General features: G+C 34.4%; 2 protein-coding genes across 2 annotated transcripts; one reads left to right on the top strand and one right to left on the bottom strand.

Moving 5' to 3' along the window:
• Positions 1–28,922: 28,922 nt before the first annotated feature.
• Positions 28,923–29,543, bottom strand: LOC138913749 (circumsporozoite protein-like). The gene is made up of 2 exons (XM_070218113.1): positions 29,431–29,543; positions 28,923–29,364 (listed from the first exon to the last, which is right to left on the bottom strand). Exons 1-2 carry the CDS (start codon positions 29,458–29,460, stop codon positions 29,008–29,010), a joined length of 387 nt encoding a protein of 128 aa, XP_070074214.1. The 5' UTR covers positions 29,461–29,543; the 3' UTR covers positions 28,923–29,007.
• A 6,749-nt stretch (positions 29,544–36,292) lies between these two features.
• Positions 36,293–47,758, top strand: myo (growth/differentiation factor myoglianin). The gene is made up of 4 exons (XM_017147914.3): positions 36,293–36,642; positions 42,474–43,560; positions 46,375–46,793; positions 46,873–47,758. Exons 2-4 carry the CDS (start codon positions 42,501–42,503, stop codon positions 47,239–47,241), a joined length of 1,848 nt encoding a protein of 615 aa, XP_017003403.1. The 5' UTR covers positions 36,293–36,642; positions 42,474–42,500; the 3' UTR covers positions 47,242–47,758.
• The last annotated feature ends 9,455 nt before the right edge of the window (positions 47,759–57,213 follow it).

Here is a 57,213-nt window from a genome sequence, read left to right as displayed (position 1 = left end):
AGAAAAGGAGTCCGTTCTTACCAGCGAGTAGGAGAGTATTTTATCGTAACCCTGGATGGTTCCAGTGGATTGAGTAATTAGATATAGTGGTCAATACCTCTAGTATTGTACTTTTAACTTTTTTTATTTTCACAGCTATTATTTCTGCTTTTCTTACATTTTTCGCATTGTAGCGTAAGGTGACGAACGTTTAATTATACCCGTTACGAGAAGGAAGCGTTTCCGACCCCATAAAGTATATGTATTCTTGATCAGGGTAACTAGCCGAGTCGATCTAGCCAATGCTATAAGTCAAATAATTGTTTGCATTTTGCAAACAAATTACACAGGCCGACAAAATGTGACATGGGTCGGTGTCCAGGCCTGCCACCATTTTATTTCGATAAATGAGGCTTTTCTAAGCATAAGTTGCCACTACGCCTATAGTCCATCAGCTCTGGTATTTGCGGTATCTTTAATTTAAGAAAATCACAAATTTTCTTCGTCTTTTGGGATATATCTTCAAGAGTGGTCAACCAATTTTGGTAATCTTTTCGGAATTAAATAGTTGCATGTCTCTTTTATACGGTCGTTTTGGAAAATTCAATCTAACTGAACCACAAGAGAAGGTGGGCGCATTTAAAATTTTAAAGTCACAGCAAAGTTTAAAAATCTTCATTTGTGAACAGCGTTTAAAAATTAAATAAAAATATTTTCTTCTACAATGCATTTTTGATCCAAAGACACCTTATGTCCCTAATTTTTAGGACACTCATCAGGTTTTTGTGTATTGTTTTGGAATTTTTAAAATTGTTTTTCTTACTTCCTTCACAGTGACGATTCACAAACAGTGCCCAAAACTGTCACTATTTTACGTAACTCATAACTATTTTTGAGCACAAGTGACCCTTGCTTTAAAAATATTGTTACATGGGCGTAAGCTAAAAGCTGGAGGGGGATTACACTTCAAGCATTTCAGCCCCCAAAGATTAGTAGGCTACGCTCATGTGCTTATACTCAAAGCAAAACTACTTAGATCGTTTAGAATTATGATATTTAAAATTGTGACAGGTTTGGGCACTGTTTGTGAATTGTCACTGTGAAGGAGGTAAGAAAAACAATTTTAAAAATTCCAAAACAATACACAAAAGCCTGATGAGTGTCCTAAAAATTAGGGACATAAGGTGTCTTTGGATCAAAAATGCATTGTAGAAGAAAATATTTTTATTTAATTTTTAAACGCTGTTCACAAATGAAGATTTTTAAACTTTGCTGTGACTTTAAAATTTTAAATGCGCCCACCTTCTCTTGTGGTTCAGTTAGATTGAATTTTCCAAAACGACCGTATAAAAGAGACATGCAACTATTTAATTCCGAAAAGATTACCAAAATTGGTTGACCACTCTTGAAGATATATCCCAAAAGACGAAGAAAATTTGTGATTTTCTTAAATTAAAGATACCGCAAATACCAGAGCTGATGGACTATAGGCGTAGTGGCAACTTATGCTTAGAAAAGCCTCATTTATCGAAATAAAATGGTGGCAGGCCTGGACACCGACCCATGTCACATTTTGTCGGCCTGTGTTATTGACAGTCGAATATTGGCAATTTTTTAGTTTTTCTTGTTTTTTAGGGTGTTTTAAGGGGAAAAATGAAAATGTTTTGATACAATCGGAAAGATAATAGTTTAATAAACAACGTTCCAAAAGAAATAAATTAAAAAATATAGTATTTGATTGTACATTTCCCATCTAAAAACGAATTTTTATGCCATTTTCCCTTTTGCAAACAATTACTTGACAAACTGTACCTTGTCGACACGATAAGAGGAGACGACTACATTTATTTGGAGTTTTTGTCGTGACGTCATATGTGAGATTCCACGAAATAAACAAATTTGATTGGTAAAATTGACCTACGTAACTATAAAAAGTAGTTACGTGTATTTTGTTTTTGCTTTGGGTGTGTGTATCGTAGAGTAAAAGGGTATATTGTATTAGTGCAAAAATATGTAGCAGGGAGAAGGAAGCGTTTCCGACCCTATGAAGTATATATATCCTTGATCAGGGTCACTAGCCGAGTCGATTTAGCCATGTCCGTCTGTCTGTCTGCCCGTCCGGATGATCGCTGAGATCTCGGAAACTACAAAAGCTAGAAAGTTGGGATTACCCCTTTAAGGCAGCTCAAGTTTATTTTAGCCATGCGCCACGTCCCCTCTAACGCCCAAAAACTATTTTAGAATGTGTCTGGAGCCCAAACCTTTAAAGATTTCAGAGAAGTATAAATGCAATTTTATTGTGTATATTTATACCTATCGAAATTTTATAAGAAAAATTTCAAGTCGGACCATTTATTAAAAAGTTATTCCCAATCAAAGTTTTATATCTTTATAATTGTCAAACAGTCCCCAACCACAAAAATTGTCAATTCAACCAATCAATAATTACTTTTACAACAACAAATACACAACGTTAGCAAAGAGACACACGCCTATTTAAAATTGATTTTTTACTTTCAAATAGTGCCACAACCAGTTTTTGAGATATTCTATGTTATATAGGCTCAAACAGTTTCTACATTATTTCCTAACAAAATAAACTTTGTTTCATTAAAATCGGATCTACACAGCGACCTGTGGACGATCCGCAGCTGACCTACTTTTTTTAAATAGCGTGACAAAAAAATTACCACGGCCGCCATTTTAAAAGTTAAAAAAATTAAAAATGGCTAAAATTATATAATAACAATAACAATATTGTAGAACATTAAAGTCCTATATAGCCACATAATTCAAAACCAAATACATTTTTGGTTGGGTACCTGAGTAATTTTGAATATTTGTGGCTGCATGTAATAGCCATCTGGAATTGGGAGTTCTTTCTTCATCTTAGATCTAAATAGGTGGTGGGAGCGGTGGCAAGTCGTTTATTTGGTGAGTGGCAGGCTATCAGCCTTCTTGCACCGTAATTGTTTAAGCTTAAAGACCAAAGCTTTTCAGATGCACAGCGAAAGCATTCAAACAAAGGAGGAACCACAAAATAATTATTTAAAATCAAGGAAAAAAAAAATCGATATTTTTTAAATTTTCTTTCTTGTTGATTAACATTTTAAGATTATACAAAAAAAGTTTAAAGTCAATCGGACAAAAACTTTAGAAGTTATGCTAAATCTAGTACCCTAACCACTAAGACTTTAGGTACGTAAGTGCATCTTTAAGTGCGTTTTTCTCGAAACCACGTTTTAAAAGTCTGTGTTCATCGGCATTTCTAAACGGCTCAACCGATCGTTTTCAAATTTGTCGCATATTTTTCTGCATAAAAAAAACCCGCCCCCTGGGAAGTGTTTTTTTTTTTATTTTTTAACTTTAAATATTTTATATTTAAGCCGAAAGTAAAATTTTTTAGGTGAAAAACTCATTTTTGACTTTTGACTTTAAAGAAAATTGTTAAAAATAAAAAATTAAAAAAAGTGGCTTCCCAGGGGGCGGGTTTTTTTAATTTCTTAAGCAAAATGTAAGGTACAGTGAACACCGCAAAACGCCTTTTTTTAATAGTGTTCCAGCAATCGCTTTGCCGCCGAAATATTAGCCGATAGTATCGGCTATAAAAATTAGTGGATGTTACTTAAATGACACTGAATAATATACAAAAGGTTTGAATTAAATCCATCCAACCAGTTTTTATAGAAAAAATCGCAAATTTAGGCGATTTTTTGGTGCCAAAGACCCTACCCCCTTAGCCCTTGTTTTTAGAACAGACGAACTGTCATTGGCATGCTTCTTGTATCCGGGTAGTAATCTTTGCAGATTTTTTATCGTTTAGTTTTGGTTTTTAAATGTCTCTTTTAATTATATAATAACTGAAACAAAAGTTTCTTCAGTTGGCTGGTAGCCGCCACCACAAGCCTTTCCATTCCCTTAACTTGTTCAAAAATTACCACAATATCTTAAATGCTCTTCATTTCTAAAATGTAATATTCAACCAAGGTAGTGTGTCCGTCTCAACAGCAACAACATCTATAACGAGACATTGTTCCTGTGATATAATTTACAGAAAATTTGCTTAATCCGTAATAAAACGCTACAATTATCGCACTTGAAAATGCCAGTTAGCACAGACGCACCATGAGTCCCCCACTGGGAATTCAAGTAACGAGCCATTAAACAATTAAAGCAGCGCCAGACTCAACTCACCAAAAACCAATGCCGAGCACCGTACCCGGACCAGCGATGACCAGCCAAGCATTTGGCCAGCCAACCAAATATAAACAAGGAAAAGCCTTTTGGAAAGGGCTAAAGGGGAATCCCTAGGAAGCCAGCTATGGGTGTGGGTGCTGTATACCCACGGGGGTTCACATACGCCCTTTCTGGAAGAGGCAACCACTGTGAATATGCTTCAATTATTATGAGCATACCGTGGCCGCGCCTCCCACACCCGACCACCGACCACCTACCTCGCATTCCCATTGCCCTATGTTTGACGACTATCACTTAACAGGAGACCAAAGCACTTCGTGCGACAACACCCTACTGGTCGCAAAATGTGCAGAGCTCGTACGTAATTAAAGGAAACCATGCTGGGCTTAAAGGATTGGAGCCGTGCTTTTTATTTTCCTTCGACAAAATGCTAAAATGTGTCAATGAAGTAATTAATATCTACACCCAAAAAAAAATTCGAAAGTTTACAGTTAATGAGCGTTGTATTAAAAGTATACTACAGCTAGTGTTAAACTGTCAGTATTAATTCAAAACTAAATAATGTAGGGAGCAGACTTAATAGGGTTAAGTTAAAACTAAATAGTGTTAAGTTTATGCCCTGAGTTTAATTTCTATACCGAAGTTTTCGGTTTTCGTTCCTGGTGTGAAGCCAGGATGCTCTGGTTTGGAACCTGGACATTTCGAACAGAAAAAGTGTTACCGCTTTTTAATCTTATTCGACGCGTTAGTATTTTAATGGTTTGACATTAGTGTATTTTGTAAACGACGCTGCGGTCTGTTTAAGGTTTGTTTGTGAAAATTACTTGTGAAAATTTTAATATTTGCTTATTTTGGGCTTATTTGAAATGTAAGTACATTTAAATTGTGTCTTAGTGCATAACTAATGAGTAAATTCTTTTCTTTTTACTGACACCACCTTGAAGTGCACTCCAGATGCCGGGAAACTAAGGATCTTGCAATTGGCTTGCATTTTTTCTGACCGCGGCCAGCGTAATGTTAACTTCAATATCAGCGTCCTCGACCAAGCTTCGGTAAAGTAATTTATAAAAATGTAAAAAATATTTTTAATAATATATGAAAAGTACAAAACAACATTTTTTTGAATTTTGTCTCTTTTATACGGGGTATAATATTTATACTGGCATTATACTAAATAGTATACAAAATAAACTAGCAGCCTAAATTTCAGTACACTGAGTGAGTATAAACTGTATACTCGTTAGTTTAAACTTGACAACTTCGAAAGTTTCATTTTTATACTTTCGAAGTCCATTAGCTTAATACTCAGAGTATCGAGAAATTTTTGACACTCAATAGTTTACTTTTAATGTAGAAATAGTTTAGTTTCTATGATCATTTTTTTTTTGGGTGTAGAAAGGATCAAAAAAATAATGCCAAAATAATACGAAAGCAGCTAAAATTTCGATTATTTTAACATATAAGCAAGTAAATATAAATTTAATGTTTTTGTAAGTTAATAGGAATGATCTGCAAGGGTATATAAGCTTCGGCTGGCCGAAGCTAGCTTCCTCTCTTGTACTGGTTGCAATAAGCAATTAATCAATTGCTTTTTACCTTTGGAGGTTTGGTTTTGAATAACTAATTTCAAAGTTGTTAAGCGAGGTATAATTCACAAATAGTAACCACACTGACTGAATTTTGCAATTTGTGGGCGTTAGAGTGGAAGTGAAAAACTTTGTTTGGTAATAGTGAAAAAAAGCTAACATTTAAGGACACGTGACCCAAAAACCGAGCCACGGTCATGCATTACCTAATATTTAGGCCACGTATAACCGGATATACTTCATATTTGACCTAAAAATGAGATTCAAAGAACAATACTAGTTTTTACACATGATAGTAATATTATATTTGTTCTTCTATTAGCTTATAAAGTAGGAAAATAGTACACATATTGTTAGTTTTAGGAAAATCCTTGACCAAACCTTTAATTTTAGTCTACTCAAAATGATTAGGTGACATGTTACCAAAAAAATAGTCTTTCATTTTACTGTACTGTAATTTAATTTTAAAAGCAATTCATCGTATATAAAATCGTGACAGAATGTAATATTATACATACTCCAAAATAATTCAAAAGTATTCAAAATAATAAATAAACGTGTCCTGTAGAATTTTCCTCTACTTCTATGAATCGGTCTATTAATCTAAGTTATTTCTATATCTTTTTCTCTCATCACTTTCTTTCCAGCACCCAAGTTTACATACACCCTTTGTATATGGCATGATTAAATCGCATTAAACTCAACCGAGCGAAAGAGAAAGTCTTAAAATATTATCAGCGGATTAAAATCAAATTTAACAAAATAAAAGTGGTGGCAAGTGATTGCTAGTGCCCAGTGCCCTTACTCAGGCATGCCAAGTGCTTTTCATTCTTAAGGGGGTTTAAAATGAATACACTTTAAAAATGTTTGCGTATCAAGTACGAAGAAGTTGTTACCCAGAGCGCTTTTCTTTTATTCATTTTCATTATTTCATTATTTTCTAATTCATTATTCATTATTTTTTAATATAATTTCGTCCTCGACTGCCTTAATTTTAACTCTTGTTTTGTAAACTAGTAAAAAGTCGGCTGAAGCTTTAACCAGATTCTAATATAAAAAAACATATTAAAAACCGCATTTTTTTTAGTACTTGCTAATTGTAAAAAAAAAAGTTATTTATATTTTTGTTTTTGTTTTCATTCGTTATTCTTAAATATTAAGCAAAGGTTATACCCCTGAGAAGAAAAAATATATTTAAAAAAAAAAGAGAGAACGCTATAGTCGTGTGCTCCGGCTATCAGATACCCGTTACTCAGCTAAAGGGAGTGCGAGGGAGATGGAGATATAAAACTTTGATCGGGCATAACTTTTTAACTTTTTCGATAGATATAAATAAACACAAAACAAGAAGAAAGGCTATAGTCGGGTTGGTGTCCCGACTATCTAATTCCCGTCACTCAAGTAAAGGGAGATGGATATATAACATTTTTTTGATTGCGCATAATTTTTTAATGAATGGTCCGATTTGAAAAATGTCTTCTACATTTCGATAGGTATAAATATACGCAAAAAAAAATTGCATTTATACTTCTCGGAAATCTTTAAAGGTGTGGGCGCCAGACACATTTTAAAATCGTGAGTGGGCGATTGTGGGCGTTTTACTCTACGAGTAACGGGTATAAAAATTGCATTTATACTTCTCCGAAATCTTAAAAAAAAAGGGGGGGGGGGGCGCAAGACACATTTTAAAATCGTTTGTGGGCGATTGTGGGCGTCAAAGGGGGCGTAGCTTTTGTAGTTTCCTAGACAGACAGACGGACATACAACTTACATACAATATCGACTCGGCAATTGACCCTGATCAAGAATATATACACTTTATAAAATCGGAAACGCTTTCTTCTCCATGTTACATACTTTATCAGGATCACTAGCCGAGTTGATCTAGCGAATGATCTCAGAAGGAGCTAGAGAATTTGACAGGCAGGATTTGACAGGCAGATGTTAAATGTGTCAAACCCAATCGCTTTTAAATGTCTTATAAAACTTTTTTTTATCAACTCCATGCGCGGATCACTAGGGGATATGGAGGATAAATCCCCCACACGAGTAAAAAATTAAAGGAAACTTGATATTCAACCCAATCCTGGATCCGCCACTAATCTATACCCATCTAAATGTCACCATTTTCCAATTGCTATTGTAACTTAATTGTACCGACTTTTTCACTACCGGACTTGGAATGAAAACAATTCTTTGGAGTTTTAACTTCCAATTGTTCACAAACTTACCAATACATGTCTAACATTTTATGTACACTATTAACAACCTTCGCGCCGTTGGGCACTTACAACCAGTAGTTTCACATGATCTTAGAACTCCAGGACCCAATATTTCGAAAACAAAACAATAAACTTGTAAATGCAATCTCAGAATAATACAAATAAAACCATAATTGCATGTTTTCACACGAGAATCGATAGCAGACCGGCTAACCCTCTTCCCTTCTTGGCTCCTAAGGGTTGCGCTGCTAAGATCGTGATCGAACAGTTTTAACGTTTCCCTAAGACTCTGTACGCCGACTTTCTTACCCGCTGTGAGGAACAACTAGAGAGATCAAAGTGTTCGATCTGCCCAAACAGAAAACAACAAAGAACAGAAGTTGCAGGGCTTTTAAGGTCCGGGATATAGTACCGTGCTCTTGAATTTCGCTAGAATAAGATCCTGTATTATTATGGGTCTGCACACAGGGGTTTTTTTTACCATTATTTACATACAAAGGATGAAGTTAGTCCCAAGCCCTGAACTTCTTAATCATTATTGGCCAAACAGTGGTACTTTTTTACTGAGGCCCTTTTCACCTTGCCTACCAAAATAAGCCAATCTGTGGTAAGGGGCTGTCCATATATCACGTGATCACATTTTCGCCGATTTTTTGACAACAGGTATTAATAAACACTAAAGAATCGAAAGGTATTGCTATTCTCTTTAATTTTTTACTACACCCAAAAAAAAAACCTGGGTGTCAATTTAATTTTAGGATCACATTTTTGGAGTCAATTTGCCCCCAAATGAATGTCAAAAGTATACCGCATTTTTAGAAAATGCCAATAATTATAATTTTTGATTTTCAAAGTTCGAACTGAGCTTATCGTGACGGCGATAGGACGATGTTTTACTCGAGTATCGATTTCGTTTTATAATTGTCAAGAGCACAGGCGCGTAATATGGTGCGATGGCCCAGTTGGTAAGGCATCTGCCCCTGATGCGAGAGGACCCCTGTTCGAAAACCGGATAAGTCAGAGTTAGTAAAAGTTTTTAAAATGCATTTTTAACATTTCCCTAATAATCACTATGGACGGCAGTCCATGCAGTAACGAAGCGCACCAGGAGAGTGTGCGAAGGCGACTACTATATATACACGAAGAAATGAAAATCTGCTGTGATAGTCAGATCGTAATGAGTAATACACCAATCGAAAGGTATTGCAAAAACTTAAAGGATTGCATACCAAGATTTAAAGAAAACCAATTGGATTGGGAGAGAGAGCGGTGAAAGTGTAAAAGTGCAAATTTCGAAATTTGGAGCTGTTGGGGCCGGTGGGGATAAATGCCCCCTCGCAATGTTTTAGTTGTGTTCCTATTGAAAATACCCGTCGAATGAGGGGTCATATGATAAACTCCGTTCAAAAGTTATAGCCAAAATAAGATTTTCTTCTTCTTCCCAAAATGAAAATTTAATTCTGTTTGTCAGTTTGTCCGCTTGTCAGTTTGTCCAAAATATGTTTTTTAAGTTCTGAAAATTTGATATGACGTTTATCACATCGATATAAAAAACTTTTGTTCTACCACTTTTGGAAAAACCCGCTAGTTTAGCGGGAAAACAGCTATAAATAGCTAAAATTCGGAAAGCCGTAACTTCTATATTGTGCTGCATCTCGTTTGAAAGGTATTTTTAAATGCTATAAACGCCTTCTATATGCAATTTGTGTAAATGTAATAGTTAAAAAGATATGAACAAAAGAAAATTTGTTTAAACTTTTTTTTAGCTTTTTTTTTTAATTTTCTTAAAAACGGCTTTAACGATTTTCCTTACAACTTTAAACTGTATAGCCCTTGAGATTCCTTAAATTTTTGTATATATCATGTTTATGTAAAAAATCGCGTTTAAAAGTTATGCAGAAACGAAAATAGCCACTTTTGCCAGGTCAAAACAACTTACGCAGCCAAAGCATTGAATTTAGTATGTGCGTATCCAAACTGTATTTAAGGGTCATGGAATCATTTCAATTGTTTTAAGGAGTTCCAAATAGGAAACTTTTGTTTTACGACTTTTGGAAAACCCCGCTGCTTTAGCGGTAAAAAAGCTAAAAAAGCTAAATTTTGTTAGTTCGTAAGTTGTACACTACTGAAGCTACAGACATGTGCTATAACCAGTGTTGGGAAAGGTACTGTGTTTTTTTACCTAGGCAAGGTAAAAGGTATTGGGCAAAAATAAATACCTAGGTAAGGTAAAGGTACTTCAATATCCCAGTACCTAGGTAAAGGTAAAAGGTAAATATATTGTTTTTTTTATTTTTTATAAAAGCTGAACTCAAGGAACCGAAAAACGATTTTTAATTTTTCTTACAAAGTTTCATATTTGTCTTAGCTTTCTTAGCGTTCATGGCCTCGTAGTCCGTGTAACTGCTTGGATGAACCCTCTAAAGTTGTTGAAATTAAATATATAAATAAATATAAGCTTAAATAATTTTGTGTATATATTTTTAAAACACGCGGCATGAATAATTGTATGCACGTATCACTTCATTAATATATTTATGAAACCCTCATGTACATATTTGGCGCGCAAAAATTCCGTATGTAGAAACATTGACTATATGTATATTGTGCATATGTATATGCCGTTTGCCGTTTGGTTTCATAAATAAATTGATGTAGTGATGGGAACACACATTCGTGCACAAAATTATATAAAACAAGAGAGAACGCTATAGTCGAGTGCCTCGACTATTAGATACCCGTTACTCAGATAAACAACTTAATAGAAATATGCCTTCATATATGTTTTTCGCCGCTCGATTTTCACCCAGTGATCTCTTTCTAGAAGAGGCTTTCTAGAACCTTCAATTCTGCCTAGCACATCTTCCATCTCTCACTTGTGAAAAACGTATACGAGCAAAAAGAGACAAAATGCGCGCCCCATTTCAAATAATTTAAAATTTGCATTAACATAATGTGAATTAGAGTGACCACAGAAAAAAAGGCAGATTTTTTCCAATGCCATTTCCTAGATGGCGCTAGTGTATATTGTATTGCGCCATCTACCGCCAGATATTGTTACTACTGGTCATGAAAGGCGGAAATGTAGACGCTGGCCAGGTTTAAGCGTTTATTGAGTTTGTGGGCGTTAGAGTGGGCGTGGCAATTTTTTACTTGGCCAATCGATTGGTACTGACGAAGCGAATACATATCTTAAAGGGGGCTTGTGGGCGTTAGAGGGGGCGTGGCACCTTTTTGAAACAAACTTGCGTTGCGTAGGAGCTCCTAGAATATTCATGCAAAATGCCAATCTTCTAGCTTTTATAGTTTCCGAGATCTCAGCGTTCATACGGACAGACAGACAGACAGACAGACAGACGGACATGGCCAGATCGACTCGGCTAGTGATCCTGATCAAGAATATATATACTTTATGGGGTCGGAAACGCTTCCTTCTAGCTGTTACATACTTTTGCACGAATACAATATACCTTTTACTCTACGAGTAACGGGTATAATAAAACCGCGATTAGTTTTCATTCTAAAATATGTACATATGTAAGTAATGTGTATATGTACATATCTCCAAAGTTCTGATATCAACATTTGTGACGAAAAATTATTACACCCGTCATTAAATAGACTTTCTAATATTTTCTCATTCGGCACGCTGCAATAGAAAATGCCTGTGAAGGGAAAAAGGCTGGAATAAACAAAAATATTTAAAACATTTATTACTATGCGCCATATACGATTTCACTATTTTCATGTTAGGATATATTTCACTGGGAAAAATAATTGAAACAATGGTAAAATAGTGACATTTACCATTTTTTTTTTAACAGTGTAGCTTCTTTGGTTTTTATTGTGTTCTCTTCTACTCTAGGATATGACTCTTTTTAAATATTTCCGAATTTCAATTTTAATTTGATCAAAGTCGGACGACTATATCATATAGCTGACATGGGAACGATTGAAAAACAAGAAAGGAAGCTAGCTTCGGCCAGCCGAAGCTTTTATACCCTTGCAGATCATTCCTATTAATTAACAAATCGCAAAAATGTTCAATTTTCTATTATATCTCATTAATTTTTCGATCGCTCCTATGGCAGCTATATAATATAGTAGTTCAATTTTGATAAAATTAAAACCGAAATTCGGAAATATTTAAAAGAGTTATGTCCCAGAGTAGAAGAGAATACAATAAAAATCAACGAAGCAATAATTTTTATACCCGTTACTCGTAGAGTAGAAGGGTATATTGTATTCGTGCAAAAGTATGTAACAGGGAGAAGGAAGCGTTTCCCACCCTATAAAGTATATATATTCTTGATCAGGGTCACTAGCCATGGCTATATCGACCATGTCCGTCTGTCCGTCCGTATGAACGCTGAGATCTCGGAAACTACAAAAGCTAGAAGGTTGAGATTTTCCACACATATTCTTGGGCTTCCTACGCAGCGCAAGTTTATTTTAGCCGAGCGCCACGCCCCCTCTAACGCCCACAATCGCCCACTAACAATTTTTAAATGTGCCTGGCGCCGACACCTTTAAAGATTTCCAAGAAGTATAAATGCAATTTTGTTGTGTATATGTATACCTATCAAAATGTAAAAGACATTTTTCAAATCGGACCATATATGCTATATGCTATATGCTATATCATAAGTGTCCCGATTTTTCCTAAATTTTTTTCGAAATTAAAAAATATTTAAAAATTAACATTCCCAAGAGTAGAAGCTAATATTTCAAAAAACACCAAAGCTAGAATTTTTTAGAAATTTGTTTGCGATCTTTCCGATGGGAGGAAAACACCTCTTAAGGCTTAGTACTCAACCCAACAAAAAGTCGTCCAAAACAAAAACTTCATATGAAACAAAATTTTTTGACGTTGTTTTTTCATATGAAGTTTTTTGTTTTGGATGACTTTTTGTTGGGTTGAGTACTAAGCCTTAAGAGGTGTTTTTATTTGATTTTAAGAACACCAAAAAAGGAAGTTATATACCCTGGCAGGTATGCCTAATTAAATGTTGTTTTTACAATGTCAACAAGAAAGGAGGCTAGCTTCGGCCAACCGAAGCTTATATACCCTTGCAGATCATTCCTATTAAGTTATTACAGTGATGTACGAAATCGAAATTATTTCGTACACGTCAGAAATAAAGTACACGACTTAATGTACATTTAAATAGGATACTTCACATTTTATTTCACACATGTATAATACACAAGGAATAGTATACTGTGCGTATCAATCATTTTCAAGTATTATACATTTGTATAGTACTTTGTGTCAGGGAACGAAAATAACTGTTATTGTAAATTTTTCATACAAAAAAATCACGCACTTAGAAGGGTCCTAAAAATGTTTTAAATACACCACAATTTTTATTAGACATTTTAGTTTACAAATCCGTAATGATTTTTATTTTTTGATTTTTATAATAAAACTCAAAAAATAACTTATTTTTTGATTTTTATGAATAACAGTTATTCCCTTGACATTTTTGAAAAAATGAAATAATTAAAAAAAAACATGATACCCGTGCTTTTTATAACTTACTAAAAATTTGTTAAAAAAGGCAACCGCGCATATTTTATACCTATATTTTTTTAAAATTTTGTTTACCCACAAAATCGCCATAAATCAAGTTTGAGTTTTATTTTTGATCACGACGAATAACTGTTATTTGTCAACTTTTATTATAAAACTCAAAAAATAACAGTTATTCTTTGAGTTTTACTTTACAAATCAGAAAATAACTGTTAAAGTGTGATTTTTAAAATAAAACTTATAACAGTTACGTTCCCTGCTTTGTGTGTTATTTTCCGAACCCTGCTATTAACTTACAAATCGCAAAAATTTTAAATTTCGTATTGTTTTGACATTAGTTTTTCTATCCTTCCCTATGGCAGCTATAATATAGTCATCCGATTTTTGTTAAATTCCAAAATTCGAAATTCCGAAATATTAAAAAAAATCATATCCTAGAGTAGAAGAGAATACAATAAAAATCAACGGAGCTATAATTTGTTTCCAATTAATTTCCCATTTATTATACCCTTGCAAAGGGTATTATGATTTCAGTTAAAAGTTTGCAACGCAGTGAAGGAGACGTTTTCGAACCCATAAAGTAATTCTAATTTCGAAAAAAATTTGGGAAAAATCGGGACACTTATGATATATATAGCATATAGCATATTGCATATATGGTCCGATTTGAAAATTGTCTTCTACATTTTGATAGGTATACATATACACAACAAAATTGCATTTATACTTCTTGGAAATCTTTAAAGGTGTCGGCGATAGGCACATTTAAAAATTGTTAGTGGGCGATTGTGGGCGTTAGAGGGGGCGTGGCGCTCGGCTGAAATAAACTTGCGCTGCGTAGGAAGCCCAAGAATATGTGTGGAAAATCTCAACCTTCTAGCTTTTGTAGTTTCCGAGATCTCAGCGTTCATACGGACGGACAGACGGACATGGTCGATATAGCCATGGCTAGTGACCCTGATCAAGAATATATATACTTTATAGGGTGGGAAACGCTTCCTTCTCCCTGTTACATACTTTTGCACGAATACAATATACCCTTCTACTCTACGAGTAACGGGTATAAAAATTATTGCTTTGTTGATTTTTATTGTATTCTCTTCTACTCTGGGACATGACTCTTTTTAAATATTTCCGAATTTCGGTTTTAATTTTATCAAAATTGAACTACTATATCATATAGCTGCCATAGGAGCGATCGAAAAATTAATGAGATATAATAGAAAATTGAACATTTTTGCGATTTGTTAATTAATAGGAATGATCTGCAAGGGTATAAAAGCTTCGGCTGGCCGAAGCTAGCTTCCTTTCTTGTTTTTCAATCGTTCCCATGTCAGCTATATGATATAGTCGTCCGACTTTGATCAAATTTAAAATTGAAATTCGGAAATATTTAAAAAGAGTCATATCCTAGAGTAGAAGAGAACACAATAAAAACCAAAGAAGCTACACTGTTAAAAAAAAATGGTAAATGTCACTATTTTACCATTGTTTAAATTATTTTTCCCAGCGAAATATATCCTAACAAGAAAATAGTGAAATCGTATATGGCGCATAGTAATTAATGTTTTAAATATTTTTATAGTAGATTCAAAGATTTTTGTATTTGATTTGACTCCCTTTTCACCCAGAATCTTGTAATTATATTTTACAAATTTGTTTTTTTTTTCGAGTGAGCGCCTAAAATATTTACTTAAATTTTGAGAATGGAGTTATTTATTGTCATTAAAATTAAAAATATTATTAAAAGAGCATTCTGCCTCGATGGCTCAGGGGTCAAGGGCTAGGCTCTGATACTATTTTGTGCTCGGGGGTACCAGGTTCAAGTCCCGCTGACACCACAACTTATTTTTATACCCGTTACTCGTAGAGTAAAAGGGTATACTAGATTCGTGCAAAAGTATGTAACAGCTAGAAGGAAGCGTTTCCGACCCCATAAAGTATATATATTCTTGATCAGGGTCACTAGCCGAGTCGATCTAGCCATGTCCGTCTGTCCGTCTGTCCGTCTGTATGAACGCTGAGATCTCAGAAACTACAAAAGCTAGAAGGTTGAGATTTCCCACACAAATTCTTTGGCTTCCTACGCAGCGCAAGTTTATTTTAGCCGAGCGCCACGCCCCCTCTAACGCCCACAATCGCCCACTAACGATTTTAAAATGGGTCCTGCGCCCACATCTTTAAGGATTTCCGAGAAGTATAAATGCAATTTTGTTGTGTATATTTATACCTATCGAAATGTAGAAGACATTTTTCAAATCGGACCATTCATTAAAAAGTTATACGCTTTATAAATTGTCAACATATATCTATCTCCCTCGCACTCCCTTTAGCTGAGTTACGATTATTAGTCGGGACACCAACCCGACACAGCGTTCGCACTCCCTTTAGCTGAGTGACGGGTTTTAGATAGTCGGGACACCAACCCGACTATAGCGTTCTCTCTTGTTTTTTTTAGTAATTAGTAAATCTTACAACTTTTTTAATACAATATTATTCTTAGAAATGTTAAGTAAGTGTTAAATACACTTCTTAAAAACTTTTTACTTACTCTGCCTCAGACGGGTTTCGAACCGGGGTCCTCTCGCATCAGAGGTGGATGCCTTACGCATTGATCCATCGCACCATGTTAAAATAATTGTGTCAAATAAACTTTTTATTAAAAATAAATGGTTTATATTCCGAATAAATTACGAAAGTACTTAATCGGATCAAAAACAACATTGACTATACTATGTATATAATTTACTATTTTTAATAATAAAAACTACTATTGCGACTTTGGGTTTCAACATCAGTATTATCGTTTTAAATATGATTCCCTTCGATTTAATTATTTTTATATTTGAACGAAGGTTTAAATATGCTTTTTATTAAAATCAATGATTTATTTATTTGATTTAACTATAAAAAGTAGTAAATGAAATCAAATAAAAAAATATTTGATTTCACGCATAGTGAAATAGTTTTTTTACCAGTGTATATTGTATTCATGCAAAGTATGTAACAGCTAAAAGGAAGCGTTTCCGACCCCATAAAGTATATATATTCTTGATCAGGATCACCAGCCGAGTTGATATAGCCATGTCCGTCTGTCTGTCTGTCTGTCTGGATGAACGCTGAGATCTCGGAAACTACAAAAGCTAGAAGGTTGGGATTTCCAACACATATTCTTGGGCTTCCTACGCAGTGCAAGTTTATTTTATCATGGTGCCACGCCCCCTCTAACGCCCACAAACCGCAAAAAGCCGTGGCGCCCACAGTTTTATGTACAAACAGTACCAATTCCGTGCCATAGATGGCGCCGTCGCCGCGTGCTCAACACTCCTGCTGGTTCTGGAAAAAAGCTGGTCACTCTAATTTGGAAAATATGAATGCAAAATGTAAATTATTTGAAATGGGGCGCGCGAAAAACATACAAGAAGGCATATTTATATTATAGTTGTTAAGCTGAGTAACAGACGGACAGACAGACGGACAGACAGACGGACAGACGGACATGGCTAGATCGACTCGGCTAGTGATCCAGATCAAGAATATATATACTTAATGGGGTCGGAAACGCCTCCTTCTAGCTGTTACATACTTTTGCACGAATACAATATACCCTTTTACTCTACGAGTAACGGGTATAAATATAAAAACTTACTATTTTGAGAAAAACATCTTTGATCGGTGCACACTGGGCCAGCCGATCAGATTTTTGGCCAAAAATACGTTTTTCTTTTTTAAGAAAATGACCAAATTGAGTTTGGGATCCTTTTTATAATACATTAAACTAATTTATGCCAAAGTTTCAAAGAATTCGGGCAAGTAGTTTTCTTTTACCATATTTTCAAAGTGAAAAATTCATAAAATATTGATGGAAATGAAAAAAAGTTTAGAAGTCAAAGATGCTGATGTTGCTGTTCGACTTCTTTCCGAAACTTGCAGAAGGGATTATTTTCAACAAGTAAAAAATATAATATAGCTAGTATGTCTTACTTGTTTGCTAAAATAAATGTAATTGTTAATTTTTACGCTTTTTTTCAGCAAATGAGTACTTTGCTTTTCGAGTGCCTTCGAGTGCCATCCCCAAATTAGTTCATTCCTTCAAAAAAAAAATCGTTGATCAATTTACTAAAAGCGTAGCCCACCGACTCGATGCGGTTTTGCCTTAGTTTTCGGTAATTTAAGTTTTAATTGAAGGCTTAACTCGAAGTCGAGCTATTTTGAAGAGCTTAGCTAAGAGAGCCCAAGAGTATGCCATACTTTATTTCTTCAGGTTTTGGTGAACATTTTGCGCTCAAAAATTTTATTTTAGTGTGACTAACATCTAAAATCTACTTTTTACGTACACTAATCGATTATTTTATTTTGCAAACCTATATCTATCTATTTAATCAGGACTATGCAAATAAAAATGTAGCATACTTTTGTGATGACTTCAGAATATGTCAAATTAACATTAAACAAATCAAAAAACAATATTTTTAAACAATTTTTTTTACATAATTTGATTATATACGGTAACAAAGAACAAAAAAAAGTAACAAGAACAAAAAAATAGAAATTTTTTTTAAATCGATTGTTTGATAAACGTTGATGTGGGAGCTTTCGAAAGTTGCACTTTTTAACGGTTCATAAATCTTAAATGACATAATATTTTTTAGTGATGTTAATTTTTTTTAGTTTGTTTTATCTCATACTTTATTGTTTTCGAAAATGGAATGTTAAATAATATTCGAGGCGGTTTAATTGTTTATAAACTTTTCTTTTATTTCTTAATTTTCTGCGACCGGCTTGGCTTCGCTTTTTTCTTCGAGTGACCAACTTCTTTTTTGGATCAAATACATTTTACTGAAATCTGGTATTCTTTTGTTAGAGGTATTCATACAAATAAAATAAAGAAGGAATAAAAAACTTAAATGGAAATTATAAAATTTAGCAATGACATGGAAGAAGTGCGTCTTCTAGTTATTTTTTTAAAAATAAAAAACCGAAAAGTACGTAAAATTTTCCGACTTTGGTCTGGATTATCTATATCAAATAAAATTCCAAGAAATTTTACTTTTAGTTCGTTGGAAAGTTCAATCTTTTAAGAAAAAAAAGCAAAAAACTGCATCCTTCTAACTGTCCTAGGAAAGAAATTACAGATTTTTGGCCAAAAAATTAACTTTCTGGCCCAGTGTGCTATGGAAAGAGCACTTCAATTCCGTTTAAATGACAAAAAAATGTTCTTAACCCATTAAGCACCCTTTGAAAAGTGAGCAAATTAAACAATTTCTTTTGAAAATAAAATTTTCAACTTTTTCCCTGGGGCTTAAAACAAAAATGTTTTGATGCAAAGTTGTTCCCCAATCAAAATTAATAATAACTGAAAAAAAAAAAAATTTCAAAATAATTTTCCTTGTATTTTTTATGATTTTTTGAAAATAGCTATTTTTGCCGCTTTTTCTTCCTTTTCATACAAAATTTTACTGAGAGGTCTCCATTCAAAAAATCATAAAAAATACAAGGAAAAATATTTTTAAATTTTTTTTGATTGGAGAACAACTTTGCATCAAAACATTTTTGTTTTAAGCCCCAGGAAAAAAGTTGAAAATTTGACTTTCGCAAAATTCGCTCACTTTTCAAAGCGGTCTTAATGGGTTAAGAACATTTTTGTGTCATTTAAACGGAATTGAAGTGCTCTTTCTATAGGTGCCAAAAGTTTATATTATTAGTTCAAAATATAGGTACAGTTAACATTTACATTTGTGAAAATACTTTTGACCACCCCTGTAGCTGCCATAGGAACGGTCGAAAAAATAAATGGAAATTAATGGGAAAAAATTATATCTTTGTTGGTTTTCATTACATTCCCTGCTACTCTGGGATATGACTATTTTGAAATATTTCCGAATTTCGATTTTAATTTTTAAAAGATTGAACTACTATATCATATAGCTATGATAGAAACGATCGAAAAATTAATGTGAAATAATAAGAAATTTAACATTTTTGCGATTTGTAAATTAATAGAATGATCTGCAAGGGTATATAAGCTTCGGCTTGCCGAAGCTAGCTTCCTTTCTTGTTTTTATTTATAGTATATTTATGTAGTTACTATTGCTGCTATATAGTAATATTTTCGAACCCTGCATACCTGCAAGGGTATATAAACTTCGGCTGGCCGAAGTTAACTTCCTTTCTTGTTTCTTATGCATACATGCACGCCTTAAATAAAGGAAATTTTCTTCGCCTAAGGGCGGTATTTTCTTTGTTGTTAGAAAATGTGGATAAACTTCCGTTTAGCTCCTACCCCCAATTTTTTTCAAACTTTCCATATTGACGTGTTTTTGGGTCCTGATTACGGGAAAAATAGCCAAAGTTGGCGCAAATAACGGGATCTTGAAAAATAACGGTAAAAATCGTAAAATTTTCGATTTTTTGCAGTTTTTTCGGAAAATAAAAGAAACATCAAAAAATGTTTTAGACAAAAACAGAAGATATTTATAAAACGGATCTTTTGTGTATTAATCATTTTCTTCGTAAACATAAAGGTTTTCGAGGAAAAACTAAAAGAAGTATTTTAAATTGGGTGTGAACATTTTAAAATACTGCAATATCCCGCCATAAAATGGCGACAGATAGTTTTCGATTAGTCGATAACAGCATTTTACCTTCTACTCTAGTGATGGACCTTTTTTTTCCTTTTTATACGATGTATCGTGTTCATGCTCCTCGAAAAAAGGCTTTTTGATTAGGTTATTATATTCGAAGATATTTAAGAAAAACAGTTTTTACCAGGGACCGTAATCATTATAAGTTAAATAATAAAAATTACTTTGTAATGATTAAAATTCAATTTTTATATTTTACTTAGAGCATAATAATTATTTTTGATCAAAAAAAATAGGACTCAAAAATAATTTTTATTGATGATTTTTATTTTTTTTGCTCAAAATAAAACTCAAAACAGCCTCGCGGGCCTCCTGTAAGACTTTTCTCCAATCTGATTTCACAGCCGTTTAAGAGGCTATTAAAACTACCTCCACGATTTTTTGCAAATTTTTTTAACCACTTTTAAAAAAATGGCTTATCCCATGATTTGTATTTTATTCCAATCAAAATAAAACTCATAACAGCCTCGCGGTCCTTCTGTAAGACTTTTCTCCAATCTGATTTCACAGCCGTTCAAATAGTTATTAAAACTACCCCCACGATTTTTTGCAAATTTTTTTAACCACTTTTAAAAAAATGGCTTTTATTTTGATTTAAATAAAAATCACTTTATCATTGAAAGTAGGTAAGTCATAATAATTAATATTTCCAAACGGTTATTAAGCAAATATTCGAACGATATGGGTCGCAAGCGTGATGTTGTTATGCGTAATTTCTTTACGTTCAAGAGTGAAAAAAATATATCGGAGTGTAAAATTTGCAAGTTGGCTTTTAGTGGAAATTACGTGTGCAATCTTAAGCGGCACTTGGAAACAAGACACATTCTTGAATATACTGAAGTCGGCGAAACAACGGAAAATCATGTAATTGAGAAGAAAAGAAAGTTTTCGGTGCTGATGGGGGAAGATGAGGTGAAGGATGCATGTGTTGACCTTGTGACAGCAGCCAAAGTACCTTTTTCTGTACTGGATTCCAAAGGTTTTAAGATATTAACAGCGCAAATATTCACCGGTTTGGAAATGCAACCAGTTACTTCAAGAAATGTTATGAAATTAGTCGAAGAAAAGTATATACAAATTAAAAGGGAAATTGTCGACTGTTTAAAAAACAAAATCATCTCCTTGAAAATGGACACTGCTACCAGATGCAATCGTGGAATTCTTGGCATTAATGTCCAATTCATAGCAGATGGAAGAATATCCATTAAAACTTTAGGCCTGATAGAGTTAAAAAAGTCGCACACATCCCAAAATTTGTGCACACAAATTAAGTCCATCCTGCGTGATTTTGGAATATCAAAAGATCAAATTTACACCATCACGACGGACAACGGTCGTAACATGATCAAGGCAGTGGATCTCCTAAATATTGCCGAGGATGAGGATGATGACGACGAGGAAGATGTTGCTGACGATTTTGAAGATGAAGGGCTGTTAATGAATATTAATATTCATGCCATTCAGTCGATAAAATGTGCAGCGCACACACTTCAACTCGCCGTAAAGGACTTTTTTCAACGCCTCGAATCGCATGAGTTTATTGACAAAGCGCGAAAAATAGTCAAACTTTTGAGAACGCCGGCATATAGGTAATTTGGTATCAAATTGGCATACAGAAAAATCCACAATTTTTTAAATTGTCTCTTTTTTTTTAGGTACCTTATAACGGAGGAATTATTACCTCAACCGGTACTGGATGTTGCGACGCGTTGGAATTCAACGTACTCCATGCTAAGCAACCTGCAACTCTTTAAAGACTTTTGCGAGAGGCGCCATAAAAGCTCTTTAAAACTATCGGCAACAGTGTGGGGCAGCATCAATAGGCTTGTGGATACTCTAAAGCCGGCGTTTCTTGCAACGGAAAAACTTCAGAGCACCCAGTTGTTCATGGGTGACTTTTATAAGCTATGGCTGGAGCTCAAACTTACAGTGGCAGCATCAAGGTCAACTGAAAGCCAACTTTTGAGCCAGTGCATTGTTGAACGAGAAAAGAGTATTTTGGAGTGCGATGCAATCGTGTGCAGTATTTTCTTAGACCCTCGCATAAGACGTGTATTGCTGCCAAATCCAACAAGCCTCTTGCTTGCCAAAGCTAAGCTAAAGCAGCTGTTTTTGCAGCTATTTCGCTTAAAAGAACCCGTTAGTACTTACGTCCTTTATATAAAAAAAGATATTTTGAATCTAATATTAATTTAATTTGTAGGCTAGTCCAATATCGCAGACTTCTTCATCATCAGCATCGCTTCAAGCTGCGAAAGCATTGCCTTCGCCAAACTCGAGCTCAGGGTCTTTGCTGGATGATTACTTGCAAGCAATTGAGGTAGCTTCGGATGAAGAGACTGAAGACGCAGAGCCAACGGACCAAATAAGGAAGGCATATGCCGAAATTGAGAACTATTGTCCAAAACCCATTAGCCTGACCTGCGACATAATGGAATATTGGGAGGAGAAACGCTTTGTATTCCCCTTTTTGTATCAACTGGCCAAGGTCGTACATTCAGTTCCCGCTACGCAAGTGAGCGTGGAAAGATCTTTTTCGGCCCTCAAAATGGTACTGACCGATCAAAGGTGTAACCTTGCTAATGAGGCTTTATCAAAATTATTATTCGTAAAATTAAATAATAAATAAATATGTTTGTAAAAAAATAGTGGAGGAGGTCCGCGAGGCTGTTATGAGTTTTATTTTGATTGGAATAAAATACAAATCATGGGATAAGCCATTTTTTTAAAAGTGGTTAAAAAAATTTGCAAAAAATCGTGGGGGTAGTTTTAATACCCTTTTGAACGGCTGTGAAATCAGATCGGCGAAAAGTCTTACAGGAGGACCGCGAGGCTGTTATGAGTTTTATTTTGATTGGAATAAAATAAAACTCATAGGATAAGTTATTTTTACAAAGTGGTTAAAAAAATTTGCAAAAAATCGTGGAGGTTGCTTTGATAAGCCTTTAGACGGCTGTGAAATCAGATTGGCGAAAAGTCTTACAGGAAGCACGCGAGGCTGTTTTGAGTTTTATTTTGAGCAAAAAAAATAAAAATCATCAATAAAAATTATTTTTGAGTCCTATTTTTTTTGATCAAAAATAAAGATTACCATTGAACAAAAAGATAAAAATCAAAAATTTAAAAATCATGGCGGGAATGCATAGATTGGACAAAGATAATTATTTGGGTGAAAATCATTTTTTTTAGGCCTATTATAAGTGGCCGATTTTTTTGTTTGAAAAAATAAAAATAATAATTATTTTCGGTCCCTGGTTTTTACCGTTATTTTCCATGATCCCGTTATTTGCGCCAACTTTGACTATTTTTCCAATAATCAGGACCCCAAATAACGTGGACTTTGAAAGTTTGAACGAAATCGGGGGTTGGAGCTAAACGGAAGTTCACCCGAAAATGTTATAAAAAGAACATTGATCCATTGAGCTTACATTTTTTATTTTTAGGAAAAATATTTCATAAAAATAGACATTTATTTCTGAATGTTAAAAAAATCTTCAAAAAAAAATGATCTGTTTTTTAGAAAAACAATATTTTTCCACTTATTGGAGAGTGAAGAGAGAGATGTTCAGAAGCAAGATATATTAAAATATGTACGGGGTCTGCAAGTATTAAAAAAGAATTGAAAAATCTGCTCCTCACACTTTAGGGTTTATCTCCACTCGCAGACCATGTGGCGAAATGCATGATAATCCAGCTTATAGCCCGTTCACACAGAAACTGTTTGCGCCTAATAGCCTCTGCACACTGGCACTTACAATCGCTGTTGCAATTTTAAGCATTTTTACGTAGAGAAACCGCTAAATCATGTAAAAATGCGTTTGTTTTGTAGCAAACTTGGCTAGCTTTCGCCAAGAAGGATATACGCTGGAGTTTGTCATCTTATCACAATGAAAAACCACAAATACAAAAAAATACCTCATCGTGTAAAAAAAAATCCTAAAATACTGCATACTTTCGTCTGCAGCGAGTTGTATCGACAATTCCCGTCTCTTTGTCGCACTTTAATTTCTTATGAACAAAAAGGCGCTGAATCGGAAAATGGCAGATTAAGCGAAATGCCCCTCTGAGTAAACTCACTATCACATTTGAAACCACACATAATTTAACATAGCCAAAAATAAATGAGCTTAAATGTTTTTTAATATTTACGTTCTCGTAGTCCATGTTCCAATTTTCACAGTCAAGAGGAAGAATTCATCGAAAATCCATCGAAAAAACATCGCCTAGCTTTCCGCATAAAAGAGCCCGTCAAATTTTGGTCAATCCGTTCAACGGAGTGGTGGGGCAATTTAGTTTATGATATTTAGTTTTTTGAAAAAATATCATTAATGATATAAAAGGTTTTAAAAAAAAAGCTTGGCCTAAGTCATCAAGCCGTTAAAAACCATTTGAAAACATTTGTGCTCAAATTAAAATTGCATTGATAACATTATAACTGATAGAAGGTATAAAAATGCACTAATTTTACATTCATTTATTATAAAGCTCTGTTTTGATCTTGAAAGATCTTCCACAAAGGTTGTTTACACAAATGTTTTCAAAAAACACGCAAATAAAAAATAAGAAAGTCCTGACAACCTAATTTCCTAACTCCAACCTAATTTTAAGCGAACTAAGTCGCTCCGGGTATAGCTAGTAATATAATAAAAATACCGCAGGACTTTTTTGACAACCTAATATGAAAATACCAATTAAAATATCGATGATATTTTTTCAAAATATTAAAATTTTAATGGGAGAGGACATCACAGGCTGCTCATTTAAAATTCACAGATATGGCAGCTATATAATATAGTCGTCCGATTTTTGTTAAATTCCGAAATATTAAAAAAATCATATTCTAGAGTAGAAGAGAATACATAAAAAACCAACGGAGCTATAATTTGTTTCCAATTAATTTCGCATTAACTTTTCGATCGTTCCTATGGCAGCTATATGATATAGTCGTCCGATTTTTTAAATATTTAATTCAAAATTCTGATATATATTAAAAAAAAAAAAGAAAGAAAGCTACCTTCGGCCAGCCGAAGCTTATATACCCTTGCAGATAAAAAATTGCTCACTGGGTGCAGTTCCAGGGATTCCAGATTCAGCGTTTCAGTTTATTTTTATTTTGTTTTTAAGTAGTCAAGAATTAAAACGCCTACTTCCTACAAAGTTACAATTAATTTTTTTATATTTGTTTGAATATTCCTACACAGAAAAAAAAATTGGTAAAATCAATTGTAATAATTGTCAAACAGGCCCCAACCATCAAAATTGTCAATTCTACTAAGTAAATAGTCATTTCACAACAACAAAATACACACAATTAGCAAAGACACAAACCCAAAGCAAAAACAAAATACATTTAACTATTTTTCTATTTTTCCTTTCCGTTGGCCTGACAAAGAGTAGGTTCCATTTGATATTAGTTATAAAACGCTTTCAAAATCTATTACTTGTTGTCCTTTTGTGCAAATATAAAAATATGTTGTGCAAAATATAAAGCAACTAGCAGGGTCTGTAGCCCGCAGCTTCGCCTGCGGAAATTAAAATTGAAAATTAAGCATGGCTTTATCTTTGGTACTTATTTTAAAAATTCCTAATTTTTATTCTATAAACCGAGAAAAGATTTTATCAGAACTTTTCCCATGATATCCGTAAAAACAAAAATATTTTGTCCTTTGAAAACTACTTAAAAAAACATGTGTCTTTTTTAAATCTTTTTAAAATTATTATGGATGGTTTGCATAAGTTAACAGATGGACAAAACAGAAACAAACAGATTCCTTTTTCGACACAAATCCTTACACTAATTTCATTCAAAACATTAGTATTTTGTCCAAAACATATTATTTAAATATAGAATGTCATACTGCGTTAAGCATGTAATTAAATTCCCAATCCATTGCCATGAAAGCCTAGGAACATTATTTGAAAAAAAATTTCTTTAAGAAAAAAATAGATAGGATACGAATTTGATTAAATTTACATGTTAAAAATATTAAACTCTTTTGCAATTTCTGAGAGTTTTGACTATTGCTGTCCCGCTCTTACCCAGATAAATTGATGCATTTTTTTGTATGAATTAAGAGTGCAAAAATATGAATTTCAAAGCAGTACTTTATCGAAAACAAAGCCAAAAACTGCCAAAATATGGATTATCACGCCGCGTTAAGTATGTAATTCAATTCCAAATCGATTAGCGTTTAACTCTGGAAAAAAACTTGTATTCTTAAAAAAAATTGCTAAAAGTTTTACATAGCTCTCCAACAACCAATATAATAATTTTGATTAAGATTTAAAAAATTTGAGGGAATATTTTTAATTTAAGTTCGCCTTGAAATGTCACAACCGCTTCAAAATGTGATGGGATGTTTATCCTTCGACAGTTAAAAAAAAATTAATGTCTCCAATTCTTATTTTAAAAAAATGAATGCCAGAGATAGGATAATTTTAGGCTTATTTTTATTTCATCGGTCCCTTAAAACAAATCCTGTTGATATTGGCCTTGCTACCTCGTTCTACATTTTCTATTTCTATTTTTTGTTTTTTAAAGGTGCAATTTTTAAACTATTTATTTAAACTATTACAAACCAAATACTCTTGGCGAATTTGCTACCGGGGGGTTTTTGAAAGGTATCCACAGTAGACAACTATTATAAAGGAAACAAATATGCGGAGCAATGTTTCGCTTTATGTATTTGACTAATTTATGAAAAGACATCAAGAAAGGCAATTCCAAATTACTGCATTTTATCATTGATATTTTGTTTCAGTATTTTTGTTTTCACATTAATTTTTCACCTTGATTAGAATTATATTAATAATAGGGAAGGCCGGTGGGCGGGGAAGCCGTGAATCAAATTGTTTAAACATTTGAATTTGTTTAAACAATATGAGCACGTGTAATAAAGAGAGAGAGAATCAATTGGTTTGAATATTTAATGTTCTTTTAATATTATCAATGCGATTTGAATTTTAGTTCACAAAAATCGGTTACAAAATGTCTTATGTAAGTATGTTGTGGAAATGTAAATGAACTATTCTTTAAGCAAAAGGATATCAGTATTGTCTTGAATTTGAATTTGATCGAATTTCAATTCCTTAGTCAGCTGCAATGCACACACACAAACGTACACACGCATATACATATGTATCTAATGGCTGTGTGTGTAAAATGCGCATTTTTTGAATATATTTATTTTGTGCGTGTGTGTGTACATAGCAGAGCAAATCATTGTTTGTTTTTGTTTTTTACAAATCCAAAGTTTGTCGATAACTCAACATTTGAAAACTAATAAATAGTTTGCTTATCGGGCTTTTGCATTTAAAAAAACAGAAGCAATTTTAAGGAAAATTTCGACTGTAAAATTCAGCTTAATAGGATTTCTGTAAGGTCTACCAATATTTTAAAATTTAACGTTTACTTAAGATTTGCGATATAATCGATTTCTTTTGGCTGTGGTATTTTCATTTTCCCCTTGCGCGGTCACACTTAAATTGCGACAGCAGGACATACATATGCACATGTGCGTCAAGTTAGCATCGGTGACTTTAGCGGCGATAGCGGAACGGCGGAATCTGGAACACGGGGCCAATTTTTAATTTTTTATTTTTTCGGCTTCTGGGGGCCAAATTGAACAATATTTAATGCAAATTTGTTAAGAATGAAAATATCTATCGATCTAGATAGGTTGCAAGCCTATCCGACTTCTAGAAGTATATTAAAAATCTATTCTAAAAATCGTGTCCCCACAATTTTTTTTATTGCTCCCCTCACAGAGGTTGTACCAATATGCACGGTAAACATGATTATTCGGCGTTAGGTCAAGCTTCTTGTCAGAAAGTATCATTAAGCTAAAGCCGTCAGTTTTTGAGAAAATCGCCTAACAGTGAATGCACCTCGGATTTTCCCCATACAAAAAAGGGGGGCAACTGTTAAATTGCACAGGGCTCCACTCTCAGACGTTGTACCAACATGCACGGTATATTGGCAGATTGGGGATCGCCTAAAGCAAGTTCAGTGAAACAATCATAAAGATAAAGCCGTCAGTTTTTGAGAAAATCGCTTTACAGTGGGGGGAGATCAATAGTTAAAAGAAGTGCCGCCAAATTCAAATTTGAACCAGTAAGTTCCAAGACATGAACCACTATGTAAAAAATGTATTCATGACACTAACCATATGGGAAAATATTTATGTTTCGACGCTAACTCTATTTTCAATTAATTAGACTTTCACAGACGTTGTACCAACATGCACGGTACATCATTGGAAAGGAAAATTATTTTACTAATTAACTATTCTGGTTCGGTTAACGAAAAGCCGTCAGTTTTTGAGAAAAACGCATAGCGCGTTGTCCCCATCTCCTTTGTTCCGAAATTGGAACCAGAACGACCCTGTTCTACGCTCCCAATAGGAACCAGAACGACCCTGTTCTACGCTCCCAATAGGAACCAGAACGACCCTGTTCTACGCTCCCAAGACTCTTACCACATGGGAAAATATTTATGTTTCGACGCTAACTCTATTTTCAATTAATTAGACTTTCACAGACGTTGTACCAACATGCACGGTACATCATTGGAAAGGAAAATTATTTTACTAGTTAACTATTGTGGTTCGGTTAACGAAAAGCCGTCAGTTTTTGAGAAAAACGCAAAGCGCGTTGTCGCCATCTCATTTGTTCCAAATTTGTAACTAAGAACACAATATATCGATATTTTATATCGATACTCTTAAAATCGGAAACCAATTTGAATAAATAATATATCAAATTTAAACATAGAAATTGCTCGATTTTATTCAACGTTTATTAAATTTGTAATTTGTATGTGAACATACATATGTCTTTTTTAATTATTAAGCCTCGTTGGCTACCGCCTCCTGGCCAGCATTTCCGATCGCGGCCGCCTCCTGGCCAGCATTTCCGATCGCGGCCGCCTCCTGGCCAGCATTTCCGACCGCGGCCGCCTCCTGACCAGCATTTCCGACCGCAGCCGCCTCCTGACCAGCATTTCCGACCGCAACCGCCTCCTGGCCAGCATTTCCGACCGCGGCCTGATTGGCGGCAGCCTCCTGTCGACGGCGATTTCGGCGGCGCCGGCGGCGCTCGCGCACCTGGTCTCGGTTTGACGGTTCGTTTGGTTCTTCTTCGCGTTGGCGTTGTTTTGGGGGGAGAGCCCCCTCGTCATCACCTACGACGAAGTTGACAATGTTCTGAAAGTAAAATAAGTATGTTATTAAACTATAATTAATAGGGATTAATAGGTTTTTAATACTTACGCATTTAATTAAGGCCACACGCGATTTCATGCTTAAGTTTGGTGCTTGGTTCCGTTGAATGAAAGTTTAAGTAAAGTTCCCGCGAATCGGGAGTGATGCCACACTTTCAGCTTGCTTTTATCAAAGTATCGATATAAAATATCGATATAATGTGTTCTTAGTTACAAAATTGGAACAAATGAGATGGCGACAACGCGCTATGCGTTTTTCTCAAAAACTGACGGCTTTTCGTTAACCGAACCACAATAGTTAACTAGTAAAATAATTTTCCTTTCCAATGATGTACCGTGCATGTTGGTACAACGTCTGTGAAAGTCTAATTAATTGAAAATAGAGTTAGCGTCGAAACATAAATATTTTCCCATGTGGTAAGAGTCTTGGGAGCGTAGAACAGGGTCGTTCTGGTTCCAATTTCGGAACAAAGGAGATGGCGACAACGCGCTATGCGTTTTTCTCAAAAACTGACGGCTTTTCTTTAACCGAACCACAATAGTTAATTAGTAAAATAATTTTCCTTTCCAATGATGTACCGTGCATGTTGGTACAACGTCTGTGAAAGTCTAATTAATTGAAAATAGAGTTAGCGTCGAAACATAAATATTTTCCCATGTGGTAAGAGTCTTGGGAGCGTAGAACAGGGTCGTTCTGGTTCCAATTTCGGAACAAAGGAGATGGCGACAACGCGCTATGCGTTTTTCTCAAAAACTGACGGCTTTTCTTTAACCGAACCACAATAGTTAATTAGTAAAATAATTTTCCTTTCCAATGATGTACCGTGCATGTTGGTACAACGTCTGTGAAAGTCTAATTAATTGAAAATAGAGTTAGCGTCGAAACATAAATATTTTCCCATGTGGTAAGAGTCTTGGGAGCGTAGAACAGGGTCGTTCTGGTTCCTATTGGGAGCGTAGAACAGGGTCGTTCTGGTTCCAATTTCGGAACAAAGAATATGGGGACAACGCGCTATGCGTTTTTCTCAAAAACTGACGGCTTTTCGTTAACCGAACCAGAATAGTTAATTAGTAAAATAATTTTCCTTTCCAATGATGTACCGTGCATGTTGGTACAACGTCTGTGAAAGTCTAATTAATTGAAAATAGAGTTAGCGTCGAAACATAAATATTTTCCCATATGGTTAGTGTCATGAATACATTTTTTACATAGTGGTTCATGTCTTGGAACTTACTGGTTCAAATTTGAATTTGGCGGCACTTCTTTTAACTATTTATCTCCCCCCACTGTAAAGCGATTTTCTCAAAAACTGACGGCTTTATCTTTATGATTGTTTCACTGAACTTGCTTTAGGCGATCCCCAATCTGCCAATATACCGTGCATGTTGGTACAACGTCTGAGAGTGGAGCCCTGTGCAATTTAACAGTTGCCCCCCTTTTTTGTATGGGGAAAATCCGAGGTGCATTCACTGTTAGGCGATTTTCTCAAAAACTGACGGCTTTAGCTTAATGATACTTTCTGACAAGAAGCTTGAACGAACGCCCAATAGTCATGTTTACCGTGCATATTGGTACAACCTCTGTGAGGGGAGCAATAAAAAAAATTGTGGGGACACGATTTTTAGAATAGATTTTTAATATACTTCTAGAAGTCGGATAGGCTTGCAACCTATCTAGATCGATAGATATTTTCATTCTAAACAAATTTGCATTAAATATTGTTCAATTTGGCCCCCAGAAGCCGAAAAAAAAAAATTAAAAATTGGCCCCATGTTCCAAGTTCCACCGTTCCACAATCGCCGCTAAGTCACCGACGCTAATTTGACGCACATCATATGCACATACATCCATGCGCCAGCAGAACATACATACAAACATATGGGGACGCGTGACGTCACATTATGTTAGCCAAATTTGAAAATATTGGGGACTTGGTTAAGGATGCTGAATCTCCAAGAAATTTAAATGCAGTTATTTGCGGGTATGCCATAAGATTATGAACATCACATTTTTAAACCATTTTAACAACATTTATAACAGAGAAATGGCAAAAGAAAGAATTAAAAAAAAAACAAATCGATTTTTGGGGCACTTTGGGGTCGTTTTTTGTTTAAGTCTCTACGTCACATTCAGCGCTTAATTATTTCCGAATTAATTTGATTTTTTTTAGATTTTTAGGTCAATCCGTTCTGGGTGGAATTGGCTACTGACCGTTATTTTAATCAAGACAAATATTGATATAGATAACACGACCTGCACGGTCATACCGATAGGCGCGAAGCACGATCACACCAATCGATTGCACAAAATATTCAATCACAAACGGGTAAAATCTTCAAGCCGAACGTTCACACACAATCAGATCACACACTTGAACGATCATTCATGGGACGATCGCATTCGCTCACCGCTCATTTCATTTCGCTCACCCGAAGCGAATAATCAAAACGGATACGAGTAAATGATCGAGTGTACCCGAAAATGATTGACTCGTTGCAGCTCTCTGTTCCTCACCCAGCAGCCTTAATGATTCTCGGGAGTCATTCCTTTTTTTGACCAACAAAATTAGTTTTATGGCTAAAATTTAAGTCACCCTATTTGAAAGGGGGGTCATCTTCGACGCTTTATTTCATCCTGAACAAAAGACATAAAATCTTTAACAATTTCAAAGCTTAATTTGTAATATTAAATATATATAAACATGAATAAATAAATAAAATAATTGGGTTATTTCATTATTCAAAAATGTATTTACATTTTTAAATATTTGAATATAAATTTTTTTTGTCCTTAATAAATTTGTTTTTAATTTCCCTATAATTTTTGTTCTCTCGCTTTCGCTCTCTCTCGAATGCTTCACCTGTCACAAAATATCTGAGGCAACAACACAAGCAAACCCAGCAACAAAAATAACGACCTTTTGTAGTAGCCCTTTTGTTGTTTTGTTCACCCAGCGTCGAACGATTTGAGCAGCCCGATTAAAGAAATTCGATTGAACGTATTTTACGAGCTCTGGTATTTTAATATATTTCCGACATCCCTACTGAGTGGATGTGCTGTGGGCAAAACTGCAGTTGCAAGAGAGCCAAACATTATTTTTTAAAATTTAATTTAATTTTAAAATTTGAAATAGTTTATTAGAAAGTAATTGTGTGGTAAGGAAAAGAAATTTTAGATTGGGGTGTTTCCGTTTAGCTCCTACGTCTAATTTTGTTCAAACTTTTCATTTCGACGTGTTTTTGGGTCCTGAGTACGGGAAAAATAGTCAAAGTTGGCGCAAATAACGGGATCATGGAAAATAACCGTAAAAACAGTTTTTTCGTCTATATCTTCGAATATATCAACCTAATTAAAAAGTGCTCCAGAAAGAAATTAAAGGTATTAAAAAAATGAATAATTTATGTTATATACATTTTTACTTTAAAACTAATAACTTTCGTTAAAAACACTAAATAAGATTACATTTTCACAAGGTTTGAAAATAAAAAACCGTTGGAGCGCACTTGCACGATATGTCGCACGAAAGCTTGCTGTTATATCGGTGTGGGAGCCGCAGGATGTCATCGTACATCGCGTTCCATAGCTTCGGTCCGAGAACTGAGCCTTGGGGGACCCCTTCGTTGCCCTTCGTCCGTCTCGTAGATCAGCACTCGATCCGTGAAGTAGCTGCGTAGGATATCGATCAGGTACTGTGATATCCCCCGCTTTGTGAGGGCCTCTAGGATGCGGCTCCAATTGGCCTTGTTGAACGCGTTCTTGACGTCTAGCGTGCACACAAGACAGTAGTGTTTGTCCCCCTCTGCCCATCTGGAACCTGCGATGGCATCAGAGCCGAGTCTTACCACCGTGCCGATAGCGTCTACGGTGCTGCACTTCTTCCTAAAGCCGTACTGCAACTCAGAGATCCCTCGTTTAGCCGCCAGCTCGCTTTCCAGCCGGTTGCAGACTATCCTCTCAAAGATCTTCCCTATTGAGTCTAGCATGCAAAGCGGGCGGTAAGCCGACGGGTCGCTGGGGTCCTCGCCTGGTTTTGGGATAAGAACCAGCTTTTGGAGTTTCCAGGCCTTTGGTACTACTCGCTCTGTGATGCCACAGTTGTACATCTGCGCGAAGACATTAGGGTGTTTGGCTATTATGTGTTTCAGCGCCAAGTTTGGTACTCCGTCGGGTCCCGGGGCCTTCCCGGACTTCACGGTCCGTGGTTAGCTCTGCTTCTCCCATAGTGGGGTGGTCTGATCCTGCCTCAAGCGGTGCTTGGTTTGGAAAGAGCGCCACGACTATGTTTTCCAGTTGAGCAGGGTTTCTGGGCATAGTTTCCCGCTTACAAGTTTATATGCAGCACCAAATGGTTGGGCATCTGCTGCATCGCACAGGTCCTGAAGCACTCCTGCTTGCTTCGCTTAATGGCATCTTTTAGGGTCTTTCGCCTTTCTCTAAAAAGGACTTGGGCGTGGTCGAAGCTCCTCGAGTTTCTAGCTCTCTGTGAAAGCCTTCTGGCTGCGTGGCATTCCTTTCTTGCTTTGGCAATATCTTTGTTCCACCAGGGTACCTGCCAATGACTTCTTCCACCAATTCTGACTTTCGTCATCGCCGCCTCGCACGCGTCGTTGATGGCTCGTGCTATCGAGGAGCAGGCCTGCGCGAAGGAGCAGGCTTTGGTTCAGCGTTCCCTCTCTGAATCGGGTGGCTCCGGGCGTGAGTGAGGTTGTGAACCCGTCGGCACCGGTGTCCGTGATCACCGCGAAGTGGTCGCTGTGGGTGTACAGGTCTTCCACCGTCCATCTGGAGGTCCTGCAGATTACTGGGCTCGCAAGGGTCAGGTCGATGGCCGTTTCCCCTCCTGCCTTGCTGTACGTTGGCTGGCTTCCGACGTTCAGTAACCACACGTTTAGATCTGCAAAGTCATCCAGCAGGGATGTTCCTCGTGGCGTTGTGCGGCTGGAACCTCACTCTGTGGCCCAGGCATTGAAGACTCCCGCAATGATCACTAGTCACTTTCCACTCGCGTCGCTGACCAGGTCGAAGATAATGTCCTCAAATTTCGGTAGCGTGAAGCGCGGTGGGATGTAGAAACTGTAGAGAAACGTCCCATTGTATTTAGCCCTTGCGTATCCTGGCTTGGATAGTCGCTCGGTTAGCTGTCTGCTGTTTGGTGAGCAGCTCCAGATTGCTGCGCCGCCGTGATGGCTTTGTATACTCCGTCCATACTCCGTCATGTTTTGCTGTATATGGCTTACTGAGGATTGCCACAGCAGGTCCTGCGCTGCTCTGCAGTTTTTAAGGTTCAGCTGCAGTACCCTAACCATCCTTCAGCTGGGATAGTGCCTTCTGGTATTCCGGACAGCGTCGGTTGAAGACCGAGTGACCGGTTTCTGGGGCCCCCTTCCGAGTGTAAGCAAGCACTTCGGTGGTTTGCTGCAGTTCCTACTGTTGTGACCAGGATGTCCGCACTTAAAGCACGTGTCCTTAGAGATGGCGTGTTTTGTTCGGCAGCTTCTGTCGGTGTGTACCTCCAGTTTCCGTCTGATTCTTTCTGTGCATTTAACCAGAATTGCGTCTCGTAGCGCTGTAGATTTTTACCTAAGCCAAGTGCTCGCTGGACATGGTTGCTTTAAAGCATACCTTAATCGGTTCGGGCATGCGGACGACCCATTCTGCGAGTACTGCAAGGACGGGGATTTCTATTTAGAAGACGCTGAGCACTCCTTTTTCAGCAGAGAAAGGCGCAGCCTAGAAGAGGACATCCAGGACCTTTCGCCAGACACGCTGGTAAAGCGTATGATATCGAGCGAGACCGCATGGAAAGCAGCGGCAAATGCGGCCGCCATCATCATGAAGGACCCCTTCCCGTCCCATGAAGTAATGCCTAGCGGCGGGCCAATCCATAACTCACCCACATCCCAACCCCTGTTATTTGTAATAAAATTTGTTAATATAAAAAAAACACACCCATGTACATACCAATACAAAAAAAAAATATATCGGTGTGTCGATGTCACTTGATGTTTTAGTGATGGTACGACAATAAATTTTTAAGCACACGAAATTAAAATAAGAAAGTCCGAATGAAATTTTGGATAGAGCCTTTTAGTTGTCGTAGTTAAAAAAATATAGTTAAAAAAAAAATAAGGTAAAGGTAAAATAAAATTTAAATTTTCAAACGGAAATAAAAATAATAAGAAGGCATTTCTTATATCGCAAGCAAATATTTTTTTTACAAAAATCGCGGCGATTTTCCGCTTTAAACAAATTACATGTCCAATTTTGAGGTCTTCCCACTTCAAGCTCTGAATGCATTCTGATTGTATATTTTACTAAATGGGAAACAGAAACATAAAAAAGGCAACATAGGTCCATAGGTAAAATGCTGTTATCGACGAATCGAAAACTATCTGACGCCACTTTCATGGCGGGATATTGCAGTATTTTTAGTGTTCACCGCCTATTTAAAATACTTATTTTACATTTTTTTCGAAAACCTTTATGTTAACGAAGAAAATAATTAATACACAAAAAATCCGTTTTATCGTATAATAAAGTGTCATTAATGCCATTATTCAATACGTTGAATTCGAAAAAAAACAAATTTGTGAGTAATAGATCAAACGGATAGATCACTATGGTCTGCATAAGACTTATCGATAGTTCAGATGCCCGCCATAAGGCTTTGCCAACATTTGAAAATTGACAACATTGACACCATTTGTCTTAAGATCCAAGCAAGAAATATTTATTTCTTTGTGTTGCAATACTCAAACAGAAAAGAAAAGAACTCGGATTTCCCTGAAAGAAAGATCATGGATACCATTAATAAAGGACCTATTTGAATGCGATCTGAACAGATTTAAAAACCCCACTGTCATGCCAAGTAAATGGCTGTTCAGCATTATCGCCTCTGATCAGCTGCTCAGTTCCACCTCGTCATCCAACCGCACAGCCAGCAGAACAGAATCTCTGGATTCCATATTTTGGTTCTCTATTCTCTGTGGGAAAAACATAATTACTACTTCGTATTTGGATACCCTCATTTACTGCAGCTAACTATGTGTTTCTTGGCGATGAATACTCGAATTAATAATAACGCGAAGCAAGTGAAATATGTGCGAAGCTATAGCTCAACTGTTAGTTTAATATAAAACATTCAATAAGTACATGTAAATACACACAATTGCCTAGTGTTCGAAATAGAATTCGGCTGTACAAGTGTATGAATATAAATAAATACCAATAGATAATTATATATGTACTTATGTACAATTGGTACGTGTTCCTATAAATGTTTGTTATCGCTAAAATATTATAAGTGTACATACACGTTCCTACAAATACTCCCATACATACATACAAATGTGTTTATATGCACACATACATATGTGTGTTCATATGTATATTATAATGGTACATTTATGGTATCTGATTTACGTTGCTCTGTTTGTAAAGGGGCATACTGCACTTTCAACGATGAACTGAAGTTCAAGAGCACAACAATTTATTATGTTTATAAATGGTTTTAATTGAATACAATAGAGTGGTCATCAAGAGGACTCATGTGAAACGTTTATGAACGATCTTTGCGTTCATATATATACACATGCATAAACTAAATTGTATGACTGTGTGCATATTAGGGTGGTCGTTTTCCATTGACGCATTTAGCTGCCAAGACAAGAAGCTCCCAAACAATGCAAATATTCTGGGTATTCCCTAAGCTGTTGAATTGCTGAATTTTGGTCAGCCGTTAATAAACTGTTTCATACAAAGTCAATTTCCAGAAAATTTGTGTTGGTTGATCATGGTCTAATTTATATAGCTTTCATAAAACTTTAAAATTGTACCTTTTTGTGAACATATTTTGAGCGGTGTAATGAATAACAACATACAAAAGTTCTGATATCACATTTTGTGACGAAAAATGTTCTCTCGAAAAATATTCTCATTCGATCTGCTTCTGTAAAATATTTAAGAATTTCGTCTTCAAAAGCATATTCTATTGCAGCGTGCCGAATGAGAACATTTTATAAAGTATATTTGTTAAGTCGAATGTACAAGCATTTTTCGTCACAAAATGTGATATCAGAACTTTTGTATGTTGATGGTGCGGTCGTCACTACTTTTTTACCTCGTTAAGAAATGTTTTTGTTTTATATTAGAAGTTTTATATTAGAAGAATTTGTCAAATTGGTTTTTGGGCATTTAAGTAAGCATCCAGATTTTCCATACTAAACTGAAACGAGTTGCACTTTTCATCGCTGAATTACATCCAAACGCGCATTTTTATGACAAAAAGTGTTATATATCAAAAGTTGAGATATCTCAAGGGCTATATAGTATCAAATTCAAAACGAAATCGTTAGAGCCGTTTTGAAGAAAATAGCCAAAAAGTGATTTAAAAAAACAACTTTTAGCCAAACATTTTAAACTATTGCATTTAGCCAATTTTACCGAGGGGACGCGATTAGCATATTAAATTACCTTTTTAACGAGGTATAGAACAAGGGTGTAGCTTTAGTCATTTAGAAACTATAAACCGTCAAAATCTAGCTTTTTCTAATGATTTCCCGCCAAACTAGCGGTTTTTCCAAAAGTTGTAGAGCAAACGTTTTTCATATCTTGCTGCTAAACACAGTAAAATTTAGTTAAGGATCCTAAAACCACGATTTAATGCATACCCACAAACAAAGGGCCAAATTATTTCATTTTGGAAAGAAGAAAATCTTGTTTTCTGAATGGAGCATTGGATTTTGCGATATGACCCCTCATATTAGGCGCATTTTAATATGAATACAACAAGCATATTGCGAGAGACCAGCTATCCCCACCGGCCCCAACAGCTCCAATTTTTTAAATTTTCACTTTCACACATTCACCGCCCTCTCTCCCAAACCAATTGAAATTGATTAAGTCTTGGTATGCAATCCTGTTAGTTTTTGCGATACCTTTCGATTGGTGTATCACTCGTTATGATCGGACCATCACAGATGATTTTCAATTCTGCGGCTATATAATAGTACTCGCCTTCGCACACTCTCCTGGTGCGCTTCGTCACTACGTGGACTGCCGTCCACAGTGATCATTCCAAGTCTTATTTTTTATGAATACCTTGTTCAGGGTTAAAGCGCTTGCCGATCGGATTTATACTATTTGAATCACTTTGAAAAGTTTTTATAGGCGTATTTTCCAAATTTTTGAGGTACAAAAAATCCGTACATACAATCCCCACAATACATACAAAATCACTTTCACAAATTTTGTGTAGGTGAATCATAGTCTATCAAATATGAGAAAGATTCTACAAATACTTGGCCCAATATTAAATTTTCACTACGCTTGCCTGATTGGAACTCTGATCCTTAAGAAAATGGCTTAACCCACTGTATAAATTAATTGCCGCTTAAAAAAATATTCAACATGCTAGCGTCGAAATTATTTTTGCGTGTATTAGCGATCAGACAGCAGCAATGTGTAATGTAGAAAGAAAAGGAAGCTTACTAGTGTTACGCTCGTCTTTTATTGATTTTCTATTGCGATCGTCAAAATAGAATCATAATTTACAAAAAAAAATTATGGGTAAAATTGGATCATTCGTATAGTTACAACTACTGTTGAAAAAAGTAACGTGTATTTTGTTTTTGCTTTGGATACTATTTAATATATTTTGTTGCTGAGATAGGTCAAATGAGTCATGTGATGGGTAAAATTTACAATTCCGTTCTTGGGGACAGTTTTACTATTATCGATTTTAATATGTGCTTAGACGGCAGTTCACCTAGTGACGAAGCACTCAAGGAAAGTGTGTACAGACGATACGCCAATCGAAAGGTGTTGCACAAACCAAAGGGATTGTATACCAAGGGCAATTCTCTGAGGTCGTCAACCAAGCCAAAAAGCTTGAAACTTGAAGAAAAGATATTTTTATACCCTTATAATTTTAGACAGAAGTTTGTAATGCAGTGAAGGAGACGTTTCCGACCCCATAAAGTATATATATTCTTGATCAGGAGCAATATCGGAGTCGATATATCCATGTCCCACACTGGGGCGCCTAGAACAAAAAGCCTGCCAAAATTTTTTTTTTTTTTTTAATTTTTCTGAAAGCGCCCAAGGGTCTAAGTTGTATATGTGACGATTGAAATTTTAAGAGCAACCAATTCTTAATATATTAAAAAAAAAAATTAAAATTTTAGATACATAATTACTGTTTTTTTTAATTTTTTAAAAGTGGTCCAAAAAAATTGGGATTTTTTGGATATTCTTGGACGTAAAGTAGTGTTACACCCTAGATCCCCGTTTAATTCTTTTTTTAAAAAAAAGTTTAGATATTTAACTACATATTGAAAAAATTAGCCTGCCCTTTTGTGCCTCTTCTGAGAAAACCGCAGTTTAAGTTAGCAAGAAATGTTTCTTAATTTGAAATATCGTCAGCCCTGGTACATCCGCGCGCCCTAACATCATGAAGATTTTTTACTAATGTGAAGGTATTGATGAAGATAATGATAAATTAATAAACAAATTTGGGTTTAAAATTTTAAATTATGTTATTTTACTAAAAATACAGATATGAAATAAATACCGGTTTCTACCAGTTTTTTTTGAAAATATGCTATATTTCCTTGATTGATTCTATGACATCTATAAGATATCATTGACCAATTAAAAAAAAAAGGTAATCATAGAGCTAAAATGATAAATAATGACTTAATCCCAATTTATATAAACCAATATTGAAATAGAACCGAAAAATGCCCCTTTGTAATAAGCGTTTACATGACAGCTATAAGATATAGTTGACCGATTTGAAAAATTTTTGTTTTTAAAATCAAGTTAATTAAACAAAAAATATTGGGAAACTTAGAACCCTATAAAGAATTTTTTTGTATTTGTTTTCTTGAAAAAAATCATTTTTTTTCTTAAAAATTTCCTACAACAAAAAATTTTCACTAAAAAAATTCACCTTATGATGTTTTTTTTACATATTTAATTGCCTTTAACAATGCCCCATTAAAAGATATTCGATATAGTGCTCCGCTGATTTAAGGCAGACTTTTGGCTTTTTCGCCCCACTGTGTGTCCGTCTTATTCAATACCGTTTGCAAGCTCAGTTTAAAAGCTAGCGATTTGAAACTTGCACAGCCGTCCTAAAAGTATACGCAGATTAAGTTTGAAACGCGTTCCGATCGGACGTCTATATTCTATAGCTCTTATAGGAAGAAAAGGGTGAAAAATATAATTTGAGTGTCCCTGGATAATTTTTCAAGGCAATTCCTATAATATGGACAACAAGTATTTATATGTAGGGGAGAGGTCTGTAGGTTGGTACACCTTTTGTTTTTAATCTGCCATTTCGACATTCACTTATTAAACTTTACGCATTTGGTACTGATCGAAAGGTGAGTCTATTAGCTTAATAAAAAACAAAAAAAAATATTTTTTTTCCTTAGGGAAAACTGAAAAATTATTTTTTTTGAAAAGTCCCAAAAAACGACATTTTGAAAAAGAGGTCTGTAAGTTGAGACACTTTTAAAAGTCAATAATACTCACACAAAAAGTACTCCAAACTATAAGGAACTATTTATTTATGTTAATTTAATCAATTTTAGTTCGTCGTAAATTATTTCCCATCCATTTTTTAAGAACTTAGACCAAATAACAATTAAAATCAAATCCACTAATATCGAAGAAATGTATTAGGCAGAAAGCGGCCTCTGTTGGCCTAAGGCCTTTTTGTATGAAAAACGGTTGTCTCAACTTACACAAAATGGGATGTTTTGGGAAAAAATTAATAACTTTTGTTCTGACTGTCACATTAAGCTGATTCTTTTCATTTCATTTCTGTCTGTCCGTATGAACGCTGAGATCTCGGAAACTACAAAAGCTAAAAGGTTGAGATTTCCCACACATATTCTTGGGCTTCCTACGCAGTGCAAGTTTATTTCAGACGAGCGATTTGTCTGGCGCCCACACCTTTAAAGATTTCCAAGAAGTATAAATGCAATTTTGTTGTGTATACTTATACCTATCGAAATGTAAAAGACATTTTTCTAATCGGACCATTCATTAAATAGTTATACGCAATCAAAAAATTTTATATATCCATCTCCCTTGCACTCCCTTTAGCCGAGTGACGGGTATTAAATAGTCGGGACACAAACCCGACTATAGCGTTCTCTTTTGTTTTTTTGTCAATTTTCTAACTTTATAGTGTGCTTAGATTGGGCGCACTATTGACATGCGACTAAAAGTAGAATGTTCTGATTTTATCCCATAGGAACCCTGTGGATAGAAGAAGAGAAAAGTTTCCAAATGTTCAACGAATGTTTGAAAATGTAATAGTAAATATGAAGAAATACATAAGTAACGCTCGATTTTTATGTCTCTTCTTAAAATTCGAACGTTTTGAACGGATAATGCACGCTTTTACGTAACACTTTTCGGGATAACAAATAAATTTGTTTTCTACCAAAATCAGTTGGAATTGATATTATTTTATTGTTGAAAAGAGATTTATGTTACCCTTGAGAAATTAACGCAATCTTTTCCAACCAAAAGCCGTTATGGTTCTTACCTACATCTATGAACAAAACCAACTGCCTTTGGTTGGTACAGATTTCCAAAACACGCCCGTACACCCAGAAAAAAAAATTACCTTGATTTAAGTCCACGTTCCTTAAATTAAGGAACGATGGACTAAAAATGGCTAAATAAGGCTATTCATGGACTTAAAAGTTTTCATCCCATATACATTTTAAGTCTACATGGACTAATTTTGGACTTAAGGCCATATGGACTGTTACATGGACTTAGGTCCATTTTTAGTCCATGTAGACTTAAAATGTATATGGGATAAAAATTTTTAAGTCCATGTATAGCCTTATTTAGCCATTTTAAAGCCATTATTCCTTAAATCAAGGTCAATGGACTTAAATTAAGGAAATTTTTTTTTCTGAGTGTATAAGTCACATTGTCAGTAAAGTCACTTTCAGAAAATAAAAATTTTGATGGCGCACGCTGCATAAGTGTTAATATTATTGACATATGAAGTGACGTCCTGGATTTTATTTAACAATGTATTTATAAAAAAAAGCTTTTTTCAGCACTCAACAACGGTTTGATCAAAAATCATGCTGGCCAAATCATGCTGCGGTTGGAAAAAATATAAGACTTACGATCCATATCATCCACCCATATCCAAAGATAATAGCATTTTAAATGAAAATACTCAACAAAACCACTCAATCACAGATATTCACATAAGAGTACACCACAACGAAATCAGGTTTCCAGTTCCTTGCAGATTTTTCTGTGACTGCAAAACGAGAAGAAACGATCGAATGATTATACTTGGACGTTCGAGATGTAATTTCCTTGTAAACCGATGTCTAGCAGTCGCCGTAGTTTTAATCCTAGCGGCTGCACACAGTGCTAATGCTGAGACTGAAATAAAAAGCTTCAGTAATTCTTCCAACAGCAGCGTTAGTCCGGAAATCGTTTTGTTGAGTAACGAAAAAAATATTAACACAAACGTACTTTCTGAAAAAAACGACTCTTCGATATCTGCCGAGGACCAAATTAATGAAAATACTGAATTATTCCAAATAAAAGTACAAAGTAAGCTGGCCAAAAAAAGTTCTTCCCTACCAAAGGTATCAGTTTCAGAAGATTTCACAAAAGTTCAAAGTGTGTCTATGTACCGCAATACCCTTCTCAATATAGAAAGTATGCTGCAACGTCAATTGCGTGAGAAAGCCAAAGTGGACAGTTTAGAGTCAATTAAAATGCATATACTTATGCGCTTAAATTTAAAAAAACTTCCTAATATAACCAAACCAATATCAGTACCACAAAATATAATAGATAATTTTTATAAGGACTTTAATACGTCCTCGACAAATTCAGTTTGGAGTCGCATGACAAATGCAGACGAATCTCATTCATCAGTCCCAGAAAGTTTTAAGTCAAATGACACTTATGCCAGCGACACTATGACTGATTCATATGAAGAAAGTTCGTCCTCTCAAATGCAAGGAGATGATGCTAACGCTGTTAATGAATTTCAATTAATGCAAGGAATAGAGTTGAATAAAAATCAAGATACAAAAACGGATATTCCCACTAAAAACAATGGAGAGGAATACGAGGGAATTCTTTCACACATTAGCAACATTTACATCTTTCCCGAACGTAAGTACATATCATTTATTTTAGTGTTTACTTACTGAGTCTTAATGCCCATTTCGAGAGAAATTTTCTATTAAACCAAATACCTTAAAGCTACCTTTAAGATATTTGCTTATCAATTTTCTTTGATATTACTTTCTAAAATAATAGATCAATTTGGAGAAGCAAACTAAATTTAAGAAAAGGTATTATTGCCCCCTAAAAAGCAGGGACCGCAATCATTATAAGTGAAAAAAATAAAAATCCCCACTTAATGATTATTTTGTAAGCGAAAAAAAATATCGCTCAGGAATAATGATTATTATGTGAGCGATATTATTTAGCTTAAAAATATCACTCAAAGTGCGATTGCAGCCGTTCTATACGGAATTTTAAATAGTTTTAAATTTGTGCTTGTAGGCAGAACCACGGAGCACACATTTAGTTAATTTCTTTGTATAAACTTTTTAAAACGCGGTTTTAGTTTACAAGAGGTATGCATAACTACAAAAAGTTGTAGTCACCTTAGGACTTTATGTCATTTATATATTAGTAAAACGACTTAACAATAACAACAATAACAATAACAACATAATATAAATGAAATAAAGGCTTAAGGTCCTAAGGTGCTAAGACCTATTCCACTTATATCCAACCCGACATGTGGGTTGGGTGTTAGTCCACCGAGCTGTAAGCACGAGTTCGATTTCCACAGAAAGTGTTTTTATATACAACAAGTTTTTTTGTTTTTTTTAAGCAGTTTATACAAAGAAAATTTATTTTTTTCTTAACTGGATAAGTGCTTCGTTGTTCTACCTACAAGAGCACATTTAAATCTTTGTAAAATTCAGCGTAGGGGGGCAGCAATCTAACATTGAGTGATATTTCTAAGCAAAATAATATCGCTCACAAAATAATCATTATTTCTGAGCGATATTTTTTTTCGCCTACAAAATAATTAATTAATAGAGATTTTCGTTTTTTACTCAAAAAAAAAAATTCATTATTTTCGACCCCTGCTCAAAAGAACCAATAGTTGAGAAATAAAACAGTGTTAAGTACATGGTGTTTAAATTTTAAACATTAAAATTTAGGCAAATTGAACTACTAAATTTTGGAATTCATGCCTTTCATCCAAATCCAAATTCACTTAGTTTTATTCAAATTAAAATTCAAATTCATTTGTTCACATAAAACAAAATAATTTATTGAATGCATTCATGCAGAGGTCTAGTACATATATGTACATTAGGGTGGACTTTTTTTGTATGAAATTTTTAAGGCCATGCTCTCTCTATATAGCCTTTTTGTATCCTAAATCCATAAAATAAAGAAAAAGTAAAAAATAATTAGTTTTTGTCGGTGCGCAACGGTTTTATAGTTTATTACGCATTTTTCAGATTCATCTAGATGCCGTAGACTTGATTTTGTACTTTGACAGTATTTTAAAAAGTATCTTAATCACTTTCCCGAGCTTTTTAACAAGGGATGAAGTCGTTGATAAAATTCGAGTCCCTGGGAGACAATTACAACTTAAGGGGTTATATACCTTTTTGAGCGAAAAAAATTGAGGGAACTTTGGATTTTTTTTCAGGTGTGTAGCAATTTATTTATGAAACTGAAGTTATTATTTATTGATAGTACATGTTTTTATCGAAACAACAAGCGTTTGATCTTGAAAATATATGAATAATTTACAAAGTTATGGCAATTCTCTCGGAACCCTTTTTTTTTTAAAGCGGCTTGCGGTGACCACGATTGCACAAGAACTGTTTGATCGATCTTCATGTTTTTTTTAAATTATTCGTAATGATTGTGCCGAGTTCGTGAACGATTCAGTTTTTATGCGTCAATTTTGATTTCGCAGAAAAAAATTTTTTAATAAAATTTTTAGTACTCGAAAAATCAACTTTTTGGAAAAATTGTTACTGTATGCAGAAAAAAGCAAATATTCTTGAAAAGCCGCTTAAAAAAAAAAGGGTTCCGAGAGAATTGTCATAACTTTGTAAATTATTCATATATTTTCAAGATCAAACGCTTGTTGTTTCGATAAAAACATGTACTATCAATAAATAATAACTTCAGTTTCATAAGTAAATTGCTACACACCTGAAAAAAAATCCAAAGTTCCCTCAATTTTTTTCGCTCAAAAAGGTATATAACCCCTTAAAAATAACAATAATAACGAATAATGAATGACTTTCCCTGAAAAATAATAGTCAATATCGTTGTATGCTAAGACAGCATTTCTTTGACGATAATTTTTATTGGCGAACGCAAAAGTGATAGTTAATCTTCAAAAATGTAAAATAAAATCCCTATTTTATTGTGAGTCACAAAAAAAAATGGTGGGTCGGGGATCGAACTCGGTCCTTTTTGTTCGAAGACAGAAGCTCTACAGGCTAGGCTACGTCCAACTGTTAATATTCATGAAATAAATTTCTACTTGTATAAAAAAAGAAGAAAAATATTAAACCTGACAAGAAATGCAATGGGGTAAATTCCTAGTTTTACACTTAATTTTTAGCGAAACTTTAGGGCCATTGCGCACCGCCTAAACGATGAAATAAAATTGTTCTGTTTTCGCATAAACTTATTGGACACAGAAACCTACCATTTAAGATGCTGAGCTCCGTTGACCTTAAAAAAGTCCACCCTAATGTATATAGGTACATGCCACATGTGTATACTCAATACCATGTTAAGCAGTAAGTCAAAGAACAGTCAACTATACCGTTCTATTAATTAAAAAGTTAATTTAGTTTATGAATATCTTAGTGAAGCTTAAACTTAAAAATTAAATTTTTTAAAATTAATTTTACTATTTTGTTCATTTAGAAATTCAACCTCATGTCCGACACAACCGTAATGCCGACGTTTTTCGGTTTAAAATTGACGTTAGCTATACGGATTTATCATACGCCACGCTTCATTTGTATTTACGTGGTTGGGACTGGATAAACAAACATCAGCCGGAGCTCATTGGAGAGATTAATAATCAGCCAAGTAAAGATATTGTAGTGATCATTCACCGTGCTATGAAGCGTGCAAATACCACAAGCTTTACTCATAAAGGAAAAATATTTGAGTTTCGTCGAAGTATTCCGTCAGGCCTAGGCCAATGGGTTAACGTTGATTTAAAATCTCTTTTTGGGGATCTTGGGTCAAACACCACGCAAGAAATTCTTATAAAAGGAGCACAACCCTGGATGAAGCCATTAGTAGTGACCACTGATAATACATCAAAAAATCCGTTGGTACGTAACCTTGAAATTGAAAATAAATTTCTAAAATAAACTAACGTTATTTTTTATATTTAAATTCACTTTATTTTAGACAGTTCATATAGAAATTGGGTCACAAAAAAAGAATCGGAGAAGGCGCAGCGTATATATGGACTGCACAGAAAATGATCATGACATGCGATGTTGTCGATATCCACTTAAAGTTAACTTCACCAGCTTTGGATGGCATTTCGTTGTGGCACCAACGTCATTTGATGCATACTTCTGCAGTGGAGATTGCAAAGTTGGTTACCTAGAGCAATATCCACATACACATTTAGCAGCCTTAACTACGTCGGCCACACCGTGTTGCTCACCAACAAAAATGAGTTCCTTAAGTTTGTTATATTTTGACGATAACCATAACCTGGTGTTAAGTGTTATACCAAATATGTCTGTCGAGGGTTGCAGCTGTTCCTAGCGGAAAAAAAGGAGGCAACCCCACAAGTGGTTTTTTTATAACATAGAACTTAAAAATAATTGTTGTAAATACACATACAAAAAATATTTAGCTGTTTGAGAAAGCTAGTATAATGTATAACCCCCAGATTTGACAAAAAATATATATTTTGTAACAGAAAAAATTAGTCGGATTGCATGCTATAATTGAATATTTACCATATTAAGAGTCGCTTCTAAAATTGTATAGTTAAGATTCAAGTTGCAGTTAAAGAGAGAAAAGCCTTGCTGCTAATTATGGTATTTTTAGCATACTCCTATATATATTAGGTCATGAGAGGAAAATGAATATAAACCTTTTTTTAAACAATGAATTTATTCTTTACTACATGACAAATACCTTAGTGATTTTAAGTGAAAAGCAACCAACAAAAAATGTTTTAAATAAAAAAAGTGTATGACGAATTAAAAAACTTAATTTAGCTATCGAGCTTGTATATAATGTCTTTAATATAAAAAAAACACTTCTAAGCAAATTATTTGAAGGTGGTGTCTCTGGGGGTATAATGTCTCTTAAACATAGACTGAAAACTCGGTTGCCCTATACTTGAGGTAGCCCTAATTAAGTTAAATGGGTTTAAGACTCTGTGCAGCATGGAAATTAAGAAATCACGTTGATTAATACTGAAATTCAAATATTAGGCGCAAAGCCGTTACCGGAGTAGCATCACAAAATCCAAAATTTAAAACAAACTTTATTATACCCTTGGAGAGGGTATTATGATTTCAGTCAGAAGTTTGAAGTTTTCCGACCCCATAAAGTATACATATTATTGATTAACATCACTAGCCAAGTCGATCTAGCCATGTCCGTCTGTCTGTCTAACCGTCGCTGAGATCTCGGATACTACAAAAGCTAGAAAGTTGGGATTACCCACACATATTCTTTGGCAAGTTTGTTTTAAAAAGGTGCCACGCCCCCTCCAACGCCCACAATCGCCTTAAACGATTTTAAAAAAATGTCTGGGGCCACCCTTTAAAGATTTCAGAGAAGTATACATGCAGTTTTATTGTGTTTATCAATACCTATAGAAATGTAAAAGAAATTTTTCAAATCGGACCATTCGTTAAAAAATTGTGCGCGATCAAAGTTTTATATCTCTATTTCCCTCTCACTCCCTTAAGCTGAGTAACGGATATCTGATAGTCGGGTCACCCGACTATAGCGTTCTCTGTTGTTTTTAATAAATAAAATACAAATTGAAAAAGAGGCCTACCACGTTTTCCCATTTGCCGAATCATACTAAGTAAGTATTTTTTGGACGCTGATTTAGCCTGAATTTTGATTTAAGTCGTAACACCTATTTGCAGTCCCTGAAAGAAAGGAAGCTTACTTTGGCGAGCCGAATTTTATATACAATTTTAGTTAGAAGAAATAGTACATTTTCAATGCTCAAACTCTTTTACTTCTCCTTCTGTGAGAGTAGAATTTCGCGACAGAGACTCTTTTAAATAAGGGATACTACTTACGGCGCATCTTAAGCGCCTTGTTATTTTCTTCTTCTAAGGGCCGTTCTCGTCCGCCTGTTAAATTTAAAGTACGGTTAAACCCATGAAATTGTATGAAAAATCGGAGTTTAACCTTCCTTTAAATTTAACAGGCGGACGAGAAAACGGCCCTAAGTGAGGCTTGGCGGCATTATTAACAATTTGGCAATGAATTAAAAAACGCTCTAATTTATTGCCTTTTATTATTATACAGACCAAATACTATTTGTTTAATGAGATGTTTTTTTTAAATGGTCAAAAAACAGAATATTACAGATGAACTACATGCAATAGGAACGAGACTTTTGGGGAAGTTTCAACGCGACTGCTTTAAAACTAAGAGACTCGTTTGCTTAGAAACGGACGGACGTTTCGGACCTGGCTGGGATCAGTCAGTCAAGCTGATCAAGAATATGTTTCTTATGTGGTGCGAAATGTGTACTTCACTTCGTTGTAAACTTCTGCTTGAAATTATAATACCCGCGCAAGGATATACAAATGCGAATTTGAATAATCTTGCCTTAGGGCTAGTACTCAACCCAACCAAAAGTCGTCCACACCAAAAAACTTCATATGAAACAAAATTTCTTGACTCTTTTTCATATACAGTTTTTTGTTGTGGACTACTTTTTGTTTGTTTTGGTTGAGTACTAGCCCTTACCTAGAAAACCAAAAGCCGAAAGAATGAAATAAGATAAATTAAAACAAGAAAGGAAGCTAGCTTCGGCCAGCCGAAGCTTATATACCCTTGCAGATCATTCCTATTAATTAACAAATCGCAAAAATGTTCAATTTTCTAATATTTATCATTAATTTTCCGATGGTTCCTATGACAGCTATATGATATAGTCGTCCGATTTTGATCAAATTAAAATTGAAATTCGGAATTATTTAAAAAGAGTCATATCCTAGAGTAGAAGATAATACAATAAAAACCAAAGAAGCTAGAATTTATTTCCTATTACTTTTCCATTAATTTTCCGATCGTTCCTATGGCAGCTATATGATATAGTCGTCCGATTTTGATTAAATTAAAATTGAAATTCGCTAATATTTAAAAAGAGTCATATCCTAGAGTAGAAGATAATACAATAAAAACCAAAGAAGCTAGAATTTATTTCCTATTACTTTTCCATTAATTTTCCGATCGTTCCTATGGCAGCTATATGATATAGTCGTCCGATTTCGATAAAATTAAAATTGAAATTCGGAAATATTTAAAAAGAGTCATATTCTAGAGTAGAAGATAATACAACAAAAACCAAAGAAGCTAGAATTTATTTCCTATTACTTTTCCATTAATTTTCCGATCGTTCCTATGGCAGCTATATGATATAGTAGTCCGATTTTTTAAATAATTAATTCGAAATTCAGAAATATTAAAAAACAGGGACCGAAAATAACAGTTATTTTATAATTTTTAATCAAAAAAATCTTGCACTTCGGATCCCACTAAAAATCAGAGAAAAAAGTCACATAACCAATCTAATGCGGTCTATTCAGATCCGCAATGACCTAAATTTTTGTAACTTTTTTGAAATTGGTCATGAAGTAACTGTTATTTCAGACTTTTAAAATAAAAGTCAGAGAATAACAGTTATTTTTTGACCGAAAAAATAAAAGTCCTCCGTAACTTTTATTCATGACTTTTATAATAAAAGTCTAAAAATAACTGTTATTTTTAGACTGAAAAAATAAAAGTCAAGATAACTCTTACGAAAAGACTTATAGTAAAAAAATCATTAAATAACTTTTATTTGGTGATCGAAAATATATAAGTCTTAAATATCTGTTGCTCAATTGGAATTGGAATTTTAAAGGTTGCAATTTGTACTTATACACATGAATTCTTCAACATAATAAGACCTCGAATTCTTCAGACCTAGAGGAACCATTAATGACCATTGTAACAATTTTTAAAGTTCTAACCAATACAGCCATTCATGAATTCTTCAACATAATAAGACCGCGAATTCTTCAGACCTAGAGGAACCATTAATGACCATGGTAACAATTTTTAAAGTTCTGACCAATACAGCCATTCATAAAGTCATAAACATAATAAGACCGCGAATTCTTCAGACCTAGAGGAACCATTAATGACCATTGTAACAATTTTTAAAGTTCTGGCCAATACAGCCATTCATGAATTCTTCAACATAATAAGACCGCGAATTCTTCAGACCTAGAGGAACCATTAATGACCATGGTAACAATTTTTAAAGTTCTGACCAATACAGCCATTCATGATGTCATAAACTCATATAGCGAGCCTTGATAATTACTAGCGCGACATTGAATAATATGCGTATACATAATCGAGTATTCATATGTTATTCAAATATTTTATTGTCAAAGGTTTTGTTGTACATCGTTACATTATTAGTTGAGTTCAACATAAAAGGTTGTCATAAATTTTTACTAAAAATGGGTCGTAAGAAAAACTTAATTCATCGAAATTTTTTTGAATTCGATTCCGTAAAAAACCTGTCGGTATGCAAAATTTGCCACAAAACTTTTTTCGGAAATTTTGTCACGAACTTAAGGCGCCATCTGGAGTCAGTTCATGGAGACAGCGTACCTGACGAAATGGAAAAAAAAAATGATGAAAGCCCCGAAAAAAAAATTAAATTTTCCGTTTGTTTTGCGGCGGAAGACGTAAAGGACGCTTGCGTAGAGCTAGTAACGTCCGAAAAAGTACCATTTTCTCTATTTGACTCGAAGGCATTTCAATTCTTTACGGATCAAATTTTTATGGGCGTGAACATCCCCAAAATTTCTTCGCGAAATATAATAGAGTTGGTATCTCACAAATACGACAGCATTAAAAATAAAATGATTTCGGGCCTGAAAAATCGGATGGTGTCCCTAAAAATTGATGGAGCTACCAGGTTAAATCGAAGTATTCTTGGCGTAAACTTGCAGTACTATAATGGAAGCAAAATTGTAATTCATACTCTTGCAATAATAGAGTTAAATGTGCGATCAACAGCGGAGAATATTAGTGCCACAGTGTCCGACATTTTAAAACAGTTTGCGATTCGTAAAAGCCAAGTTTTCTCAATTACGACTGACAATGGACGCAACATGGTTAAATCAGTGGAGCTGTTGAATACTTGCGAAGATAATGAAGGTGACATTGCTTCCCGGGATGATGAAATGGACATACTTGAAGGAGTTTCAATAGACTCTGTAAAGTCCGTAAAGTGTGCAGCACACACTCTCCAGTTAGCAGTGAAGGACTTCATGGACCAACAATCATGCCAAATAGTTGATAATGCCAGGACATTAGTAAAAAAATTAAGAACCCCTTCTTACAGGTAACTAAAAATCAAATTCTTTACATTATTTAAAGATAATTTTTAAATTTGATAATTACAGGAACCTGCTAATGAATGGATCCTTTACGCAACCTCCTATGGACGTGTCAACTAGGTGGAACTCCACATACTCGATGCTGAAACAGCTTCTAAATCTAAGGGAGCTTTGTGAGATGCATGTACCTACCCCATTGGCGAACGAGGACTGGGACTATTTGAAGACCTTGGTAGCAACACTTAAGCCCGCCTACATAGCCACAAAAAAACTGCAAAGCAGCCAGCTATACATGGCAGACTTCAACAAGCTGTGGATTGAACTCAAGCTCAATATTAAACTTATGAAAAATAGTTGCAGCGATCTCTTAGCCGAGTGCCTCGAAAAAAGAGATGAAATTTTGTTAAACAATTCTGTGGTTCTCTGTAGCCTATTCCTTGACCCTAGACTTCGGCGAGTTCTAGGACAGAATGAAGCTAACCGAATATCCGCAGTACGTCATTTAAAGGACCTCATGCAGCAAATATTTGCTGTTAAAAATTTTGTATGTAAACATGAAAAGATTACAAAACGTTGTTAACAAAATTTTACAACTTTTATAGGTAAATTCACCAACCAAAAGTTCATCATCATCATCATCATCATTATCATCGTCATCATCATCATCATTATCATCATCATCATTATCATCATCATCATCATTGCTAAATGAATTTTTAAATTCAATACCTAGCGAATCTAATGAAGAGGATAGTAGTGACGAAGTAGGAGCCAAACTCAGAGAAGCTTATTGGGAAATTGAAAGCTACTACCCTAAGCCAATCGATACCACTATTGACGTAATGGAATATTGGGAGAAGGTTAAATTTAAATTGCCATATTTATATCAACTGGCTAGGGTCGTGCATTCAGTGCCGGCCACACAAGTGAGCGTGGAGCGCTCGTTTTCGGCACTGAAACTAGTTTTAAGCGACTTAAGAAGCAACATAAGCCCTGAGTCGCTTGAAAAAATATTATTTGTAAAACTCAACAACAAATTCAATGAAATATAAATTTTATATTATAAAAATACGTCAAATGCATTTTTAATATTGAACATATTCGGTAGCACTGCGGGGTTCGATTGGTGAAAAAGTTTTACTATGTAAGAGCCTATGGTTTCTCTAGGTCTGAAGAATTCGCGGTCTTATTATGCTTATGACTTTATGAATGGCTGTATTGGTCAGAACTTTAAAAATTGTTACCATGGTCATTAATGGTTCCTCTAGGTCTGAAGAATTCGCGGTCTTATTATGTTGAAGAATTCATGAATGGCTGTATTGGCCAGAACTTTAAAAATTGTTACAATGGTCATTAATGGTTCCTCTAGGTCTGAAGAATTCGCGGTCTTATTATGTTTATGACTTTATGAATGGCTGTATTGGTCAGAACTTTAAAAATTGTTACCATGGTCATTAATGGTTCCTCTAGGTCTGAAGAATTCGCGGTCTTATTATGTTGAAGAATTCATGAATGGCTGTATTGGTTAGAACTTTAAAAATTGTTACAATGGTCATTAATGGTTCCTCTAGGTCTGAAGAATTCGAGGTCTTATTATGTTGAAGAATTCATGTGTATAAGTACAAATTGCAACCTTTAAAATTCCAATTCCAATTGAGCAACAGATATTTAAGACTTATATATTTTCGATCACCAAATAAAAGTTATTTAATGATTTTTTTACTATAAGTCTTTTCGTAAGAGTTATCTTGACTTTTATTTTTTCAGTCTAAAAATAACAGTTATTTTTAGACTTTTATTATAAAAGTCATGAATAAAAGTTACGGAGGACTTTTATTTTTTCGGTCAAAAAATAACTGTTATTTTCTGACTTTTATTTTAAAAGTCTGAAATAACAGTTACGTCATGACTTATAAATAAAAGGTGCTGAATAACGATTAATCGATGACTTTTAAAGTAAAACTTATAACTGTTACGGTCCCTGTTAAAAAAATAACATCCCCAAAAGTAGAAGGTAATATTTCAAAAAACACCGAAGTTAGAATTTTTAAAAGTTTTTTTTTCCGATTGTTCCTATGGGAGCTATAAGATATAGTTGTCCGATCCGGTCGGCTCCGACATATATACTACCTGCAATAGAAAGAAGACTTTTGGGAAAGTTTCATCCCGATAGCTCAAAAACTGAGAGACTAGTTTGCGTAGAAACAGACAGACGGACAGACGGACAGACGGTCAGACGGACAGACGGACAGACGGACAGACGGACAGACGGACATGGCTAGATCGACTCGACTAGTGATGCTGATCAAGAATATATATACTTTATGGGGTCGGAAACGTCTCCTTCACTGCGTTGCAAACTTCTGACTGAAATCATAATACCCTCTGCAAGGGTATAAACACAAGTGCAATTTGTAAGTCAACAAAAGAAATGACGAACATTCATATTTAGATTGACTCATCTTTTGGTGCTGGGCCCGTAACGTGGCCTTACAACAATTTGGATTTGACGGGACTTAAAATAAACATAAATTGATCCATATACTTAAAATAGGCAAAGAAAATATAAGAAAATGTTGGGCCCCATCGATCCTGTGCCCTACTTATTAACAAGAAAATTTATTTATCTCCGAAAAATTTATTATATAACCATTTAGTGATACATTACTATATATATACTTATATTTGCATAAATATTTCTCATATAAATTTTAGGGGCCTCGGCTTAAAAAGTCGGCTTTTAAATGTGAATACTAATCAGTAAAAAGAGTATGCCGATTAAAGTCGATATATGAAATGTACTTTTAAGATATTATATTTTCTGTCGAACACAATACGGATATTTTAATATTGTTCATATTATTTATGGTATTGAGGAGCTTACTTTAAATCTATATTTTTATATATTTTTTTTAATTTGATAAATAAATATATATTTTATAGACATACATTTATTTATGTATTCACAGAATTTTTTATTAATTCTGCGATAATTATTTGTTATTTATTTCTTTATAAAAGTACTCTGTCGTTCGCATTTGTAAAATATTCGTTGTAAATACATTTGCTGCCAATTATAATAAGTTAAATGTAAAACCTTACAAACTGTGTAAAAAAATATTTGTCCCCCGTTTCGTGTGTACGTATGTACATATTTCTTAAAAATAATTTATAAAGGAGTCTAATTAAAATATTATTTGAGCCTATAATAAATGTATGTGTATTTCGTATATAACTAAAAATAAAACATTTACGGCAGATTTAAGGTATCCTAATGAATTTTTTATACTTTTTTATGAATGCATCTATTGCATACATTTTTAAATTCCCCGAAAACTAAATCAAACTTTTTTTTGATAATTAAACGTAATCTTCTTTGAAAATTATTTGTGGCGTTAAAATACAACCTAGGATAGATTAAATTTTATATCATTGCTGGAAGCGAAAATAGCATTTGAAAAAATTTATTAATTGCAGCTGTATCCTTTAGTAAATTGGTAACAATACAAATATTTAATTTTCAATAGTACGCAAATTATGTTAGTCGCTCCAACAAAAAATGTCAGTTTATCCTTTTTAGGTCATGAAGCTTTGTAAAATATTTACTTCGAATTTGAATTGATGTTGGGCTAATAAACACTTCTAACTTCAGCAATTGCAAGCGGATACCGTAATCATTCTAAGTTATACTTTTAAAACTCGAATGTTACACTAATTATAATTTCTCACTTGAAATTTAGTTTAAATCATTGTTGTTTTGTTTCTTTATTTCCTCGACGGTAATGATTATCTATTGAAAATAGTATATATGTATACTTTATCATCAAACATTATTTACGGTTCCAGTTTATTATAAGTTTAAACAAGCACCCTAGATCTTTAATATTTCTATTTAAACAAAGACTGTGTTCATTATTACCCACTAATATATCTTAGATATTTTATTTTGAAATACTGATTCTTCGTATATATGAGAACGCATTGAATTCCTTACAATAGAATGCTACCTTACGAAGAATATTTGTTAGGGCTACATAATATATATAAATATATTTATACATAGTGTATATAAACACATGTACTATATATATTTATATATATATATGAATATATCATATTTCTATTTGGTATATAGTATATATAAATGCTCAATTTTTTTGTAATTTTTGTATGAAATTAAATTGTTCTAGTTATAGTTTATAAAATAATGTAAAATGTTCATTTTGCGCGCTCAATAAACTTTATTTAGTCTCACTCGTTTGAATTTTTGACCTTACAGATTTTATGTTAAAATTATATACATTTAAAAATATATAAGCCAGCCTCTATTACAATTATTCGGACTAGATTGATTAATATTAATATAATCTTGGGACACAATTTTAATAACATAGGTATAAAATAATTTGTAATATAAAACATCCAATTTCAAACAGAACTGTTTTGGCTTCTCTAACATTACGCGCAATTTACATTGAGTTATAAATATTAAATATGATTGACTATAAATGTATAAGTCTTTTTATTCACATTAATCGTAAGCTTTATTAAGGTAGTTGTCACATGTGGGGCATACATCGTACTTTTAAATATATATAACTATTTGTATCTGACTTTATCTATTGATATAATATATGTTATGTGCCGATCTTAAAATTAATGCTAATTTATCAGTCAATTTTTATTTTTCAGAGAATTTGTTTTATAACATGTACTTTTAAGATCCAATATATTTTAATTACGTTTGTTGTAAATGTCTTTAATTATGCAAAAATTTCTTTAGCTAGTTTTCAATTGGGATCTACATACGTAGTATGCCGTTTGAAAATTTCACTAGAATATGACAATCAAAGTCATTTTATTTAAATTGGGATATATGAATTTAAGAAAAAAAATTTAAAAACAGGTCCATTATACACAACGAAATAAGAAAGTCGTCAGCATGCGCCATGTGACCATAAATACGACCACAATAAACTGAAGTATTAAAAATCGCTTTCATTTCCAAAATAGAGATGAATATAAATAGTAAATGAATGTATATGCCAACTGTAGCCTATTGTTATCCAATTTAGGCCAAACTCAAGGGACGTGCTTAAAACTTTGGACAAAGCCAATACTTAGGCTAACC

The sequence above is a fragment of the Drosophila takahashii genome, chromosome 4 (assembly GCF_030179915.1).
Source record: "Drosophila takahashii strain IR98-3 E-12201 chromosome 4, DtakHiC1v2, whole genome shotgun sequence".
Lineage (NCBI taxonomy): Eukaryota > Metazoa > Arthropoda > Insecta > Diptera > Drosophilidae > Drosophila > Drosophila takahashii.
This window is presented reverse-complemented; position numbering and strand designations above follow the sequence as displayed.

Bases quoted from the DNA above. Each gene is read 5' to 3' on its own strand.
- LOC138913749 (XM_070218113.1), bottom strand. From the start codon at position 29,460: ATGAAATCGCGTGTGGCCTTAATTAAATGC. The intron at 29,365-29,430 runs GTAAGTATTAAA...TTTTACTTTCAG, and splicing joins GTGTGGCCTTAATTAAATGC to AACATTGTCAACTTCGTCGT.
- myo (XM_017147914.3), top strand. From the start codon at position 42,501: ATGCTGGCCAAATCATGCTGCGGTTGGAAAAAATATAAGACTTACGAT. The intron at 43,561-46,374 runs GTAAGTACATAT...TTGTTCATTTAG, and splicing joins CATTTACATCTTTCCCGAAC to AAATTCAACCTCATGTCCGA. The intron at 46,794-46,872 runs GTACGTAACCTT...ACTTTATTTTAG, and splicing joins ATACATCAAAAAATCCGTTG to ACAGTTCATATAGAAATTGG.